At 37.1% G+C, this 68,192-nt stretch overlaps 4 protein-coding genes across 7 annotated transcripts in view; 1 reads left to right on the top strand and 3 right to left on the bottom strand.

Moving 5' to 3' along the window:
• Nucleotides 1-2,017, bottom strand: part of LOC114292587 (uncharacterized) — a 10,022-nt gene extending 8,005 nt beyond the window's left edge. Inside the window, exons 1-2 of the mRNA XM_028236588.2 lie at nucleotides 1,883-2,017; nucleotides 1,675-1,765 (exon numbers count right to left, since the gene is read on the bottom strand). Of these exons, the coding sequence (XP_028092389.2) occupies nucleotides 1,675-1,765; nucleotides 1,883-1,955 (164 nt within the window). The 5' untranslated portion in view covers nucleotides 1,956-2,017. The remainder of the gene's footprint in view (nucleotides 1-1,674; nucleotides 1,766-1,882) is intronic.
• A 5,268-nt stretch (nucleotides 2,018-7,285) lies between these two features.
• LOC114292581 (chaperone protein dnaJ 49) lies at nucleotides 7,286-13,574 on the bottom strand. 4 transcript variants are annotated; one of them, XM_028236579.2, is made up of 3 exons: nucleotides 13,420-13,574; nucleotides 11,317-12,552; nucleotides 7,286-7,596 (listed from the first exon to the last, which is right to left on the bottom strand). In XM_028236579.2, exon 2 carries the CDS (start codon nucleotides 12,375-12,377, stop codon nucleotides 11,319-11,321), a length of 1,059 nt encoding a protein of 352 aa, XP_028092380.2. In that variant the 5' UTR covers nucleotides 12,378-12,552; nucleotides 13,420-13,574; the 3' UTR covers nucleotides 7,286-7,596; nucleotides 11,317-11,318. The 4 variants fall into 4 exon arrangements, with proteins under 4 accessions (XP_028092380.2, XP_028092384.2, XP_028092381.2 ...); XM_028236583.2 differs by having other exon boundaries at nucleotides 7,286-7,604; XM_028236580.2 differs by having other exon boundaries at nucleotides 11,312-12,552.
• Nucleotides 13,575-30,224: 16,650 nt separating this feature from the next.
• Nucleotides 30,225-44,262, bottom strand: LOC114291821 (binding protein). Its single transcript, XM_028235695.2, has 9 exons — nucleotides 42,660-44,262; nucleotides 38,137-38,880; nucleotides 36,558-37,055; nucleotides 32,987-33,078; nucleotides 32,806-32,893; nucleotides 32,601-32,715; nucleotides 32,196-32,322; nucleotides 31,938-32,112; nucleotides 30,225-31,111 (listed from the first exon to the last, which is right to left on the bottom strand). The coding sequence occupies exons 1-9, from the start codon at nucleotides 44,142-44,144 to the stop codon at nucleotides 30,398-30,400; spliced, it is 4,038 nt and encodes a 1,345-aa protein (XP_028091496.2). The 5' UTR covers nucleotides 44,145-44,262; the 3' UTR covers nucleotides 30,225-30,397.
• A 14,044-nt stretch (nucleotides 44,263-58,306) lies between these two features.
• LOC145795585 (uncharacterized) lies at nucleotides 58,307-60,623 on the top strand. The gene is made up of 3 exons (XM_082880409.1): nucleotides 58,307-58,373; nucleotides 59,587-59,836; nucleotides 59,891-60,623. Exons 1-3 carry the CDS (start codon nucleotides 58,307-58,309, stop codon nucleotides 60,621-60,623), a joined length of 1,050 nt encoding a protein of 349 aa, XP_082736535.1.
• Nucleotides 60,624-68,192: the final 7,569 nt, after the last annotated feature.

Here is a 68,192-nt window from a genome sequence, read left to right on the forward strand (position 1 = left end):
TTATAGCATTTTTCTTTGAACTTCTTGCTACTATCGCCTTGTTTAGGACCATCTCCAGTAAACTTTCTCTTTTTGTTATGTGGTTTATGAACTTGTTCAACCACATTTGCCTTGGACTCAATGGGATTTTTCCCATTCCTCTTTTCAGCCTTTCGGTTATCTTCTTCAATTCTTAACCTTACAATCAATTCATCCATAGTCATCTCTTTGCGTTTATGTTTTAAATAATTTTTGAAATCTTTCCAAGCCGGTGGTAACTTTTCCACTAAAGCTGCGACTTGGAATGACTCGCTAAGAGACATACCTTCTGAATGAATATCATGCAAAATTATTTGAAAACTTTGAACTTGAGATATTACCGTTTGGGAGTCTACCATAACAAAGTCCAGAAATTTACCGACGACAAATTTCTTCGTGCCGGCATCTTCTGTCTTGTATTTCTTCTCCAAAGAATCCCACAATTCTTTTGCTGTTTTCAGAGGACTGTATACATTATACAGCATATTGTCAAGGCCATTTAGGATGTAGTTTCTGCACAGGAAATCTGAATGTTTCCAAGCATCTACAGCGGCAACAACTTGCCGATCACTTTCACCATCTTTAAGTGCTGGAGCCTCTTCATGGAGAAACCGGGCCAAATTAAGAGTTGTAAGATAGAACAGCATCTTCTGCTGCCATCTCTTAAACTCGGTACCATTAAATTTTTCCGATTTTTCTCCATGATTGATTGGTACATGAACATGGTTCTGGATAGGGACCGATGTAGGTGTAACAATAGGAGTACCACTGCCAGATGCAGTTTCAGTTGTAGTAGCCATAATCTCTGATTACAAAAATCAGAAAATATTAAAACACAAATTAATTTTCTAGTTACTAAAACCATAAAATAATTATAACAACAAAATAATTTTATTTTCCTTATTACTAAAACTAGAAAAATAAAATATCACAAGAATTTTCTGTAATACCAAATAATATTATGAATTGTTAATGACACCAGTATCGTACTACTAGTAGTTGTCAAAGAAAAGAGACAGTATATTACTACTATCTGTCAAATAGCATAAATCACTATTTATTTTTCCAACCAGAATATTAATTTGAAAATACAGAAAATTAAATACAATGAAGATACCCAAAAAGGAATCTGTCTTAAGATTGTCCTACAGAAAGAACCTAAACTAGTTTGAGTCAGTGAGTAGCTATTCCACAAGGATTTGGATTCCACAAGAATAGTCATTCATTTTCTGTAATACAAATTTGATTCAAACATAATTTTGCATGAGTATTCTAGTCAACGAGTCTAAAAATTGAACCGTTCGGATCATCCAAAATCAGCCTCAAAATGTGACTACCAAGTTTAAACGCTCTCTCGACTTGAGAGAAGCTAAACCCATAATGAAGTAGAACAATCATTGCAAATATGAAATTTTTATCCAAAGAAGAAAAAGTAATGAATAATGAAATAAGATAACACAAACTGCATTCTGACCAAGGAATTTGGATATACAATAACAAGAGCATGAACTTCAACAGAAAGAATTATCATAAAACCCTAAATCGATAGAATTAATGTTTTAACAAATCCCAAACAAAAACAGAAACTTTTCACTTTTATTTTCCTTTTTCCATTATATTTTCTCGGATTTCCAAATGGGTTATGCAAAATCGTACCTAGCGTGAATGATCTTAACACTGGTTTTCATGTTGGGTTGGGACCAATTGTAGGCGATTGAACCCGCTATTCCGCTTAGCCACAAACATCCTTCAAAAAAATTTGAAACCAAAACAATCAAATCAAAATCAAAATCAAACCCAAAACCCAAACTCCATGGAAATATATATATATATATATAGAGAGAGAGAGAGAGAGAGAGATTACCAACAGTGCGAAGCTTGTGATCGACGACCCATTCCCTGATAGAATCAAAGGTGGTGTTCTTCGCTTCAGCCATTTTCGTCAATTGCTTTTCTCAGAGTGAGAAAATTTGGAGATTTTGATTTTGGTTCGTATTTGAATATTTGCAGGGTATATATATGTATACACAAAAGGGTGACGAATACGACGCCGTAACGTGACTCGCGTCGTGGCATCCACCTAACACGTGTTTGATTAATGTTACACTTGTGTTGTGCTTTTATTTATTTATTTAAATAACAAACACACTCTATGAGATTAGTTAAATTATAAATTATCTTTTGTAGTTTTAAAAATTACATTATGTCTCTTAAGGTTTTTAATTTCATAATAAATAAGTTCTTTTATTAATAAATTATCAAATTAATTAACAGTTTTTAATAATGTTAAAATTTTATTTCAATTAATAACTCAGATAATTTTATTATTGTATAGGTAAACAGTTAGAAATTTCATTTTTTTTAATTAATTCTGTTAAATGAAAAATTCTGATAGTGAGGTATTTGTAATTTTTCAAATCACAGGAAACAATTTATATTTTAAGCAAACATTAAAAAGTGTATTTGTAATTTACTCTTTTTTTATATATATTTGATGATTTGATTACCTTTTTTTTAGTATTTTTTATGATAAATTTGGTTTCAATTTTGTGAAAATTATTTTTCATATATTTTTATTTTAGTGATTTTTTGATATTTTAAATAATTTTTTTATTATTAGATATACCTAATTTAGATGTACTTAAAAAGCAAATATTTAAAAAAATAATAAATTTACAAGAATAAGAGAATATATTAAATCTTCGCATTTTTTATATTTACTGAATTTTTTATAATTTTTTTCACAAATATTATATTTTTTAATTATATTTATATTAAATATATCTAATAGTAAATAAAAAATCACTAAAAATAAAAAAAATATAAATATATATATATATATATATGAAAAATAAAAAATTCAATTTTCAAAAAAATTGAATTCAAGAAATTAGAACCAAATGAGGTGATTAATGCTAAAAAATTGATATGTTTGATAAATGATATTTTTTTTAGCTAGTAAAAAAGTTGAGTGGATTCTTAATTTTTTTGTTCTTAATTGTTAGATTTTTTGGTTGAAAATAAACATGTATTTTTATTTTGACTTAAATAGGCAAAATAATTTATCTATTCTTTTTTTTTTTTTTTTTTTTTGAGGACGAAAACAAGCAGCAAATATCATTAGTAAATAGGGGTATTTTTTTTAAGGTCCCTGATATTATGATTTTATAGTAGAAAGGACATCAAATATTTTCATGATGTCTAAGGTCCCTCAACATCAATCCAGAGAAATTTCAGTCCCAGAGAAAATTGGTCCAGAGAAATTCTGGGAAGAATTTCTCTGGACCAACCCAGAGAAAATTTAGTTCAAAAACCAGAGAATTTCTCTGGTTTTAACCCAGAGAAAATTCAATTAAAAACCAGAGAAATTTGAAAAATCCAGAGAATGAGGTTCAAAGCAAATTCAACACATCCAACTCTACAAAGCCCATGAATGTACGTGTTGTATGTTACAATAGTTGGGCTTTCCTAACTCTCCTTCATTTCTTCTAGAATTCCAGTAGCTTGTCTAATATCTACTGCATGATGTCCTTTGCAGTAAAAGTTCATCATAATGGTATAGGTGCATACATTAGGCAATGGTCCAGACTTTTTTATTTCTTCAAATAAACTTGCAAGATATTCCACTCTATTTGCTTCTGCCAAACATTTAAGCAAGAAATTGCATGAAAAAATACTAGGGTTTAACCAAATTTTCTTAGCCTGCAGAAACACATCAACTGCATTTTCAAGCATTAAAATTTGCTGGCATTTGTTCTTGGAACAACAATTTGATTAGCTACACAAATCTCAACACTTGGGTTAGAATCAAACACTGTGCCATCTAGTTTGCCCATATTTCTCTGGTTTGCAAATTTCTCTGGATTGCACAAATTTCTCTGGTTTGCAAACTAAGCAAAAAAAAAAAAAAAAAAAGCTTACTGGGTTAGCACCATTTGAATAGAATCCACATTCCGATTCAACTCTCAAGCAAGTCATGCAATTCCAAGACGCCGCATCTAAAGCAGTTAGATAGCTCGCTCAGGTAAAGTTTCCAAAAGCGGTGGATTCAACTTTGCTGATCGTCGGAGCATTGGCAGAAGTTTGGTAAAAGACACCGGACAATACCATAAGGCAAGAAATAATACCGAACATTGATATAATATTTCAACACCGCCATTTTCAACTCCAGGAACTCTCTCTCTCTCTCTCTAAAAGGATGGAGGACAGTTCGTCAAGACAGGGCACCGTGACATATGCTTCGTGGATCAGACGGCCGGAAACGCCCATCTCGTGGAGGTGGGAAAGGCCAGGCATCGTGATCAACCCTCGCTCATCGAGATCTTCTCCTTTGATTCCAAGACCTTCTTTTCTCTCTTCCAACTCCTCGGTCTCTACTCTAGCCCCCACTGAGACTCTTGTTTCTTCTTCAACAAGCTTCACATGTGATTGAAGAAGGGGAAGGGGGCTGAATTTCTCTGTGATAGATGGGAGGGACTTTAGACATCAAAAAATAATTTTGTGGATCTCTTCCATTATGAAAAGTGGGAGAGGGACCCTAGACCAATTTTTCTTAGTAACTATTACGTATAGTAGTAGCCAGCGTATGCGCCAGGGAAATTAAGTGCTTTCCTACCTTGATAATACTAAGAAAGGTAAAAGACTTACTAAAATATCAAATATCACTAATTAAAGAAGCTACATGTCAATCATCATTACAGCTATTAGATTGAAGTAAATTAACCAAAACTTGGCAGTCAGTCAAAATCTTGATTCGGTGTAGTTGCTGTCCCATAGCCCATCGCACAGCTTCTAAACAAGCAGTTACTTCGGTAACGACAGGAGAACAAGGACAATGTAAAGCCATTGCATGCTGCCCCACCACACGCCAATTAGCATTATAGCAGATCCGTGCCGCAACTGCTAGCAAACCCTTCGCCCGCCATGATCCATCTATAATGAAGGTCCACGTTGCTGTGTCTTCCTGCAAATCCATGGCAGAACCTATTGCCGATTGAAGAACACACATTTCACTTGAAACCTGTATGGAGTCAGAGGCATTAAGGTACTGCAATAGGAGACTAGATCTATGAACATTGCGACATATGGCCAAAGTGTAACACTCTTTAGCAAACTCAATGGCATATGAACAAGACTGCACATTTTGATTGAAAACAAGATTATTGCATTGTATCCAAATTGCCCAAAGCATTAGTTATGTTCCTAGGTTAACTTTCGCAAACCAAACTAAATCCCTACAGCTTAAATAAGCCTTTTGAAACAAGTTTTTCTGTAGTTTATGGCCTCAAGAATTTTATATTGATTGGAAGAATCAAACTTGAGACTTAAAGCACACAGACGCCTAAGTCTCAAGCCTCAAGCCATTAGACCAACCTCTTCAAGTTAAAATAATTTTTTTTTAGTCAAAACTAAACAAAACTTACTTTGCTACACATTAACAAGAAGTATAAAACACCTACTCGCTTAAAATGTCAGGTAAATCACACACGAAGTAAAACATAAGGGTTATTGTGAATTTTGACAATGACAAAAATACCAGTAATTTGCACAATTTATACTATATATTAAGAAAAATAGAATTTTTAATGAGAAACTCAAAATTCTCATACTATTTTTTTAGATTTCTTATTTTTTAAATAATTAAAAAAATCTTCTATTGGCTAATTTTTATTGAGTCATTTTAAAAATAAATAAATAAAAAATCTTATAATTCCTTGATTTACACATTTCAAAAAGGAAAGTTAGTTAATCCATTTAAAAATTTAAATTTAGAAATTTAAAAAAAAAAAGTTAACTAATCAGTTTTAAAATTTAAATTTTTATATCACTAAAATATATTAATCAATTCACATTTTCTATACATTTTTTCTTTTGATGTTTAATAATTTTATATGCATCGACATTCCAATCTATATATCTATATTACATCAAAGAGACATTTTATTAATAAAGGTAATGAAACCTCTAAAATTCGGTCACAAACTGATAAAGATAATTTTTAATGATTAGATGAATGTTACATTAGCATAAATATTGAGTCAATTAGCTTTTAACTCACTTCTAATGTTTAGTCGAATATTACAAGTCAATCCTAATTCATTTTCACAAAATAGTTATAACATAAGATAATTTACAATTTCGAGTAAATAAATTTTTAGGTTTTACAAAATAAGAAAAAATTAGTTTATTAACAAATGTAATTTACTACTATCATATGCTAAATTAAAATTATAAAATTTATAAAACAAAATATATTTATATTTTATCGTAAATATAATTTTTTTAATTTTTATTTAATTTTTACCAATTAAATTATGATGTACAATTTTTTATTCAGAATTTTTAACATAATTAATGACATCAGAATAAAAAAAACTTTTCTTATGTGTAACTCTGATAAAAATGAATAAAATTAATTGATTATGAATTATTTTTACTACATATTTTAAATAAAATTTATATTATTATTTTAATTTAGAAAATTTTTTTGATTATTAATTATACCCGTGAATAGAACGAATAATATGCTAGGAAAGTTACTTATATGTAAAAATATTTTAATATTTTTTTCTTAAGCAGATAACAAAGAAATTTATTTCATGTGTCACAATAATCTTGTTTGGTATACCTTCTTATAATTACTTATACTTTATTTTATTTGAAAAATTTGTGGCACAATATAACTTCAAAAAGTAACTTAAATAAGTTTTTAAAAACTTTATTGTATGAAAACCAGAAAAAAAATAATAATAATAATATTTTATACTTCATGATAATTAACTCTTAATTTGAAAAAAAAATTACCAAACCAGCTCAACATTTGCAATTCGAAGGACATAGGCCACTGCCCACAACGATTTGAGAGAATCCCTTGGCTAAAAATTTGTACAAAATAACAAAACAGAAAATCTATGCAAAATAATATAGTTGTGTTGTGGACAATAAAACCAAGAATCCATTAAAATGATTTTAATTACAAAAAAAAAAGGTTACCATCACATCATCATAGTAGAAGATTTTGTATAAAGATTTGGGTAAACTAGCATTTTGCTATAATCTCAACTCAAAATGTAATGTATCCCCAGTATCCAAAGTCTGAATCTTTCTCATGCAATCAAGATTTGTTTGGTTCCAAATGAAAAATATGCCCTTCACCCTCGAAAATAACATACAATTCAACTTGGATCACTATCTTTCCAAGAGAGAGAGGGGCAACAAAGCTATCCTAAAAAAAACAACAAAACATTCAGAAAAATGTAATTGCATCTTATTGTAAATTGAATAGCTTCATTTCAATGAGATTTCAATCTTATCATCCTCAAACCTACAAGGCATCAAATACTCTCAGACAATTTGCACAATATTATAAGAAACAAAAAAAAGTAGTGTACACACCATCCCGGATCAACTAGGCAGAAAATTGCTCCATAATCAGACGGCAGAAGCCCTAAATAACTTCTGTGCAACTAAACCCTACCATCTGATCTAACTACCGGTGGCTGTTTTGTGTCCAGGCACCACCATATTTTTCCATGGCCACTTGAGTCTTCAAAATGCTGGCCACAAACACTGCATGATCTGAAAAACTAAATACAAGTCTCATCAGAACCAGCAAATATGCAACACCAAACACTCCTAGAACGCAGATTGTTATGGAACGAGAAATAGAAACGGGAACACATAACGCACATGCTCTAAAATATGATACGATAAGGGTAGACTTCTTAATTTGATAATCAATATATTATAATGTATTCTTCTTCAAATTAATTATTAACAACACAATTTTATGATCATTATAACCCATTGTTTTATATTGCCAATCCAATGACTCCACTCCATCTAGATTTTAGTTCATTAAATTTTGTTTTTTTTCCTATTAAGGAGAACTTTTAATGAAAAGCATAGAAAAAATTATGGGATCGCTCTGGATCGCTAAATTCACCGTTTTGGAATGAAAGTGCACGATGTTTGGGAACTTGAAACGTAAATCGTTAAAGTGTTAGTTTTTTCTAGTAACACTTTATGAACATGCTAAACATAGACTCTATGCTGCAAAATGGAACATCAAATACACGCCCAAAAAAAATATTTGCTTGTGTCTTGGAGTGCATCACTGTCTACATCCAAACTTGATGTGGTTCAAAGCACATCACATTAGAGGTTTGGATGAGTTAAATGAGAATTCCACAAATACAAACAAGGGTGGAGTTTTTTTTAAAACCCTTTGGAGTAGGGAATCAGTTTCTTATATGTGCATTGTTTAGACATTCACAAACCCTCTTAATAAAGTAAAATATAAGGCGGCATTACATAACTCCAACAAATAAGAACCATATTTGAATGAGCATAAAGAGATGCAAGGGAAGGAAAGTGCTTTAATGCTCGACTCTTTCACATCACCAGAACCACATATGATTTGATTTCTATTCCTGCACGCTTCAGTAACTCCCTAGATTTAATGCAATCTGTTCCCACCTCTAATCATGCCTGACCAGAGTAACATGAGTTTTTAACAAGTACAAATACTAAAAACACTACTGGACTATAGAATCAAAGCACCCAGTGGGTACAATATGAATGGATGGCTCAAATCAAAAATATCTTTTAATGGAATTAGCATACAAGGTGGGCAGCTAGTTGTGATATTGCTTGTGTAGCCAAAGCACTTGTATAGCCATGCTCAAAAGTATTCTCTTTTTCTTCTTCAAACCCTCTTGCTAAGATTTTTCATTATCCTATTTCAATTTAACTATAGAAAGAATTTTCAAAGTCTAGCAGTGAAATTCCTACTCACTAAGAGTTTCCTAGCCATGAGCTCTCATCGAGTAAAATGTTTAAAAATAAATGGAGATAAAGGTGGATACATTGAATTGGACAATAAGTTAAGAGAACAGATGTTCTTAAATTGAGAAAGTAGGTAATCATATTAAATTGTCCAAGATTTTTTGGAGTAGTGAATGAGATTGTGCTATGTAGACACTATGTATGTATACATAGTTTGTGCTACTTACCATTGAATGGCAGGATAATTATCAATGTGCTGAAAGGGAGAAAAAGGAATATTCTATGATTGAATGTAGGCCTCGGTATACGGGCTGAAAGAGTCATGGAATTCCTCGCTCTCCAGTTAAGGTGGTTCACAATATCTCATAGATGGTTTTGCTATAATAAGAAATAATGAGATAATTGTTTTAGTAATGATGCAAAGAAGAGTATATTCTACTGTTTGTCTCTACTTTTGCAAACATTCAAATTCAATTTAGTTGTTCGGCAGATAACTATCTACTCAAGCTCTACAAATTGATCTTTCAACAGCCAAATCCTGCACCTGATAGTCTCAATAATCAATTTATCTTAACCATTTTTTATTAGGGCCTGTTTGGTAACGTTTACATTTTCAGTTTATATTCACCAAAATTTTATAAACTGGTTTTTGTTTATTTTTTGTTTATTGTTAGAAAAACATAAGCTACAAACGCGTTTGGTTTAAACAAAATGTTTAAAAAAATTTAAAAATATAAAAAAGAGTGAGAAATGGCAAGTGGTGGCGGGTGGTGGGTGGTGACGAGTGGTGGCGGCGGAAGACGGTGGTGGAAAATGGTGGCAAGTGACAGGTGGGTGGGTGGGTGGGTGGTGGCGGCGGCGGAAGACTGTGGTAGAAAGTGGTGGCAAGTAGCGGATGGTGGCGGCGGAAGACGGTGGTGGAAAGCGGTGACGGGTGGGTAGATGGTGGTGGCAGGTGGTGGTGGGTGGTGGTGGTGGGTAAAAGTGGCGGATGGGTGGGTGACGGTGGTGGGTGGTGGCGAGTGGGTGGTGGTGGTGGGTGGTGGCGGGTGGGTGGCAGGTGAGTGGTGGCTGGTGATAGCGGGTGGTGGCAGGTGGGTGGTGAGTGATGGTGGCGGGTGGGTGGGTGACGGTGGCAGGTGGCGGGTGGTGGCGAGTGGGTGGTAGTGGTGGTGGCGGCGACGGGTGGCAGGTGGGTGGTGGTGGCAGGTGGGTGGTGAGTGGTGGTGGCAGATGGTGGTGAGGGGTGGGTGATGGGTGGTGGTGGCAGAAGACGGTGGTGGAAAATGGTGATGGGTGGTGGCTAGTGTTGGGTGTTAAAAAAAAAAAACTCAAAACTCAAAACGTAAACTCATTTTTTGAGTTTACATTTTTTGGCCAAATTTATAAACTGAGACCACTGATTTATAAATCAAAAATTTACCAAACAAGTTTTTATATGAGTTTTTAAAATTTTTGTAAATATAAACTGAAAACGTAAGTGCTACCAAACGGCACCTTAATGAGACAGAAAACAATTATATAACGTTTAAGAACAAGCTATTTTAGTATCTTTTTAATTTTTTTTGGCTAAAATATGAGATAAAAAAAAATTAGTAAGTTTGGAATAATTTTTTGATTTTTTACAAAAAGATAGCAAAAAGTAGAGAGAAAAGAAAATTTTTGACTTTTTGGTATAGGTTGTTGGCTTTTTAGTTTTTTTAAGTGACTTTTTTACTTTTAGGCTAAAATATTGAGTTGCTAAACGAGGCCCCGAGAAGTTTATTCTCAAGAGCAAAACAAGAGATAGAACATTATATAAATGGTAAACCTTATGGAAATTCATCTCTTAAACTCTCATGTCAACTTGTTCACAGAGTCATATAGTCATGTGACATTGACAAGAATAGACTACGAATCTAACTAGATTGTTAAGCAGTTAAATAATGTCATATGACTTTTCTAGCTCTTCAAGGGAGGAAAACAAACCTTCATGACCCATTTAGTCGATGGCTAGATCCCATCCCCTTGCGGAAACCCCATAATGAGATTACATTGTCTATAAGATTGGACTCAAGCTAGCATATGATTAGAAATTAACAATGGTTTGGTATCTGACCCTTTCGGGATAAAGCGCTTCTAAATTGCATATTTATATAACACTTTGATAATCTACAACAAATAATGAGACAAGATGGTTGTTAAACACATGTATACAACAAGGGTATATGCCTCGTAATCCTATAGAAGAGCTCTCATTCAGAAAACATAACATACAACATACATAGACTGCTGGCTTAATGTTTCAGCCCCACACACATTCAGTTAAGGGGTCATTTGGAACCAACTCTGTTAACCGTTTTTTTTGCTTTTTTTTTTATTTGCCTTTATTCTTCATTTTCCAATTAACATTCATATTCTATTAACTTTTTAGGGACACAAAAAAGTTGGTTCCAAACTGAGCCTAAAAGAACAAGAAAATTAACCCAAACAAAATTTTCTACATAGAAGCAAAGAGACTCTTCACCTGACCTTCATGCTACTACTAACTTGTGAAGCTTGTCACAATGAGGTGTGGGCATGTTCCTGCTCCATTGGCGCCTCTGTCGTTCTATGTGACAGTAACGACCAAGCATATTTTTGTAATCCCTTATCACATAATTTTCAATATTAGCTCGGGTAGGACTTCCAAGTGGAAAATTCTGATCAAATTCAGGCGATTTAACATAAAACTCCACTCCATGTTTCTCCGTAGTCTTGGGGAACTGATAGGAATAGTTCTTCTGCAAAGAATAATCAGGCTCCGAGAAGGGCAGATAAGCAAGCAAGAATATTATAAGAAACGGTAATATCTGAAGAAGAACCATCAGATTAGGCCCTGCTCCACCAAAATCTTCACGCTGTTGATTGCCAGTCCCTCTGCTCCTCCTGTAAACACGTGACGTCCGAAACATGTCGGTCTGGCCAAAGAATGCCTTGAACATCTCATCAGGATCAAAATCATCATCAAACATATCATGTCCAGTTCTCCTCCCCCTCCTCCGCCTGACATTGTGCTGCTGGTTGAACCCAAATTCCTCAACCAATCCCGTCTGATCATACTGTCTCCTCGAATTATCATTGCTCAAGCACTTAAATGCCATGCTAACTTTCTTGAATGCCTCCTCGGAACCAGGGGCCTTGTTCTTGTCAGGATGAACTTTCAATGACAATTTCCTGTAGGACTTTCTAATCTCCTCCACCGAACAACTCTTTCCAAGACCAAGAATGTCATAGTAATCCTTAGTTTTCTTAATTTCCCTAATCAAATGCACATGCTCTTCTGTATAGTTACACTCCCCATTTGAAACCTCATCAAATTTACCCGGAGTGGCCTCATTCTTAGCACTGTCATTGTGTTTTTCATCATCACAAGGACCAGGAGATGCCGAATCTAAATTTTCGCAGGTGGCCAAAAGAGCATCAACAGATAAATTATGGTCAAGCCGTCGTGCAATTCCAATGAACTTCAGTGCACGCTGCTTGTTGCCTGATGCAATCGCTGCCTTGGCAATACCAATGCATCTTGTAGCTTCGTCCTTGTTACCATCCATAATTGAAAACCCACTTTGATACAAAGTGTATTTACCCAAATTAAGCCCTAAAACTCAATTCCAATTTTCAGATAGACTAACTTCAATCCCAGCAATGAAACCATCAAGCTTTAACACAACAATCTCCAAACACAGAAACAAATATCCAGGTTTCCAAATGAGAATCAAAATTCACCTAAATCAGAAAAAGCAATGTAAATTAGGTGGTGTTCATGTGAGTGTATTAGCAGAAAGATCATCATTAAAAACATACACAACTGTGTTAGGAAAACGACAATTCCTAACCAGGATTGGTGAGACACGAAATAATAAACAATAAAGTTAAAACGAATCAAAACAATCACACACACCAAAAACATAAAGATTTATGTGGGTCACCCCAGGATAAGGTTACGTCCACAGCCACAGCCACAGCCACAGCCACAGCCGTTTTAGTATGATCAGAAAAACAATTACAACTCTCTTAACAATACAAGAGGCACCCCCTCATCCATTTATAAGCATAGAAACTAGAGTAACGAAGGAAATTATCAAAGAACCCGAAGAAAATGGGCCCCAACACTCCATTGGACCCACGGCTCACGAAACCCAACAAATTACACACAAATTAGGGGTTTAGATATGTGTATATATGTGTGTGAAAATGCAATCGCTGCCTCGGCAATACCAATAATGCATCTTAAAGCTTCGTCCCTGTTACTAATACTATCAATAATTGAAAACCCACTTTAAAGCAAAGCATATTTACCCAAATTAAGGCCCAAAACACAATTCAAAGCTTTCAGAGACTAACTTCAATCTCGGCAATGAAATGAAAGCATCAGACTTTCATTTCATACAACAATTTCTGAAACAAACGACAATTAGATTCACCTAAATCAGAAAAAAGCAATGCGACTTGGGTGTTCTTAGTCGTTCATGTGAGTGTATTAGCAGAACGATCGTAAAGAAAAACTTGCACAATCGCACAAAGATTAGGGCTTTATATATATATATATATATATGAAAATGCACAGAGAAACAAGTACAGTTGAGGGGTTACCTGAATCGGTAATCGTAACCTGAAGAGCAACGAGAGAGACCAAGAAAAGAGAAAATAGACCTGAATCAGGAGAAGTTATTGGTTGGTCATCGCACACCACCACGTGGTACTCAATGCTGCTATGATAATGAATTCTATATCATTGAATATTAATTAATAAAAAATTGATACTTTTAAGATTATATCATTATAAATTAATTGTAAAAATTTTGGTTGTGTTTGGTAGAATTTTATAAATATGATTTGAGAGTATGAGTTATATTTTGAATTTGTGAATTGTGGAATTATGATTTGAGTGTAGAAAATTTGTTTAGTTTTGGTTTTTGAATTGAGTTTTGAATTATATGTGAAATTGAGTTTTGAAAGTTTAATGTTACATATGAAATAAGAAAATTTATTTGGCTATAAGTTTTCAAAATAGTTTTCAAAACTTAATTCAAGTTATAATTGATAATCAAACACACAACTCATAACTTGATACGTCTTTTGATCAACCGTCATAACCAAACTATTTTTAAAATACTCAAATAAAAAAATAAATTTTTTTTTTCAATTAATTGTTTTTAAGTAATTTTTTTTAAGTAATTTTTTTGAATAATTTTTTTTTCAAATAATTTTTTTTGAATATCTTCTATGTCAATTATTTTATGTCAATTAATTTTTCTGTCAATTAATTTTTTAGGCCTGTATAAACATCAAAAATATTTTAAATTTATTTAGAAAATTAAAATATTAAAAATATTCCGAAAATCAAAATATTTATAATTAAAATATCAAAATATTAAAATTAAAATATTAAAATATTTTTATGAAAATTAAAATATCAAAAATATTCCTACAAAATAAAATAAAATATTTAAAATTAAAAAAAATAAAGTTATTTTTGAGTTTTGAAAAGAGTTTTGAATTGTGTGTTTGGTTATGAGTTTTGAAAAATAATGATTATAGTTTGAAATGAGTTTTGAGAAACAAATGTAGAATTATGATTTGAAAGCTGCAACCAAATACCACACTCAAATCAGTAGTAGAACTATATTTTGAAATCTAAACCAAACAGAGCCTTTATGAATATCCCAAATATTTTCTTTTCATTTTGGTACTCCTTTATGTTGATGTGACGTAAATATTATATAAAATTGTTGGCTACATATTTTGTGCAAGCCAGTTACAATTCAACGCGTGGCAAAGTAAGGGTAATATGGGGAGACCATTCAAGTCTTCGATCCTGATCGTACACGTGGCAGTTAATATTGGTTGTTATGAGATCTGAGTAGCAGTGGATCAACAAAGAGATGCAAGGTGACGTGGCTTCAACAGTTACTCACATTCAAATTCAAATATAGGAGGGAAGCCTAACTGCAAGTGATGGCGTAGTGGAATTACTTATAAGGCAGCATGATCAGCGACCACGGAGGAGCAGTTCGACGGTTTGAAGTGCAATTCGATGGTCATCTTTAAGAAGTATAAATAACAGGGAAGGCCCCAGAAAAAACCCCCGGACTCAGATAAAAGATACCAGTCTTACTTTACATATTTCGTTCCAGTTTTTATATTTCCTGTTCTTTACATTCCTGTACTTTAAATTCCTGCACTGCACTTCATTCATAGGAGTAGTTTCAAGTAGATTGTCGCTGTAAACCTCTACGAGGCTGAGTTTGGATCATTGTAAGTTTTTCATACTAATTAAATGCTTCAATTGCTCTTTATTTAACTGTTCTTGTGCTTAAATTCTCCTAAATCAAGCTACCAGTAAAAGTCCTCTTCATTGAGGCTGAAAGAACTACAACACAATCGTCTGATAATTAGTTGGCAATCAAAATTCTGTAAGGACTGATTGATCCTTGCTGACACGCTCATAAATACAAAAATAACCTTTGAAAGCCAAAAAGCCAACATATATTTTTTGGCACGCCCGGTGGGACCCATTTAAAATGGCTAGACGTAGGAGACAATGAGAAAATGAACGCTTGGAAGAAGGCGTGGAAGGAGAGATAGAAATACCTAATCCAGGGGATAATGTGATAACACATCCTGTGAAAACTCCTATTTTATCAGAACCTTTGGTCGAACAGACCAGCACTTCGGATCAAGAACCACATGTTCATAGTATTGGACGAAACCAAGGGATTGGACCGTCCACTGTGCCATCTACTCAGCCAATAAATCCATGGGACAGCAATTAATGAATACAATGGAAAGGTGGACAACATCCTTTTTGGATCGAATGAATAACCACCAACTAACAAATGCAAGACACATAGAGGAAGTAAATATCCCTCAGCAAAGATTGGCTAGAGATAAACAGCCTATGCAAGTTAATGGACATTCTAATGGTTAAACTAGTAATCAGAGTCATGAAAGACCACCACTTCAGTCTTGGTACGAACCCATTTCGAGGCCTATAGCAGGCCAAAATGCCTCAATGTTTAACAGTGAAGCCATGCAAATTGGTGGATCTGGCCCAGTACAAAAAAATGGCATAAGAATGGTTCCAAATCCCACGTTCGAAGCCATACTTGGCACTAGGGGGTACAATAATCCCTTATTCGAATTTATACCCGGGGAGTTGGAGAGTTTTCCCACAAATGGAAGGGATACAACACCTGTTCCAGCACCTTTCGTAGGTCCCTTCGCAGGACAGGCTCAAAGAGGTTACCCACACCCCCAACCACTGGGACAACCAGTCCCAAATGTACCACCCTATGGACCAAGAGGACCACAAGCACAAGTTTGTCCACCAAATCCTGTGTTTGTTCCCCCAGTAGTGGTTCAGCAGGCACAAAATATGGTCCCTAGGGACCAAATTGCTGATATAGTTAGGGAGATGTGTGGACCAATGGCTCGGGGGGTCCAAACTCCTGTGTACAGAAAACCATACCCAGAATGGATCGACAGGGTACATGAATACCCAAGGGGTTTCAAGATACCAGATTTTGTCCTTTTTTATTGGAACAGAAACCAATCAACAGTAAAGCATATTGCTAGGTTTGCTGCTCAATGTGGTGAATTTACCAATCATGACTATATGAAGTTGAGACTATTCCCAAACTCTCTAACTGGGGGAGCATTTGTATGGTACATTGACCTTCCACCTGGCTCTATCCAGACTTGGCAACAAATGGAAAAGGCATTTCATGCCCAATTCTTCTAATCAGAGCCAGAAGTTTCCATGGCAGACTTGGCAAGATTGAGTCAAAGGCCTGAAGAGAAGGCTACTCAGTTTATTGCCAGATTTAAAAGGGCTCGAAATAAATGTAGAATAATCTTGCCAGAGCTAGAATTCGTAAGATTGGCCCAAAATGGCTTAGAGTTCAGGCTTCGAAAGAAGTTTGACTCAACAGAGTTCAGGGACTTAGTGGAACTGACTTACAAAGTATCTAGATATGAAGCATTACTAGAAAAGGAGCAAGATCGAAATAATGCATCATATAAGACATACTATAAAGATCCTAACTTTGAGATTGATGCAGCAGAGATTGTAGGGAAAGAGCCTATGATCTGTGAAGCATTAATTCATAAGGATACGACAATTGACCAGCAGTTTAAAAAGAAAGATCTCCACAAGAAGTATTCTTTCGATTTAACTAAGGCAGATGACATTTTTGATCATTTGCTTGCGGCCAACTTCCTTAAGTTACCAAAAGGGGTTAAAATTCCATCTCTTGATGAACTTAAAGGAAAAGTATATTGTAAATGGCATAATTCTTGGTCTCACTCGACTAAAAATTATGTTGTTTTTCGAGACAGGATCCAAGAACAAATTTGGAAAGGGAGTTTGAAATTCCCAGCCAAAGTTGAAAAGGCCATGGGGATCGATAGTAATCCATTTCCAGAAATTGGAGAGGTGGCAGCCAATGTCATTATGCCAGATTTTCAGAACCTATCTTTGAAAGAATTGGAAGAAGTCAATGTACAGATGTATGTGGCCAACCAGACAACAATCAAGAAAGACACTAGAAATCTACCAGCTATTGGACAAGATTTCTCACACCAGAGGGAAGACCCTGATGAAGAAGCACTGGATGATGACTCCCTAGAGGCCGCTGTAATGCAGAGGATGTGTCTCAGGTGCAGATTGAGTTATAAGTGGCTGAAAGGCCTTCCAGTCAATGGGAAGCAATATTATAGGGATGTGCAGAGGCGTCCCAAACCAACCAATGCTTATAATAAAAGGTCGTGTCCGGCTAAGGTTAGTCAGCAGCCATTGGTGGTTGAGCCTGCAGTTGATAGAATGCATGCTGAAGGCAAGAGGCCCTTATATGAGTCCAGAACACCTAACTATTACAGGATGAAGAGTAGTCATTCTGAAAGAAGACTGGAAAAGAGTTCAGGTTTTAGGATCAGAGCCAGAGATTGGCCCCCTAGACCAGCCTCACGGAGAATAGAAAATGATCACCTTCATCGAAAGCCTGAATCAGGCTCAAAGCTTGGGGTCAGGGCCAAGCAATTGCCTTCACAGCCAGCTTCGAAGGTGGCCTCGAAGGAAGAAAAGGGCAGCGCAACATCTGGGTCAGTAAGTTCGTAGGTACTTGGAGTTCCAGATTGGTTTGTGATGCAGAACAAACCTAGGGAAGTGCCTACCCAAAGGAATGTTAGAAACCAAGGTAGGATGGTTAAGCCTCCTTTGGTAGCCCCCAACAATTGGGTATTGCTGAAACACCCAAGAACAAAGGAACCAGATATGGTCCCCGTAATTTCTAGATCACAAAGGAAGAAAATTCAGCGTAGGTACACCCAGTACCAGCAAGACCTAAAAGAAAGTGGAGAGAGTTCTTCATTGATCCAAACCGAAGGAAAGAAGAATCCAAAGTCAGACCATACTCCAAAGCCAACTCTACAAAGCAAGGAGGGTTGCAGTAGAGAACAGTTGGCTAAGGTTCATTCTGAACTAAGAGTCAGAGAGAAGGCTAGCTTAGCAGGATTGGAGAAAGCTCTAATGGAGAGTGGTAGCAAGACAGAAAAAGAAATTGGCATGAGCCAAAAGAAATAAATGGTGGAAGAAGAAATGTTCGAGGCCTTCATGGCCGAGCAAACATTCTTGGTTGAAAAACCAGTCGAGGAAAACCATTCGAAGGAACCTGTTAGCAATAAAGTGCCAGAATGCAGCATGCAGGATGCTTCTGAGGTAACTGACCAAGGTAGCCAAGAGGGGAAACAGGTACATCCAGTCATCCAGTTTGGCTCGTTTCCTCCAGTATCAGTAAACATGGTACACATACTACCGCATGAATTCCAAGCTGGAGATGAGAATCAAGAAGGGCAAGAAATTGACCCAATTCCAATCTCTAGTAAAGACTCACAAGCGAGTATGGTACAAGATAATTTCGGAATGGTTACCCCAATGGAAACTGAGTATAAGAGTGAAGAAGTAGTAAGTATTAACCTCTCGTATCCTTTTGAATATCCCTCGAATTCTATGACACAGCATGTTAAGCCTTTGTATATTAAGGCCTTCTTCGATGGGATACAGTTAAACCGAGTCTTAGTGGATAATGGGGCAACGGTGAACTTATTACCGAAATCTTCCTTGAAGAAATTAGGGAAAAGGAATCCCAAGTTGATCCCAACCAGTACAACCATTGCCGGTTTTGCTGGGGACAAACAGATGGCCCAGGAAATTCTACCCATCAACCTGAGTGTGGGAACCAGGGACTGCATGACGGCGTTTTTCGTCATCGACAACAATGTGAAGTACAATGCTTTACTTGGTAGAGATTGGATCCACACTAACAAATGTGTGCCTTCCTCTTTACATCAGAAAATGATAATGGCTCTAGATAATAGGGAGACGGAGGAAATTGATGCAGATCCTCAGCCTTTCATAGCCTGCGCAGACTTCGCAGAAGCCAAACTGTATATTGAGGGAGTGACATCGTTCAGTATACTGATGAAATCTGATGGTTCAGCCGAAGTAACGGCTGATGAGGAAGTGACACACCTGAAGCACTTAGTTCAAGAGAGTGTTGATGACGAGGTGGTCGTTAAAAATAACGATGATGCCTGGTTATAAGCAGCAAGATAAAGCATCAGAAGCCAGGTCTTTGGCTTTAATTAAGTTTTTAATATTGGATGTGAAGTCAATAGTCCAAAAAGTGCGGGAGCAAAAGAAAGAAGTCATGATAATTGGCTACAAGAAGGAGCAGCAACAAGCCAGAGTTTTGACCCTTGATAAATACTGTGCATTGGACATAGAAACAAAAGTCCAAGAAATACAGGAAGAAGAAGCCTTGTGGACAGACTTTGTCTATGAGGAGGAGGGTAAAGAGGTTGAATCAAAGAACCTGGGAATAGAACGCAGCAAGGAGATTGCTTCGAAGCCAGAGGTAATCAAAGAAGGAGTCCCAGTAAGTACTCAAATACAAGACCCCTTAGAAGAAATAAATTTAGGGAAGGTTCTGTACAACAACCCATTTATATAAGTGCTTGGTTGAGTACTCTTAACAGGAACCAGTTGTTGGTTATTCTGAGGAAATATAAAGATTGTTTCGCATGGTCTTATAATGAACTACCAGGTTTGGATAGGTCATTAGTGGAACATAGGCTTCCTATGAAGCCTAACTTCAAGCCATACAAACAAAAACCAAGAAGAATGGGTCCAGAAGTGATCTAGAAAGTTAAGGAAGAAATTCTTAGACTACTCAAGACAGGCTTTATCAGGACAGCCAGGTATGTTAAATGGCTATCTAATATTGTGCCTGTAGTTAAGAAGAATGGCAAATTGAGAGTATGCATCGATTTTAGAAACCTAAATCTAGCGACTCCAAAAGATGAATATTCCATGCCTATAGTAGATTTGCTGGTGGACAGTTCAGCAGGGCGTCAAATTTTATCAATGATGGATGGGCACTCTGGTTACAACCAAATCTGTATTGCGGAGGAAGATGTTCACAAGACAGCATTCAGATGTCCTAGGAATATTGGGACCTTCGAATGGGTTAAAATGCCATTTGGCCTAAAAAATGCTGAGGCCACATATCAGAGGGCTATAAACACTATCTTTCATGACCTTATTGGAGGGTATTTAGAGTGTTATATTTATGACATTGTAGTTAAATCCCAATCCATGAAGGAGCATCTGTTTCACCTAGAAGCAGCCTTTGAAAGAATGAGAAAGTTCAAATTGAAGCTTAATCCTCTTAAGTGTGCTTTTGGCGTATCATCTGGAAACTTCTTGGGCTACGTAGTACACAAGAAAGGAATACAAATTGACCAGAATAAAGCCAAAGCCATCATTGAAGCCAGACCTCCATCAAGTAAGAAAGAATTACAAAAGTTCCTTGGACAGGTTAATTTTCTTCGAAGATTCATTTCTAACACTGCAGGGAAAACTAGAGTATTTTCTTCCTTATTAAGGCTGAAAGATGAAGAGGAATTTGTGTGGACAGCAGAGCATCAAATTGCTTTCGAAGGTATCAAAGCTTACTTAGCCAACCCTCCAGTGCTGATGCCACCAAAGGGTGATAAGCTCTTGAAGTTGTACATAACTGCAGCAGATGATTCATTGGGAGCCTTTTTGGCCCAAGACAATGAAGAAGGCAAGGAGCAAGCTGTTTATTACCTTAGTAGGTTTCTAAATTCTTATGAATGTAAATATTCAGCTATTGAAAAGCTGTGTCTTGCTTTGTATTTTGCTGCAATGAAATTAAGATATTATCTTTTGCCTACAACCGTCTTGGTAATTGTAACCACAGATTTGGTTAAGTACATGTTATCTAGACCCATGTTAAGGGGAAAAATTGGCAAGTGAATCCTAGCCTTATCAAAGTTTCATTTAGAATATGTTCCCCAAAAAGCAGTAAAAGGCCAAGTTTTAGCCAATTTTTTGGCTGACCATCCATCTCAAACAGAAAACCAAAAGATAATGGAACTCGGAACAGCTAGTGTGGAGCCATGGCAAATGTGGTTCGATGGATCAAAAGCCAATGGTTTAACTGGAATTGGTATTGTGATTAGGTCACCACAAGGGGTAGAAACCACATATGGTTTCAGAGTGGATGAAGCTACATGTTCCAATAACCAAGCTAAGTATGAAGCCTTAATAGCGGGACTAGAAATTCTTATTGGATTACAAGTTCATGCAGTCGACATATTTGGAGACTCTTAATTGGTGGTTAATCAAGTGAAAGGGATTTTTAAGTGTCAAAGCATAAGCATTTTGCCATACTATGTTGTTGCATTACATCTGCTTTCTCAATTTCAAATAGCAAATGTAACTCATGTCCCAAGGTTCTTGAATAATAGAGCTAATGATGTAGCTCAGAAAGCTTCGAATTTCAAGAGAAGGAATAATGCCCAAAGGGACATAAGCCAAACAACATACCAGAAGTTAATACCACCTTTGAATAAAAGGAATGTGCTCTTGGAAGTCAATAATAATGACTTACAAGAACAAGATTGGAGGTATCCAATAATGCATTACTTGGCTGATCCATCTTCGAAGGCCAACAGGAAAATTAAATTGCAGTCTATGCAATATATGATATATGGTAATGCCCTCTACAAGAGAGGGAGAGATGGCTTATTGCTGGAATGTTTAGGCCCAAAAGAAGCATTAACAGCTATGACTGAGGTTCATGAAGGCATCTGTGGTGCACATCAGCCTGGTGTGAAAATGAGATGGCTGCTTCGAAGACATTCCTACTATTGGCCAACTATCCTTAAAGACTACATAGAATATGCAAAGGGTTGCCAGGCATGTCAAAAGCATGGCACAATAAGGCATGTGCCCATAACTGACCTGCATGCAGTAGTAAAGCCTTGGCCATTTAGAGGATGGGCCATAGATATGATGGGGAAAATACACCCACCCTCTTCGAAGCACCATTATTCCATTCTAGTGGCTACCGATTATTTCACTAAGTGGGTCGAAGCTAAGCCATACAAAGCTGTAGACCAGACAGAGGTTATTGGGTTTATTAAAGATTTGATCCATAGATTTGGCATCCCACAAACTATAATGGTTGATAATGGGACTGTTTTTTATGGGAAAATAGTGAAGGCTTTTGTGGCCGAGTTTGGAGTTAACCTTGTTAATTCCACCCCATATTATGCACAAGCCAATGGACAAGCTGAATCATCCAATAAGTCCTTGAAGAAAGGAATACAAAAGGTTATGGAAGATAATCCTAGGGATTGGCATAACTTATTGTTGGATGTATTGTGGGCTTACAGAACTTCCCTAAGGCCAAGCACAGGAGTCACTCCTTATGCCTTAATTTATGAGCATGATACAGTATTACCTGTGGAGATCAATGTTAAGTCCCTGAGGGTAAGATGCCAAGACCAATTGGATCCTAAGCAGTACCATCAAAGTATGTGCTTGGAGTTAGAAAGCATAGATGAAGTTAGAATTCTGGCATTAAATAGCATTCTCTTGTAAAAGAAGAAAGCAACCAAAAATTATAATAAGAAAGTCAAATACATTGGCTTTGATGAAGGTGATTTGGTATGGAAGACAATACTTCTAGTAGGAATTAAAAGCCATAAGTTTGGCAAATGGTCACCTAACTGGGAAGGACCATATCAAATTCATAGAGTTCTGCCTTTTGGAGCATACCATTTGAGAAATTTAAATGGTTATGTGCATCCCAAAAAGATTAATGGCAGATATTTGAAGCCTTATTTTCCAACTATTTGGGAAACACAAGGAATAAAATAAACACTAAATACAAGAACACAAGATTACTCAAATGATAAACAAGAATTTGTTTTTTCATAAAGAGTCAAGTACATCATGCCACAAATTGGCCCAAAAATCATTACAATGTTTTAATTGTTTTTGTACAATAGATTTCATATTGGTAAATGATGAAAATAGTTGAATAGCTGCAGCCATGTCTCCCTTTTGATCGGCCAGTCCTTGGTTAGTGATTTGCAGTTTGATGTCAGTTCGGACTAAAGCCTGGTTCACTGCAGAAAGCACCTCTTCAAGTTGAGTTTTCCTCTCTAGTAGCTGAATTCGAAAATGAGAGGTAGAGGAGTGTTGTTCCTTAAGCTTTTGACACTTCAGTATGCACTTGGGAAACAAAACTCTGGTCTCTAACCAATTTCTCATTCGCAGCCTTGGCAGCATGACAAATGCTGATGTAGAAGTCGATAGTAGCTGCTGCCTGGGTTAGGTGACTTGAGACATTCATGCCGGACTGCTCAGCAATTTTACAGCACTGAAGAAACTCATTTCTGATTATAGGCCTTTGTAGAGGCTCGAAGGGAGTCCTCGAAAAGGAATTTAACAGTTCCAGGCAGGTGTCTAAGTCTATCAAAAGTACAGAAGGCTTGTTGCTGGAGGAAGAAAAGCTCTCAAAGATTTCTAGCAAAAAGTCAGCCAAAACTAATGGCTCAGCTTCCTCATTGAATGCTGGAGAAGTAGAGGGGATGTCGAAGAGATTAGCTAGTCTTGCTTCGAAGACATCAACCTCATTATTAGACATAAGGGGCGCAGAAAGAGTTGTGGTGGAAGACACAGAAGACTGCATAGGGATAAGAGAAATGGGTGAGGCATCTTTAACAGTCTCCATGGTCCTAGCCACCAATGAATCAAGTGAAGAAGGGCTGGAGCTAAGTAAAGGTGATAAACCACAGGTTGGAGAGCTGCATACACCCTCAATAGGGGAATCAACTGCCATCAGAGATGGGGTAGCAGTTGGAATTTCCTTGGAAGGAGGAGGAGGAGCAAGGCTTGATAGAGAAGTAAATTGAGGAAAGTTGAGGGTCAAGTGGGAAAGATGTGGAGTCAAACCAAGAGAAAAAAGTGCAGGAATGCTTGGCCTCAGGGAAAGTGCAGGAAGTGTAGACCTTGGAAGTGGAAGTATGATCTGAATAGCCCTCACATCCTGCATCTGATCAACCTCAAGTGAAACTGAAGGAGGCCTCATTAGAAAGATAAACTCAATAGTTGCTGCTGCAAGAAGAAGAAATGTAAAGTAATGTTAAACTTCAATACCAAAGGCTGACAAGGGAAAAACAACAGAAGTATGAAAGAAATTACCCGCTCCAAAAGTGTCGGTAATGATGGGAGAACTACGAAGGGAGTAATGTCTGGCAGTTTGTTGCCTTCTTGCAATTTCCCTTTGTAGTGCATCAGCAGCAGCAGCTTCATCTCTCAGAAATTGTTGCTGCCGTCTCTTCTCAGCTCTCTCGAAGACAATCATGGCCTTAGAATGTTATTGTTCTACTGCCTTGACAGCTGCTTCGTGGATGGTATCTTCAACCAAGTTGGTAGCATAAGCAGTCATTTTCTTTCTCTTTTCCATTGCTTTGGCAATTGTCTCGGAATTGGAGTCTTCGACCATATCAGAATGAGAGATAGTCACCTTTCTTTTCTTTTTTCTCTGTATTGGCGTGGTCTGCTCCTTCTTAATTTCCTTCTCAACTTCTTCAATCTGAGATCTGGATTCCGAAGAAATGAGCTCCTCTTCTATTTCTCTGGCAGTTGTCTCATTTCCAACCAAATCAGAGGAAGAGATGATTACTCTTTTCTTTCTTTTTAAGGGCAACTCTTGCTCTTGATCTGCTTCTTCTTCTTCTGCTTGAATATCAGGTGTTTCCTTTTCAAGCTCAAGGAGTCTCCTTTTCTTTCGTTGTTGGCCACCTCCACAAAAGAAAAACTAAAAATAAGGCTAAATGCATTATGAATACATTATGAAGAAAACAAAAGGAGAAAAGACAAGGGTATATACCTTTCTTTGAGGCAACCCGAGTAACTCTAAGAGGGGTTGAAGCAGCAGGAGCAGATTGGGTTGTAACATGTACTGCAACAGAAACAGTGGAAAAATGACAATTCCAGCTCCTTTGGGCTTGGCCACATCTAACACCATTAGTAGGTCTTGAGGTGAAATGGCCAAGTAGATTTCCATGTTGGCCACCCACCAGTGTTGGTATCTCTTCAATAGGGTACCTTGAGGAATGAAAGGGGTATACTCAAAATTCACCAAGTCATTTATGAACTTGAAAGTTGCTTCTTCTAGCCTGGACTTCCGCACTTTCAGATCCTTTCTAGTAAGACTGAGATTTGTGTTACTGCAGAGAGGTATTGGGACCCCTTGTGTGAAGCCAAATTGTCTAGCAAATTGAGCAGGACAGTAGGGCTCAGCGATGCATTTGTAGGCCTTGGGGTTCAAAGTCCCAATAAATAACTCTCTGGGGATCAGAATGGAGGCCCATATCTCTTTGTGAATAGGTGAAGCACAGGACCTGTCACTTAGGAAATTCTTCAACCAAGATGGACCAATTGTGGGTTCGAAGGGTCAGAAACGGTAAGAATGAAGGGAAGCTGGAAGTTGGTGGAAGAAAGAGAAGTAAAAAGTAAAGGTAGAGGGATAAATTGAAGCATTGGCCAGCCTTATACCATGAGTAAGAGGGTTTGGCTCAGAAAATTTAAGGCATTTGGATTGTAACTTAGTGAAATAGGCAAAAAGCCAAAACTGAAGGATCCAGAACGGCCCCCCTTAATTAGCATCTAAGGGTTTCTCACAGATAAGGGAGTAGACTCTATATACGTGACCTAGAACATGTGGGGCTAAGGCTACCTTTTTCTATAAAACAAAGGCTTTGGCAAGAGGGGCAAATTCAGGCATGATTCTCTGAGAGGAGGTGCGGAAGAGGAATTTGCAAAGCCAATACAATAAGAAAGAAAAGAATTCCCTATCGGTCACATGGCCCACTCTTTTATTCTCAGCCTTAGCGAAATCACTATAGGATGAGTTAAGAGAGGGGAGAGAGAAAGGGACTGCTGAGTCAGGGTAATCTGGTCCAAATGGGATACCAATGGGAGATAATCCTAGTATATGGCAAATGTCAAGAACAGTAAGGGCTATCATCCCGCATCTAAATTGAAAGAAATTAAAGATAGGATTCCAAAAACACAAGGCAGCAGGAATAAGGAAAGGGTCCTCTGAGATAGTTACCCTGGATAGTCGGAGAGCATCGAGAAGGCAGGGTTCTTGAAGGTCTAGAGTTCTAGCAGGAACAACCCGGTCATACCATTCTTGCCACTCCGGTCTCACCGTGGGCCAACATCGATGGGGGCGATTTATCCTCCAATTCCTCCAGTCAAGACCACCTTCGTAAAGGAGACATTGGTTTTCCAGAGGAGGATATAGGGCTGGGAGTTCAGTAAGGATCTCTTTGAATATGGGCCCAAGCACGTAGTCTTGCTGTACATGGTGACGAGGGACGAAGATGCGTCCATCGATAGCGCTTTTCTCCCCAGCTTTGTACTTCTCACATTCTGCATCAATGATCCTCTTCAGGGTCACAGATGGGCTCGCACGCTCTACGACTGGCACTGAAGAAGAAGCCATTGATAGTACGCTTTTCTAGAAAGTGAAGCTGAGAAAGGAAATAGAGAGAAGCAGAAGATCGGTAGAAAGAAGGGTTTGTGCGTTAAAAGAGCAAGTGATTTCAGAGCACGAAACAAAAGGATTTTTAAAGCTTTTGTGTCTGGAAAATATATTGCGTAAGTCGTTAAGTACTAGAAGTATGAATACGAAGAGCTGCCTTCAATATTGATACTTTTGGAGGGAAAACACAGCCCAGATGCTGAGGCTAGCTTCGAAGTAAGATATTTGGCTTCGAAGCCAAGTTTTAATGCCAAAAGCCAAAAAAAAAAAAAAAAAAAAAAACAACGGCTTCAAAACAGAGAAGCCGGCTTCGAAGCACATTTCCATACCTAAAAATATAAGAATACTCGAGTGTTTGTTTTACTCCAAAGAGCTTAAAGACCTGTTTTTTGGTTTCTTAACGAAGGTAATGTCCTTCGAGGCGAAACTTGAGATTCTTTAAGGATGGGATTTAGTGTTCGAAACATCAAAACCAATGGTTGGTTTATATAGAGAAAAAAAAAAAAAAAGAGAAAAAAAAGGGGGGGCTGTCTGTTGAACTAAAACAGCATGAACTGTTGTTCGAAGCAAAAGGTGGTCAATTTAAAATTAATTGATCATAATAACCATGATCAGGTGTTGGTTATGGTTGAAACAAACTTTAAGTATAAGATTGTTAGATCCGAAGCACTGGTTCTAAATGAAAATCAGCCAAAACTGTCAACTTTATTCCATAAATTGGAAAATTTCATAATTGGTTCTTTAGTGTTTCATTTAAAACAATTGAGTCCAGGTTTGAAGGATGAGATTGTTCAGTTCGAAGCTCTAAATTGGCTTTAAAAGACAAATGGCAGCAGGGTCAAACAATGCCAAATGAAGAAGAATTTTGTTTATATTAAAGCCAAAGCAATTACATCGGATGACCCTATCTGGGTATAAACTCAAGCTCATAAAAATAAGGAATGGAATAAATAAAAAGATCATGAAATTTAGTCCAATAATGATCAATGAATTTTTGTTCTTTCTTTATTCTATCTTCTATGTCTTCTAACATTGGCTGCATGAGTTGATGTGCTCTCACTTCGGAGTAGAGCTCTTCAGCCTTTATTTTGAAAGTCGCCTCTCTCAATCCTTGTTCCAATTCGTCTATGTGCATGTCATCCCAATACGCAGAATCTTTATTCTTGAAATCACCGAATTCTTCAATGAAGTTCTTTGCTTCGTACTGGGCATGAACTCGAAGAGACGAGAGTTGGTCTAAAGATTGTGTAGTGGCCATAGAATTTCGATGCCAGTAGAGGAGCAATGGAAGTTGGTCCAGGAACATATGAAGTTCTGCTTGAGCAAGGGGATTAAGGACATGGCCCCTAGTCAGAATATCATAAGCCCATCGAAGGTTTTTGAGAGGGACTTCGTCCTCAAGAACATTGAAGGGCAAGTGAGAGAAAGCTACAAGCAGAAGTTGGGTTGGTTTCCGCTCAGCTGGAGTAGGGGAAGGTAGAGGTTTGTAAAGTGGAAAGATGTTATCCATGGAAAGGGCAAGCTTCAGTCTCTCTGTCCAGCAAAGAGTTGGTAGAGGAGAAGGTGTGAATACTTCAATTTCAGGAGATGGAGAAGAAAGTGTGGATGCTTCTATTATGGGAGATGGCACGGGAGCAGAAGGAACAAAGGCATTAATATAATCGAGCCAGAAGAAGAACAAATCTTCGTCTTCTGGGCTAAGAATGATAGGTTGTACCCTTGTGTTTCTTCTAGGCGTCGAGCAGCATGCACTATCTTTGTAGGCATGGAGGATGTATACCATGCTACAAGCAGATTTTCCTCCAGCCTACGTCGATGGTCAATGGGCACGTAAGGGTAAACCACTGAACTTCGAGCATAGGAAGGAAACTCTAAAGGGTCAGTGAACTCAACAAAATGATGGTTGATTCGCTCCCTGTTGATAATTTGCAAAGGCATCCATGACCTGAATATAGAAATGTGGATAAAAGTGACTAATAAATGCATGGACGTTCTTTGGAGGAGGAACAGCATGGACATATGACTCTTCGTGTGCTCGATCGCTGGAGGAAAAAAGTAATTCGGCCATGAAATGTATCAGTCTGTTCGAATGCTAAGACGGTGGAAGTATTCAAAAGATTAAACGAGAGTTTAATACAGATGGTGAGTGACAGTTGCATTTCTGGGAAGATGAAAAACCCATGCACATTCTGAGACGTGGGGAAAAGACCCTGATCCACTAATATCACCAAGTCTTGGGTATATTAGTGCGGGGGATAATGTTGGCTACATATTTTGTGCAAGCCAGTTACAATTCAACGTGTGGCAAAGTAAGGGTAATATGGGGAGACCATTCAAGTCTTCGATCCTGATCGTACACGTGACAGTTAATATTGGTTGTTATGAGATCTGAGTAGCAGTGGATCAACAAAGAGATGCAAGGTGACGTGGCTTCAACAGTTACTCACATTCAAATTCAAATATAGGAGGGAAGCCTAACTGCAAGTGATGGCGGAGTGAAACTACTTATAAGGCAGCATGATCAGCGACCACAGAGGGGCAGTTCGACGGTTTGAAGTGCAATTCGATGGTCATCTTTGAGAAGTATAAATAGCAGGGAAGGCCCCAGAAAAAACCCCCTGACTCAGATAAAAGAAACCGGTCTTACTTTACATATTTCGTTCCAATTTTTATATTTCCTGTTCTTTACATTCCTGTATTTTAAATCCCTGCACTGCACTTCATTCATAGGAGTAGTTTCAAGTAGATTGTCGCTGTAAACCTCTACGAGGCTGAGTTTGGATCATTGTAAATTTTTTATACTAATGAAATGCTTCAATTGCTCTTTATTTAACTGTTCTTGTGCTTAAATTCTCCTAAATCAAGCTACCAGTAAAAGTCCTCTTCATTGAGGCTGAAAGAACTACAACGCAATCGTCTGATAATTGGTTGACAATCAAAATTCTGTAAGGACTGATTAATCCTTGCTGGCACGCTCATAATTACAAAAATAACCTTCAAAAGTTAAAAAACCAACAAAAATACTTTTTTTCTCGAGTGCCATTGGAACTCACCGCATACCTCACTTGGGTTTCTTCTATAATACATACTCTTTTTTGTCTGTATCATATATAAATTATAATAATTTTTGAGTCTATACCATATATAAATTATAAATTACCCTCACAATAAATCATAAGTAATTGATAATCAATACTAAAATAAATTATAGTCAAACACAACTTGAAACATAACTAAAATTCTCTTCCATCATAATTAAAATAACCACTATAATAGATAATAATTAAATCATAATCAATATCATAATAAATCATAACTAAGTTATAAGTAACATCACAATTAATCATAATAAAAAATTACAAAAATTGTAGCTGAGCATATAGTCACTATTTTTTTTTGGATGTGTATTATAGAATTTCCCTTTTTGTCTATGCCTGAGACACATGTAATTGAGACTCATGCAAGTTTGCTGCAAATTGATCATAGGATTGGATTAAAACATGTCATGTAATTTGACTACATCTACAAATTACAACAATGTTCTTATGAACTAACAAGAATGTTTTATGTACAATGGAATAAGCTTCAAAAAACGAAAATGAACTACAGAGTCAGTTCCCATATGGCCTAAAAAGTGATCAGTTCTCTTCATCAGAGTCAAAACACTGTCTTCTCAAAGATTCCAGTACAGCTGCGGACCGGTCTCCTTTCGAAACCATTCCTCCCATGGAAGTCTTGAGCTTAGGCACACTCATGGCACTCAGTGGTGGTGTTTTACCACCCTGATTCACTTCCCTGAGCACTGACCGAGCCGTGGCTCTAGCCACCACATCTGCCATTGCTGAATCAAGTTTCGAATTCCCACTCATCAACATCCCAGGTACTTTACTCTGCACATTACTGTCTGTCACGGCCTTGGAAGTTCCAGGCGAACGAAATGCATCTGATCTTTGCATCATTGAAACAGTTTCAGTAGCCGTTGACTTTGCCTTCAACGACTCATACTTTTGAATGTCGTAAATGAGCTCTTTCTGCAACTGTTTATCAGCAACCAATATCTCATCGATCTCATTCTTGTAGTCCTTGAGAAGGACTCGGAGGCATTCCATGAGGGAACCAGTTAAAGGGCTGTTTTTGCTTTCCAAGAGACGTTTTAGCTCTATGAATATGGGGATTGTGTTTTGGATCAGGCCTTTTTTGACTGCTTGAGTTATAACCCTTCCTCTAGCTGCAGCTGCAGCTGCACTGCCGCTATCTCCTCCACCTTCTTCATCCATGTCTCCAGGATCGGATGATGATCCGCGGTTGGATGGAATTCGGATTTCTTTGCTTGAGAGAATTTGGAAAGCATCCTGTTGTCTCCCCATCAAAAAAGCACATTGTACATGAAATATGCATAACAAAAAGGAAATGCATTGGCAACGCTTTCATTTCCTTTCTTTTCTTATTTTCGCTTTAAAAATTCTGGAAATTGAAAAGAAAAACGCGTTTGGTGATTCTTTTTCATTTCAAAAATGTGGCAACAGTTTCCAAAAATTTCAAAACTTCTTAACTAAAAAAAGATGTTTTCTTTTCATTTCCCTCCTCTCCCCCACCATCACCATCCACCACCTATGGCCACCCTCATGTGACCCTCCGGCCACCCTCTCATGACCATTGGGGACCTCCAGCGACACTCCACCACTGGCCACCACATTCATCCACCCTCCACCACCTCCAGCAACTCACCAAGCATGTGTTTCTGTTTTCAAAAAAAAAAAAGTTTTGTTTCATATTTTATGTCGGGTTGAATTTCCTGTCCTCTAGACTAGGCCTCCAATATACTAAAAAAGAAAACACAAAACTAGCAACGTTACCAAACAGCTCCTAAGTATGTTTATTTGTAATTTTTTCTTCACCTTTGGAGAATGAAAAGATCAAGAAAAGGATAACAAACAGAATGGACCAATCCAAGTGAATTCCTTATGGCTCAAGCTATCAATGCAGCACAACTTCTATATAAGAAATATTTTGTAGCAACCACCAAACCTCCCATAAATTTCACTACTAGGTAAAATAATGACAGCACCCTCTTTCAACAGCAGCAACTACAGAGGAGCTAAACCACTTCAATGGGATGGAATATGAAGCATTCACATTGAGAGAGAGAGAGAGAGAGAGATTGCACAAAATTAGTACCTGCAGAACTGATTGTCCTGTAGCATCTTCTATACTCAGCATGCCGTCAGATACAGAAGCAAGGATCTCTGCACATACCTTGGCAAAAGTGGCTAAAAGGTGCTCTGGAGCCATTTGTTTCAGCAATGAAACATAGACGTGCATTCTTTTAGACCTTGATTTCTCATCATTACCTCTGGAAAAGAAAAATTACGAACTTAGTGCAATGTCTCTTCGATTAGGAGTAGTTATCTTTACATCTACAAGACTTTCACATACCTAATAGCGAAAAGTCGGCTCTCAGCTCTTGAACTCTGAGAACTACTATGTCCAGTATGCACATTGCAGTCATTCAGAACAAAAACAGCTTCAACAAAACTATTATAAGCTAGAAGTGGTGCCTTGGCTGCAAATATATCACACATAAAGTCAATTCCTGACAACAGACTTAGAGCATCTCCATTGGTGCAGCATTTTTTGTGCTATTTTAGCACAGCAAAAGCACAAATAGGATATAGCACGGTGATATTTTAGCATAACATATACTACACTGCTGAAGTGAGTGTTTATGTTGTGTTTTGTTATTTAAGCACTGCTACACCTAAATACTACACCATTGGAGTTGCTCTTAAATCATCGGTTCAAGAGAATTTGCAAATGACAGCTCTGTGAAAGCATCACAACCTTTTAGGATGTTCCCAAAGAGAAAATCAGCCAGATGTCTTATTTTTTCCGATTCATCAACAAGGGATAACAAAAATCGTAGGAAAAGTACACCTCTCCACTTCACGTAGTCCCTCTGAAATGAGTAGAAAGTTAAAAGAACTAATTTCCCAAAAATTATCTTCAAAATGGAAAGCATACAACATTTTAAATAACAAAAACAAACCTGTAATAGTCTGGAGAGCAGTATAAATGTCTGTCTTCTCACAAGCTCACATGGATCACAGAGACACTTTGTGATATTTGATATGTAACTGTTGACTTTATGAATAGCTAGTGAGAATTTTGAAGAAATTATCGCTGACAAGTTCTTGTTCCTTAACCAGAGAAAATAAAAAGTGGCTCACCAGTCAACTAGAGCAGTATAGCGTACACAAAAATCTGCCATCATTACAACAATATTATTGCGAAGGGCCGCACAGTCACTCTTTTCAAGCTCCTGCAGTAACACAAGCAGGCACTCTTTTAAACGATTATTTGCAGAATCCTAGATATAAAAGTAAACAATCTCTAGGAAATAAAGTCAGGCAATTTACATATAAGATCTAGATAACTACATATAATGATCACTCCAAAAGAATACTGAATTCTGAGTCATAAAAGATTAGGGCTTCTCTGGAACTAGTAGAATTTAGTAATGTTAAGTGTTAGGGGTAGTTTGGTCTTTATTTATTATTCTTATTAGTATAAGTAGTTGTGTGTAAGGGGAAAACCCTAAGTTTTCCCCTAAGTAGTAGTTGTCCTCTCAGGCTCTTCAATGCACTTATGGCTCCTCCCTTCGTCTCCTTCATCAGTGGCATCGCTGTTTGGGGCATCCTTCCTCTAGCATTTTAGAGAAACTTTTTCCTTTATTAGTTCGTGATTGTCCTAGGAATAACTTTATTTGTGATGCTTGTGAGCTTGCTAAGCATAAACGTACTTGTTATCTTTCAATTAATAAAAGAAGTACTTTTCCTTTTATGCTTATTCATACCAATGTGTGGGGTCCTTCCCCTGTTGTTTCTACCTCTGGTTATCGATGGTTTGTCACCTTCATTGATTGTTATTCCCGTGTGACTTGGCTTTATTTACTTCGTACAAAAAATGAAGTTTTCTCATGCTTCAAAAGTTTTCATAAAATGATATCCAATTTCTTCAATGCTACTATCAAAATTCTTAAGAGTGATAATGGGACTGAGTATGTTGATGGCGCTTTCCAGGTATACCTCGACGACCATGGCATTCTTTATCAAACTAGTTGTGTTGGCACTCCTGAACAGAATGGAGTTGCTGAACGTAAAAATGGCCATCTACTTGAGGTTGCTCGCTCTCTCTTGTTTACCATGAACGTTCCTAAGTCCTTTTGGGGGGATGCGGTTCTTACCGCGGCTTATCTTATTAACCGTATGCCCTCTAGTGTCCTCCACTTCCAAATTCCTCTTGAGCTTCTTCCTGTGACGTATCCCACTTCTTCTCTTCCGCCTCGGGTTTTTGGTAGTGTCTGTTTTGTTCATCTTCAACCTCAAACTCGTGGGAAGCTTGATCCTAAGGCTGTCCGGTGTGTCTTTCTTGGTTATTCTGCTACTCAGAAAGGCTACAAATGCTATGACCCTCACTCTCATAGGTTGTATGTTAGTATGGATGTCACCTTCCGTGAATCTGAGTCATTTTTTCTTGGTCCTCCGCCATCTCCTCAGGGGGAGCGTGGTATCGATGAGATTGCGGATGAGACGACATCATATCAACATGAGTTGTCTTTTTTCCTTCCTCCTCAACGGGCTGTTATTTGTGGTGAGGGGAAGCCTAGGAGTTCTATTGATGAGGAGTCGGATATCGGTGGTCGTTTGGACAGAGCTGATCTTAAGACTTATTCACGGCGTCAGAAAGAGCCGGCTTCTCTTGTGCCACCAAGTCAATCATCATCTCCTATGCCAGTTCCACACCCAGTTTCCACTAACTCTTCAGGTAATGATCCTCATCTCATTTCTTCACCTGTTGTTGATGGTCCTATTACGAATGATTTGAGTCTTCCTATTGCTCTCAGAAAGGGGGTTAGAGCTTGTACTCAACACCCTATTTCTAAATGCGTGTCATATGATTCATTGTCTTCTACGTATCGTGCTTTTGTTTCGTCCCTTTCTTCTGTGTGTATTCCGCAGGGTTGGAAAGAAGCCATCAATGATCCTAAGTGGAAGGTAGCTATGGTAGAAGAGATGCAAGCTTTGAGTAAAAATAACACATGGGAGTTGGTGTCTCTTCCAAATGGGAAACACCCAGTCGGATGTAAGTGAGTGTTCACCATTAAGCACAATGCAGATGGGACAATTGAACGGTACAAAGCAAGACTAGTGGCCAAGGGATTTACCCAAATATATGGAATAGATTATCAAGAAACTTTTGCCCCAGTAGCAAAGATGAATTCCATTCGAGCTATTTTGTCATGTGCGGCTAATTTGGGATGGTCTCTACAACAACTAGATGTGAAGAATGCTTTTATTCATGGGGATTTGGAGGAGGAGGTATATATGGATGTACCTCCAGGATTCTTATCTCAGTCTACAGTTGGAAAGGTTTGTAGATTAAAGAAGGCTTTGTACGGTTTGAAACAATCTCCTAGAGCCTGGTTTGGTAGATTCCTCAAGGCAATGCTGGGATTTGGGTATCAACAAAGCAATGCAGATTACACCTTGTTTGTCAAACGCAATGTACATAAGGTAGCAGTGCTTATTGTATACGTGGATGACATAGTTGTGACAGGTAATGATGAGGAAGAGGTGACCCATCTCAAGATGCAGTTAGCCAAGGAGTTTGAGATAAAAGAACTTGATCCATTGAGATACTTTCTTGGGATTGAAGTTGCTAGATCTGACAAAGGCATCTTTATTTCTCAAAGGAAGTACATTCTAGATCTTCTTGAGGAAACGGGCATGTTGGGCTGCAGACCAGCTGATTCACCAATTGAGACTAATCATCATCTTTGTAGTGGAATTGGTGAGCCTGTGGAGAAGGAAAGGTACCAAAGACTTGTGAGAAGACTGATATATCTCTCTCATACTCGTCCAGATATTGCCTATACAGTTGGAATAGTGAGTCAGTTTATGCATGATCCTCGTGTAACTCATTTGGATGCAGTCTATCGTATTTTGAGGTACCTTAAATCCGCCCCTGGAAAAGGAATTTTGTTCTCTAATCATGGTCACTTGAGGTTGGAAGCATTCACAGATGCAGATTGGGCAGGCTCTATAGATGACCGACGCTCTACATCCGATTATTGTGCTTTTGTAGGGGGAAATCTAGTCACATGGCGTAGTAAGAAGCAAGGGGTCGTTTCTAGATCTAGTGCTGAAGCTGAATACAGGGCTATGGCACATGGAACATGTGAACTAATGTGGCTTCAATCTTTGTTGAGTGATATAGGGCTTGATTGGAGTGGTCCCATGACTTTGTATTGCGACAACAAGGCTGCTATTAGTATTGCACACAATCCTGTTCAACATGACCGGACTAAGCATATTGAGATTTACAGACATTTCATTAAGGAGAAATTGAATAAGGGTGTGATATGTATGCCTTTTGTTAAGTCTGAAGATCAACTGGCGGATGTTTTTACTAAGGGTCATAGTAGTAAAGTCTTTCACCCTATTTGTTGCAAGTTGGGCATGAGAAACATCTTTGCACCAACTTGAGGGGGAGTGTTAAGTGTTAGGGGTAGTTTGGTCTTTATGTATTATTCTTATTAGTATAAGTAGTTGTGTGTAAGGGGGAAGCCCTAAGTTTTTTGAATCAATAATCTACAGCAGCTTTCTCTTGTTCTATTCCTTCTTCTTATTCTTCTCTTCGTCTTCTCATCTATACACTCAACAAGTAACACTAAAATGTGGCTAACTAAAGTGATTTCAAAACCATGGAACGTACAATATGCTGAATTCAAAGTCATACCTGTACAAAAAGAGGAATGTAACGCTTCGCAAGTTTCCCATCAGCGAGGCAGATCTTCCCCATTGTTAGCCAAGCTTGAATATACAAAGAAGGGGCCGTCTGTTTTATAGAAACAGCAGGGCCAGGTAATTTAGTCAATTTTGGGTCAGAACTCCCAGAAGTAATAATGGTGTGCAAAACTGGAATAATGGCTTTTAAATCGGCTCTAGGACAAACAATAACCAAGGACCCAATAGTGTAAACTGCAGTGATTGCTTGTGATAATAATCTGCACATCGCTGATTCTGCTCTCTTGCCCTTCTTGCTGCCACTTCTAGGAGGTGTAAAAAAGGTACTGTCCTTGTTAGCTACTGAGTCCTTTGATATGTACATTTCAAGAATTTGGGAAGCTTTAGAGAGAAGCTGTTGTACCCATTTTGTAACAAGACCATCAGCTTCCTCGGGATTCAAAGCTTTTCGCTTGCATAATGTTCTGAGTGCTTTTACATGAGCGTTAACCTGCCATCAAATAAATCATTGGTCAACATGGACAAAAACTCGTAGACTTACCAAGGAAACATAGTTGCAAAAGTATGACACAAATGCACAAAAAATTTTGGTATATGACATGAATGCTTCCAAACTCAACAATGCAGGCCACTAGGTGCTATGCAAATTCTTCTTTGCATTCAACATTATGTAGGAGAAATGTTAGAGACCACAATTTAAGTCCCCCAATTCACCCACAATGACATGGAAAGAGAGTTGAGTGTTACAGGATTAAGTTTGTGGCAAATCAAAAGTTGGCACAACCTGCCATGTCTTTGTGAGTAAAATTGCAAGACTTCAATTGTGGGTCTCAATCTTTTTCCTTCATATGGAATCGTATCCTCCTTCAAGCCAAGACATATTCCCCTTTCCAGTCTGGCAGCTACATTCATTTGAAGTACATATCATACGTCCTTTTATATTGCACAAAACAATGGAAATTACGGGTGTGTTTGATTTGGTTTTGGGAGATAAATTTTTTAAAAAGATTTTGAGGAGAGAGTTTAGAAATTTTTTTGGTTTGTTTGGATGTATATTTTGGAAATAGTTTTGGAATATAGGAGTTTCCGATGATTTAATGTTTTGTTGTAATCAAGTAGATGTGTATGAGAGAAAAAGTGATTGAGAATGAGAGATGAGAGAAAAAAAGTGATTGATTGATGTGTAAGAGAGAGAGTGATTTTGAAAAAAAATTCCAAAATCACTAAATCAAACAAAATTTTAAAAAAAAATTTCCAAAATTTATTTCTCAAAAACAAACCAAACAAGGCCTACGTTTTTACAATTTCCTTCCCAAAGGATACAGATCCTATGTATCATATATGATAAGTACATTGCAACTAAAGTACTTGAGTTGAGATTGATTTCTGCTAGCTAAACAAAATTCACATATGTAGTTCCAAAAAAACAAAAAACGAAGTTCACATATAATTGCATTTATAACTTATATGAGGCAATCCAGTGAAATACCCAATAGAAACAAATTTAAAGGAGAAGCACCAGAATCGTTCCAGCAAATTGACACATACACGTGATACTATTAGACAGATACCTCTGTTGAATGCATGCTAAACTCCTCAATTCGTTTAAGCAAGTTATGAGCTAAATCTGCCGCAGGTTCAGGAGGCAACACTACAGAAACATTAGAAATTGTTTGCAAGAGGAAGACACGATCTCCTGCCCAAGCAACAGAATTTGATTCAGTGCCCACAAACTCTTCATCTTCAAGTCCTTGTTCCAGAGAGCTCTTAACCTCTCCACCTGGTGCATACTTGTCAAGGAGAGCCCATTGATGATGGAGGAACTCCCAGTCCACTGCTTTTGAAAGGTATGCCGACACCTCTGATAGAAGAAACCAAGCCCCAGGAGGGGCAGTCCACTTCTCGATTGGCATCAAATGACTCAACCACATTGACTCGGATGTCATTATGATATTTTGGAGGGCAATAGCAATTTTGGGCTTGAGCCGTTTCTTCTTTCCTAGGCTTGTACAGATCTTCTTCACCCAAGGTGTCACCTCCCCATTACAGATCTCTTTCAATAGACCTAAAACTCCGTCAGGAAATAACAATTCAATCTCTCTTTCTAAGCTTTCTGCCTTGAAATTTGGTTCATGAAAGACAGGTTTATTGTGTGGCAAATCAGTAGATCCAGCTCTGGACACTCGGTCCAAGACCAGTTCTAGAAACAGGTTCTCACATTCTTCTTGAATGCTAGATTCATTATCAGTTATTAACCGTGGAACAGAATGTAACCACTCTTTAGTTACACTGTCATCTGAGAATTTTCTGAAGGCCTGCAGAACCAAAGGAGAGTTGCATAAGTTAAAGCGTTGAATAAGTTAAAGCGTTGCATTGAAACAGATCTGCCGGCAAAAATAAAAATGGGGAAAGGAAAACTGATCATAAACAAATGCACTTGCATAAACATAGGAAAGCATTCTTCTTTAAGTGCACACAATTTTTCTAAACATCTTATCTTAAATAATTTGGTTACAGTAAACAAAGAAACGAAGAGGATCCAAAGAAGTGGGGTTCAGCACTGTAAGATAAATTGATAGAGAGAGAATGAGAGAATAATTTGTATTGATGAATATTGTATTGAATGTTATATGAATAAAGAGGTACACTCTCCGTTATATAGGAGAGAAAATTACAAACATCATCATGCCAAAAGTGGATCCACTAACCGAAAGTAAAGGCACTAATCTAAAGCCTAAAGCACTAACATAAAATATATTAACAGCCCCCCTCAAACTCAAGGAGGATAGGTACTAACCAACTTGAGTTTGGAGAGAGTAACAAAACAGAAAAAATAAACTGATAAATAAAAATTAAAAATGGGATAGGAGACACTGTGTGGTCATGTCAGACCGATGTAGAAGACAGTTTATGGGGTCATGTCGGACCGTTGTAGCAGACAGTTTACGGGGTCATGTCGGACCGTTGTAGAAGACACTGTGTGGTCGTGTCAGACCGATGTAGAAGACAGTTTATGGGGTCATGTCGGACCGTTGGAGCAGACAGTTTACGGGGTCATGTCGGACCGTTGTTGAAGACAGTTTACGGGGTCATGTCGGACCGTTGGAGAAGACAGTTTACGGGGTCATGTCGGACCGATGTAGCAGGACAATTTACGGGGTCATGTCGGACCGTTGTAGCAGGACAGTTTACGGGGTCATGTCGGACCGTTGGAGAAGACAGTTTATGGGGTCATGTCGGACCGTTGGAGCAGCTGTGGTGGTGCACCGAGGAGGCGACTTAGGGAGTGCGCCATGAGCGACTTATACATGATACTGGTATAACCCCCCCTCAAACTCAAATAGGTGTGAAGATAGAAACCTATTTGAGGTTGAAACAAAGGGATTGATAAAGCTGACCGGTGTAGAAGACACTGTATGAGTGTGTATATTGGCTGCCCAAAAAATATACATGGATGTAGATATCGAGCCCTCAAAAGTCGTGCCCTTAAAAGGTGTGCCCAATCTGTCAAAAGGCGTGCCATCAAAAGGCGTGCCCGATGCATCAAAAGGCGTGCCAGATATGATGGCGAGGCACGTGAGTGCCTTGGCTGGCGTGCCTGGTTTGTCGGGCGTCAAGAGGCGCGCGATGCGCGTGGCTGCCTCGTCTATTTAACCAAGACGGAGGTGAGGCTGAGGCAGAGAAAAGCTGCGAAAAAACCTCTGAAAAAAACTTTGTTGTGCTGAGAGAGAGAGTCTGAAAAACTCTGTTGCCCAGACAATGGCCTCCTCTTCCTCTTCTTCCCGTGGTCTGCTTACTCTCTTTCCCGAACTGAACGAGTCAACAAGAGAGAGAACTAGTGCGGAGACCAGTGAACCTCAACCAAACACCTCTGTGTTCGCTCCGTTGAACTTTCCGATGCGGTCGGTGGAACAAAGAATGGCAGTGCAGTCGGATGTGGAGGCCAATCAGTATACTTTGAAGGCATGTGTGGAAAGCATGACGGCGGTCACAAATTTGTCGAACCGGCTGCAGAGTAGGACAAATGAGGTGCAGCATTTAAACTCCCAGCTGGCTCTGCTCCAACGCATGTATAAGGATGCGCGAGCAGAGATAAGCGTGCTAAGGGCAGAAAACAAGGAGCTGAAGCGGAAGGCCACCGTGATGTTCCGATTTGGAGGTCCGCCATATGCTGCAGTGGAGGAGCAGGGGGGAGTGATCATGCCCAGTGGAGTGGGAAATACAGAGGCAACACCGGCAAGGGCCGCCCAGTACGGAGGCAAGAAGAAGAGACCGGCGGCAGAGTAGAGAAGAAAAAAAAACCCACTGTGGGTGTGGTGGTTTGGTGTTTGTTTGGTTGTGTTTTTGTTTTTTTTTTGTTGTTGTTTTTTTTTTTTTTTTTTGTTATTATGGTGTAAAATGGTGATTAGGGCGAAGACCCGATAGAAATAAAATGAGTGTATGGTGCAAATCCGAATGGTTTGAAGGGATAAAACTGAGCAGAAAAATTAGATGGAATGAATAGAAGATTTTTTTTTTTTTTTTTTTTTTTTTTTTTTTAAGAAAAAATAAAATAAAATAAAATAAATAAAAGTAAAGTGAGTAAAGTAAAGGTAACATGAATCAGCATGCGTTTAAAAAAAAAAAGAGTAGATATGAGTTTGTACAAAAATAATAATAAAATAAAAAAGTGGCGAAGGTTGGCGTGCGCACACACAGTGCAAGATGGACAGTGCAAGATGGGTTTTATTTATATAAATATATATATACTAGAGAGTGTGGGTTTTATTTATATAAATATATATATACTAGACAGTGGGGAACAGGGGGTGGTGGTGTGAATTTTTTTTTTTAGTGTTTGTGGCTCTTTCTAGTTATGAAGAGAAAGAAGAGCAATTTAATCAGAAGTTATATAAATATATATATACTAGAGAGTGGGGGAGAGATGGAGCACATGGGTGAGTGGTGTTGTTGGTGATGTATATTGAGAGAGAGAAGCAGTGCTTTGGTTCTGGTTGGGAACCACTTGCTCTACAGTACCAGTAAATAGCCCATCGAAAATGAGAGAGTGCATGGTATCGATAGATCGCCAAGAGAACTCTGTCTATTGCAGAAGCATGACGACGATGAGGGATGCACAACGGAGCGAGCGGGCTTGGAGGCCATTGGAATCTTAAGGGCGAGATTGTCTATGATCAAGCGCACGAAAGGATATACATCCATTGTTGCCCCTCCGACGAGTTGTAGGGCTCAGATTTGGACTTCAATCCATTGTTTCAACATAACCACCGTCTTTAGCCACTCGCAAACTGTTGTGGTGTGTGGAAACTACCAGACTGTCTTGTGCCAGCCAACAGGAGGCCGTGCAAGGCTCACCGAGGGATGGAGTAGATATGTTTTCATTTCAATCTATGCACGCCAAGGATTGTTCCCAGGTGCGAAGCATAGCAGCAATTTATTGCTTGCGGAGTGATTGCCAAGGTTCTGGAAAGAAAAGATTTGTGACAGTGACACGAACAGTACACACATGTATGCCATCTTCCATTGACAAGATTCGGCTAGAGAAGGTCTACAAATTTTCAGCTGAACTATGGTGCTTTTGAGTTGCACACAACGGGTTTTGGATCAAAAAATGATGACGAAGGTCGGACATTTGGAGGAGGAGACGATGGTGGCTCGATGTCGCCATTGATGAACAAATATGTGTGAGGCAGAGAAGAGTTCAGCTATGACTTTCTGGCAGCGGAGTGAAGGTATGTGTAGAGGTCCGGCGGGCGGCCAAGGCGAGGCTGCCGCCCGCCGGTGAAGCAGAATTTCTAGCTTCTCAACCTTGCTCTGATACCATGTAAGATAAATTGATAGAGAGAGAATGAGAGAATAATTTGTATTGATGAATATTGTATTGAATGTTATATGAATAAAGAGGTACACTCTCCGTTATATAGGAGAGAAAATTACAAACATCATCATGCCAAAAGTGGATCCACTAACCGAAAGTAAAGGCACTAATCTAAAGCCTAAAGCACTAACATAAAATATATTAACAAGCACAACTTCATCAAAAGACAATAAACAAAGAAACAGTAAGTTGGACAAAGAAAGACAATAGCTTTACCTCAGAGAGAGCTGAAATTGCCGCTTTACGAATGCTAACAAGAGGATCCGAACAAGCCACACCCATGGTCTTCAGCACAACTTCATCAAAAGTACCACCAAGAAGAGCAGTCAATTTGGAAATTAGAAGAAGTGCAGCCTTTCTTACAGCAGCTTTCTCATCCGCGCATCTTTTCCTTAGTAAGTCATTCATTCCGCCTTCTAGCCTATTACCAAACTCCATTGCTTCCTTCAAAACCACACGACTCCTATCATCACCCGATAAAATCCCCACCAATTGCGCCAAGTTTGTAAGAGCCCGAGCTCGTATCCCTGCAGTTGAATCCGAACATCGCTTAATCAAGGCCTCCAAACACCTCAACCCCCAAGAATTCTCTTCCCCATTTTCAAAATTCAGCCCCAAAGGGTCTCTCAATGACACCATTAGCATTGGAACAAGATCCACAGCCAATAGCCTAAAATGGGACTTTCCTTGGGTCATCTTTACTACATAATCTGCAAATCCAGTTTGATCCTCGTATTCTATAGCTTTTACAATCTCCATTATCGATTCCACTGCCAATGCCCTAGGCTCAGACTTCTCAGGAGCCTTTTGCACCAAATACTTGGGCAGATTCACAATTGCCTTCTTGATTTCACCTGAATCCTTTGCCAAACCCGTCATTCTATTTACCACGAAACCAAGTGCAAAAGTCCGCGCCTGCGATTTATGCAAAAGAATCACCGGTGACAATGACTTCAACACCTCAGCTGCAGTAATTGCTGGATCCCCATGCTCGGGCCTCAATAATTCGCTTAAAATCCGCGAACACAAATCACATAACTTATTATAACTCGTTGAACCTCCACACAATTCAACTGCCATTACAGGAATTTCAGCCACAGTTTGAATCAAAGACTTCAAACTATCCGGAAACCGATCCAAATGAACTAAACCCAGAACAAGTTCTAACCTTTCAAGCACAGAAAAGAAGACCCTCACATCAAATTGATTCTCTTCACTCCCACATTCATCGTCTTCAACGTTTCGAGCCCGATTGCGAGAAGGCCCGGCTTTGCCACCGCCTTTCTTCTTTCGGGTCCGATTCTCAGCTGAGGAAGGCGCTGAATTTGGGTTCTTGAAGGATCGGCGAATCGAGCGAAGAAGAGAGAGAAAAGCCATGGGAGTGAAGAGGGTAAAAACAGGGGAATTAGGAGAGAGAAGAATAGAGAGATAGACTTTGGAGGCCAAGAGAGCGAGGTGGGTCGGACTAGAATCCATGGACGAAGTGATTGGACGGAGGAGAGAAGATGGAGAGAGGTTCTTTGAAGAGAGCTCATCGTAGAGGCGTTCGATATCGACTGAATCGGTGGTGTTGAGAGCATTGTCGAGTAGGGTTTGGAGATCCAAGAGGGTAGATTTGGAAATGGGGGTTTGGGAATTGGGATCGGAGAGAGAGTGGTGAGTTTCGAGCTCTGAGACAATTCGATGTATGGCTTCTTCCATGGTGGGTTGATTCAACTCTCTCTCTCTCTCTCTCTCTTTCTTCTTCTGCAACTTCTTCCTCAAATAGCTTCAAATTTTGGTATTCCCGCTTAAACACAAGGTGACATTTCTATGGCCATGTGTGGGGGGAGGGTTTATGGCTTGTTTGGTTTATGTGTTTTTTTTTTTTAAAAAAAAAAGGAAAATAGGTTAAAATAGTTAATAAGGTAAAATGTCACATTAAATTCATAATCATTTCATTTTTTTTTCTCATAAATATCGCATCTAATTACAAAAAAAAAATCCAATCATTTTTCTAAATATAAAATTTTTAACCTACTAAAATAATTAATTTCCCAAACACAACCTATAATTAAGCCGTCGTGTGGCATGTAGGCCAAAGGATTTTTTTTGGTTAAAATAGTACAAAATAGGCTTAAAAAATTAATTAGATAAAGTATCATATTTAAATTATAATTATTTTTCTCTCACAAAAATTAAAAAATTCAAAAAATCTAACCCAAACGAAGTTTTTAGTCCCAAGCTAAATAGTCAAAAAGTTAACTCACTTTCCAAACAAAGCCTAAGTCGATGTTTGGGGGAATTTGTATCTTTGACAAGCCTAAGGTCTCGTTTGGAAACAAACTATTTTAATAATTTTTTAACTTTTTATAAAAAATTATGTAAAAAAGTAAAGAGATCGGTGTGATAACGGATATACGTGTAATCCAGATAAGCAACAAAAAAATCTTGCTTTTAGCTTTTAATCCATTTTGGATGAGAAATTTTATTTCCACACACCTAATTAGCTCAGGACACACACTTAATAAAATATTAATTTAATGACAATTATATCCTAAATAAAAATGACCATAATAGACATCTAGCAACGCCCATAATATTATATAAAAAAATTCTCTATACACATCTTTTAAAAATAAAAAAATCTCAATATACATTTTTTGAGTTAAAAAAATTAAATCTTAATTTTTTGATTGTTATCACTTTGTTTGTTACACTCTCTGTATAACTCTATTGCACAAAATAAGAACAGATAAGAGAGAGAGAGTAAAATTGAACAAACTACGAAACTCGTTTTGTATTGAATAATCAGGGTAACTGTCAAAGATAGTTTGAGGTGTTGGTTTCAGTTATTATTATGGAACAAATAATCAAATTAAAAAATAATGCAAAAGAAATTTATGGGATTTTACATATAGCCCGTTGCTTTGTAATGACCAAACATTGCTGCAATTATACAATTTGAGAATTACAGTTCATTCAAACTTGTGTTTGAGGGGGACCCTTTCATTCATTCACACCACCTCTGTCGATAGAAGTATTGGTGGGGGCATATCCAAATTTTAATATATAGATAATGTTGATTTAATTTATTTTGATTACTTTGGATCTGTTTGGTAATTTTTACGTTTTCAGTTTATATTTACAAAAATTTTATAAATTGATTTTTGTTTATTTTTAAAAAAACATAAATGTTTTTTTAAACGCGTTTGGTAATTGACAAAATATTTAAAAAAAATTTAAAATATAAAAAAGAGTGAGAAATGGCAAGTGGCGGCGGAAGATGGTGGTGGGTGGGTGGGTAGGTAACGGTGGCAGGTGGTAGCGAGTAGGTGGTGGTGGTGGTAGGTGGGTGGCGGATGGCGAGTAGGTGGTGGGTGGGTGGGTGGTGGGTGATGGTGGCGGGTGGTAGCGAGTGGGTGGTGCGTGGTGGTTGTGGGTGGTGGTGGTGGTGCGTGGGTGGGTGGGTGATGGTGGCGGGTGGTAGGTAGTAGCGAGTGAGTGGTGGTAGTGGTGGTGGTGGTGGTGGTGGTGGTGCGTGGGTGGGTGGGTGATGGTGGCGGGTGGTGGGTAGTAGCGAGTAAGTGGTGGTGGTGGTGGTGGGTGGTGGGTTGTGGTGACAGGTGGGTAACGGGTAGTGGTGATGGTGTGGGTGGTGGGTGGTGGTGGTAGTGGGTGGGTGGTTGGTGGCTGGTGGTAGCGGATGATGGATGGTGGTGGCGGATGGGTGGGAAGTGGTGGCGGCAGGTGGTGGTGGGTGATGGCTGGTGGTGGCAGAAGACGGTGTTGGAAAATGGTGGCGGGTGGTGGCTAATGTTGGTTGGTAAAAAAAAAAAAAAACTAAAAACTCAAAACGGGAACATATTTTTTGAGTTTATATTTTTTGGCTAAATTTATAAACTGAAACCATTGATTTATAAATTAAAAATTTACCAAATAAATTTTTATTTGAGTTTCTAAAATTTTTGTAAGTATAAATAGAAAACTGAAAACGTAAGTGTTACTAAATGACATCTTTGTGATTGTAAATGGATCTCGGGAGAAAACTTCTTTACGAGCACGTACAAAATGGGTGGCTTGGGAGAGCTTGGGTGGAAAGTTGCTGCTGCAACTAAATCGGTGCAAGTTCTATAAAAATTGCAAGCAGAGGCTATGGCTGGTTTTCTGGGGCTACAATGGTTGGAATCTTGGGGATTGGGCAATGTTCTGGTGTGTATGGATAATGAACTTCTGGTTAAGGGACTCTTGGGGAAGATGATGGCTCAGATAGATATTTCTACAACTGTAGAGTACATTAAAACCATGTTAGTTTGTACGTGGAAGTTGGGCAAATCAAAGGTACCGGGAAAGGAGGGGTAAATGGTGGTTGTATAATAATATTTGAGTGAATGATATATTTGTAATTTTTAATGTATAGATTGAAAAAATTAATCAATAAATAAATTAATAGGTATTTGTATTGAGAAAATATGTGTCCTAAGCTAATTAAGTGTGTGAAAATAAAATTTTTCATTTTGGGTCACACCACCTTTTACATTTTTTACAAACAAAATGACAAAAAAAAACTCTAAAAAACCAAAAAATCAGCTTTTAATCAGCTTCCTAAATCACCCCATAATAAAGCATAAGGGTTTCAAAAATGTGTCAAAATGTCTTAGAGATACATTTCGTTTCGAGGGTTGAGATTAATTCTCATATTCATTAAAGGCCAATATTTTTTTAATTCTCACTTATACACTTACTTTTTTCCCTTTTTTGTTTACTCATGCAATCTCTCTCTCTCCCCCTCTCTCTCTCCCTCTCTCTCACACCTTTCGTTATCTTTCCTTTTTATTTTTTTATTTTTTATTTTTTATTTTTCCTCTTTTTTTTATTTTTCTTCCTATTTCTTTAATTTTTTTTTCTCATTTTTGCTCACTTATTTTATTTACATCGTGTCTTTAGGCACGAACATGTACTAGTTTATCTATATTTTAAGAAAAATTCTATTTACTCTAGTAATCTTTTTAGTGGGTGTTTGAAATGATTTAAATAAGTATATTTTTTGACTTTTTACAAAAAAAAATATGTAAAAAAGTAGAAAAGTAATATAGTCCAAAAAGATAAAAAGACAAAAAAAAATATGAAACCATGCCAAATAGTTAGTATCCACCATAATCCTAATTTTTTAATTACATCTTTATCCTTAAATTAAGTTACACTTTTATTCTTCGCTGTAAAATCTCTTTATTTCTCAATACATACCATTCTTCAGCACTATCTATGTCACGACCCAAACTCGCCCATATAGATTTAGCGTCGTAACCGGCAAGTAATCATTGGATTACGGACCTCTTAACAATTAGACTTATAATTAGGGGCTACAGAAGTAAATACATAAAATATACATAGTCTATCGAGCTATGAAGACTTACATGGGATTGATAATCTTAACTTTATAACATACGAGTGACGACAAAAGATACAGTATTTACACGTCACTTCATGTACATATAAAAGAAAAATTTGTTCATAGAGCAAAAGGAACAGTCTTATACATCCATATTAACACAGCCACAAAACATGACTTGATCTGGGACCTCCTCGTGAGGCGCAAAAGGTGGTTGACAAACACAAAAACGCTTCAGGCATCATCTTAGGCCTAATCACGAGCCTACTCACCTACATACATAATAAATAAGTAGTGAGCGGAGGCCCAGTGAATAATAACAAAGTAAAGGGGTAAATGAATGATATCCCATAACCATTTATGTTCCAAAGTTCACATTCGTATTCTCATTCTTAGCATATATAGAATTCAGAGTTCATGCTTAATCTTACATAGTACATCCGTGAGCGTTGACAGATCACATACAGAATATCTTAAATCATACTTGTCAGTTCTATAGAAGAACCTCCGGCCAGGTAAGGATAACTTGTCAGTTCTATAAAGAAACCTCCGGACTGGAAACTTGTAAACTTGTCAGTTCCATCTAGGAACCTCCAGCCGGGCACAGATAGCTTGTCAGTTCCATAAGGAACCTCCGGTACTGGGAACTTATAACATACTTGAGTCATAGCATAATGCCACTTGTAACATACTTGAATCATAGCATAATGTCATAAATGCTTGTTATTGTTAGACAATCATTCATAGTATAAAACATGACATTCCATTCAACAAATCTTGTTTCATATACCGGAAATAATTTAACTTGAACATAGTTTTATTAAGTTATTACTCACAGATAATAGATGTTCCAAGTAAACAAATTGAGTGGGCAATTCAGCTTCCTTATGGCGTATGACCTAGACAGCATGATAGATACATACATTGAAACACACATTCGGATTATACATAACTTATCTCATTTGTTTTTAGTGTGTTTCTACCCTTTATCCTCATTATGGTGTCTTAATCATAGCCTAGGAATGCCTAGGATGGAATGAGGATGCAAAATTGCATTAGAAAATATTTTTCAAAACTTGCTGAAAACAAGATCTACGCTCGAGCGTGGCTTTCCTCGCTCGAGCGGGCATGCAGAATGTGAGGGTCCGCTCAATCATAACTTCTTTCGCTCGAGCGGTCTATAAATTTTGAAAAAGTACTGGTTGCTTGTTTTTCACACTCGATGGACGCTCGATCCCCGCTCGAGCGTAAGACTCAGACCCTCGCTCGAGCGTAACTTTTGTCGCTCAAGCGTGCTACAAAGCGCAAGAACTTTTGAGGGCTTGCATTTCACGCTCAAGCGTAGTTCAGGTCGCTCGAGCGGAAGTGCATGCACTCAGAGTGGTCGCTTGAGTGTGGATTCCTGCGCTCAAGCGTAGATGCAAATTCTGGAATTTCCAGATTTGATCTACAAGTTTCAAACTTAATCTTTAAGCACCAAAACTTGGTTTTTTTGGGCCAAAACTTGAGAAAATACATGGAAACTCTTAAAATAACATGAATTAAAGATCATTACAAGAAATCATGGCCCAATGGCTTGCTAATTGAGCAAAATTTCAACTGAAAATGTAAGAACATGCTCTAAATATGACCTGCATGTAATCACTTGAGTTCTTAGCCTCCAATACATGATTAAATGAGACAAATGGATGGAAAACAAGATAAATTCTCAAAGCTAAGGCAGAATGATAACATGCATGGAAGAATTCTTTGAAATCAATTCTCAATGTGGAGAGATGAACATGCACGCATGATATGGTCCTTCTACTAACTTATTTAATTCAAGCTTGCTTAACTCAACATAATCTTCATGAATTCATGTTCTAAACATCATAATTATATAATCTAGGTGTTGAATTCATACCTTAACCTCTCAAGTAAGATCTAGATGATGAGCACACTAGGATTCCAAGCTAATTCTTCTCAATTTCAACAATTCTTGTTGATCTCAACTCTCTCTCTCTCTTGGTCCCTCCCTCTCTCACACGTTTGTGTGTGTAGTAGCTCAAGTATATTTGAAATTGAAGAAAAGAGTTTAGTGGAGACTTATATGGAGCCTTATGTAGGCTTCACTTGAAGATAATTTAATTAAAGCTAAATAAGTGAATATTAAATTAATCTAATTTATTGTTCCGAATTGAACTTCAATTGATCCTATCCTAAAATTCTAAAAATTCTAATTAACACATAAACCAAGTCAATTTCTGAATCAGATGTCGATAAGATCTTTAATTCGCAGATCAAAATAAAAGCATGAACAGATCTTTCTATGTTAAAGAGATATAAACACAAAATAATGCAACGCACATATAATTAACTCAAGATTTATTCTTAATTACTTGTTAGGCATACTTAAACATGAATTAATGCTAATAATGGGTTGGGGTTGTTACAATCTGTCACGTCCTAACCCTGGTTGCTTAGGACTGAAATCGTAACTTTCTAAGAAATTTAGGTGAAATGTGGCAAGATTGTTGTACATCTCCAAACTTAGCCACCTGTGCAAGGGTTATAATTACAAACATTATACAAACTTAATTTGAGTAAATAAAGTATGTAAGTGGTAGAAACTGAAATCCAAAAATTGTGTAAACAAATAACCATAATCACAATATAGAACAGAACAAAACAAAGGTCATTAGAGTGATAATCAAAATAGGGGTTGATGGATCAATGACAAATAGAATGCCACAAAGTGACCAATCAAAGACTAATAGTAATTTAAGTCCCTCAAAGCATGGGACTCCCATGGTGGTACTAAAAATATATATATATATATATATATATTTATTTATAATCATTGCCAAATAATTTCTAACATTGTCAAATAATTTTTAAAATTTAAACAATCATTTCCATAGGTTTCAATTTAAGCAAATAGAGTTCAAAAAATAATTAAAATAATTGAAATATTAATATAATTTATAGAACATGAATTATATAAAATAAATTATGATAACTTAAAATATACGTAAAATATGTTGTGGTGACTCAAGGTATAATATAACTCACCTAAATATTGTTTCCCCAAATTTGTTTTCTTTTCCTTTCCCGTTTCCTGTTGTACCGTAGCTCCCAAATGTTTTTTTCCTTTGTTTGCTATCTTATATTTTAACACCTCCAAGTATAAAATTTAAATATTTTATTTTATGTCATTTTATATAATTGTTTATTTTTATTACATTAGTTAAACAGTTGTGGTGCCATACTATCCCGCCATAACCATCAACCTCTGCCACCATCACTATTGGCGACCCCTCCCCAAACCTCCCTTTTCTCATGGCAAACTCACGGCTTCCTACTAAATGACTTTTTCACTATTGCTAACAACTTTTCAACAGTCTTATGTCGTTACCCACCTTTCATCTAGCCTTGTGAGATCTAAGGTTTGGGATTCTATATCTAGGATTTGAGTAACCAAAAGAAAGAAAGGAAAAAAAAAAAAAAAAGACTACGGAAGGTGTCAGAGTGGGGGAAGAGAGGAACGAGACTAGTTGTAGAGAATAAGAAATAACAAAAAATGACGGAGGAATGGATGATAGAGTTAAGGGAAGTGACATAGGGTTAGTAAGAATCGGCTGAGCTAGAGGAGAGGGGTTGGTGGTGATTAGTATGGTGAGGTCTATAGAGAGACGATGAGGTGATTCTAGCGGGAGAGAGAAGGCTATGATGGAGGTGACGAAAAAAAAAAAAAGAAAGGGAGGAGAATGGCTGCCAACAATTGGTGGCAATGGTTGCAGTTTTGTTGAAGAAAATTATAATTGATATCATTTGAAAAATGGTGGTATATAATGAGACAAAATTAAAATTTTTAATTCGAGTATGGTGTAAATTAAGCAAAAAGAAAGGTGTCACAATATATTGCTAGGATTATTTTGAGAATTGATTTTAGTTGATTTTTTAATTTTTTATTAAAAAAAAAGGTAAAGAGAATAGTTTACTTTTTTATAATAATTTTTTTTTTTTTTTTTGACTAAAATGTGTTGTTGCCACCAGCGCCTCATTTGGAGAGTTCGAATTTTAGGCTAAAATTCAAAAAAGTTACTAAATCAACAAATTATACAAAAAATAAAATACAAAACTATTTTTTCTCTTTATTTTTTACATATTTTTTCATATAAATTCAAAAAAATAATTTCAACATATTACTTTTTACCTAATATTTTAACCAAAAAGTTAAAAATATATATATTAAAATATCATGTTTCTAAACGAGACTTTATTATTTTGTAAATAGAATTTTTCATATTTTAAAGAAAAAATATCATATCAGTGAGATTTTAAAAAAGTAATTACAAATTAATGAGAATTTTTATAAACATTAATAATTATAATTATAACTTTTTTGATAATTTATAAAGAAAAAAATCTGACATTTAGGATGTAATTACTGTCACAACCCAACCCCAGGGGCTTAGGGTTGGAATCGCGACTTACTAACTTTATTTTATTTGTAGCAAATTAAACTGCGTAAGCGGAAATAAAAATAAGTAAATAGAAAATTTACTTCATTTTTACTATTTAAGGAAAATGAAATACATCTATAGGGCTTTAGTTATTTTATTAATCAGTGACCGGCCCCGAGTAGAACAAAAGGAAACAAAAATAAAAATAAAAAAGATAAAAAAAAGTGGTTCAACGGCAATCCATGTACGGGTTCCATTTTGTGGGATTATGAGTTTCCCCTACATCTCGTCACCTGAAAGGGTAACAGCTATAAGCACACAGCAGAGTAAGAAATATTATGCTAAGAGTATAGGGAATACAAAATAACCATAGATAGTTAGTTAAGCCAAAACATTTACATAACTCAATTTGGTAAATAAATCATTTAAATGGCAGAAACTGAAATACCGAAATTATGTAAATAAATAACCATAACCACGGTACAGAACAGAACAGAACAGAGGTCACAGAAGTGACAATTAGAACAGAGGTCAATGGATCCATGACAAACAGAGGACCACAAAGTGGCCAAACAGAGGCCAATGGTTATTTAAGTCCCTCAAGGCGTGGGACTCTAGTGGTGATACTTACAAAACATAATTGTTTATAAGGTCATAGTCAAATATTCTTTAAAATATAAACAAACATATCCATGTGTTTCATTTTAACAAATATGGTCTAGAAAATAATCCACGTAACTGAAATATTAATATAGTTTATAATAATTTATAAAACATAACTTGTATCAAATAAATTATGATAAGTTAAAACATACGTAAAATACATTATGATAACTCAAGGTATAATATAACTCATCTTAATATTGACCCTTAACCTTTTCTATTTTTTTTTTCTTTCTTGGCTGCTCATAACTCCACAGCACCTTCCTTTCTATTCATACACACGGCTAGCGGTGATGACTCACACGTCCATGATAGCTTACGTGATGAATCACTCCCCTCTCCTAGCTTAGATGTACAGATGGCCTCCTTTTATTTCTTTGACAATATTCACAAATCTATTCATTAATGCTTAATATATTTGCAAATCTATTTGTTATTATTCAGATTCGGAAATCCAACATAGTCATTAATTTAAAGATCTGCGATCACTTCCATATATATATATATATATATATTTTTTTTTTATTACATTTATTATATTTATTTATTTAACCTATTTATTTATTTATTATTTTTAACTTTAATTTGGCCCAATTAGTATTATAATTTCATATTTCTGTTAACTTGGCCCCAAATAATAATCTCTAATTAATCTCATATAACCCAGTGCCAAATTAGATTATGTATTTATTATTATTTATTTAATAATATGTTATCACATACAACCATAATTATATTTAACTATAAATATTTATGTAGTATTTAATTTGTTTAATTATATTTATACATGTTAATCTTTTCACATAAATTAGTTCTTAACTTAGCCCTAAATAAATTTCCTCGTCACATATTTGATAACTGCAATGACAAATAAATTTACATAACACATATAGCTTATTTATTTTATTTCTTCTATAAATTTTACTTTGTCGCATACAATCACAAAATTAATTCTTCTATTTTACTATTGTAGATTATTATTATTTTTTTTTATTAATAGTCGTGGTTGGTTGTAGTATTAATTAAATATTTTGGAGTGTCACAATTACTCTTATTTTAAAGGTTATTTGAGATAATTTAAAAAAGTATTTTTTTTAATTTTTTACGAAAAAAAGTGTAAAGTATATATATATATATATATCATTCAAAAAGTAAATAAATAAAATAACAAAATAAAAAAATAGTAAAAAGATAAAAAGTTAAAAAAGTATGTTATTTTAATGTATCCAAACAAGCTCTTAAATACAACTGAGGCTAGAAAATGACCATTGCTAAAGCTCTCCGACTTGACGAACAACGCGATGATGGCTGCTCAACAGAGGAGACTGATCTCCTCAACCGCAACAAGAACATTAAAAGTGCAACAGAGCAGCTAGCTGATGATACCATGACTGAAAGTCAATCGGTGGAGAAGGGTTCAGAGGATGTGCAAAATCCCATTCACTGTGAGCAACAATCGAAGGAAGACCCCTCTAAACCACCAGGTGAAGATTCACCCACAATCTAGATGGAAATCATAGAGGTAAACAAAGAATCAACTAGATCCTTCAAGCAAGCACTCCTCCATTCGAGATTCAACGAAAATCAAAATGAAAAAAATTTCAATTGTAATGTGGAGGAGCTCTCTTCAGTCGAGAAGGATGAAAATACTGATCAAAGGTTGGAGAAAGAGGATGAGGTTATGAAGGAGGCCAGAGATAGGATACCTAAAGTAAAGATACCACCAGGCCTCCTGAAGAAAGTGCGTGAGCCATGCAAAAAGTGTTTGATCATGAGGCTATTGGGGAAAACCATAGGGTATGAATTGTTCATGACCAAGACGACAAAGATTTGGGGGCTACAAGCAAACTTTGAAGCCCTAGACATTGGTAACGGGTTCTTCGTTGTTAAGTTTGACATGGTCGATGCCTACACCAAAGTATACACTGGAGGATCATGGATAGTAATGGATCATTATGTAATAGTTAGGAAATGGCAACAAGACTTCAAATCAGACAAAGCGAAAAAAAATACTATCGCGATATGGGTAAGATTTCCTAATCTCCCCATTGAGTACTACAATGAGAAAATCATCTACCACATCGCAAAATTTATTGGAGTTCCGCTCAAGATCGACATTAACACAACCATTGCAGCGAGAGGCAAATATGCACGAGTTTGCATAGAAATGGACCTCAGAAAGCCTCTAATTTCTCGTTTTTCTATAGGTAAACACACTTATGGAGTTGAATATGAAAATTTGCACTCATTATGTTTTTCTTGTGGTAGGATTGGTCATCGAAGAAAGACATGCAGTGATAAACCTACTCCGGCAACGGTGTCAGAAGTCCAGGCATTGAATGGAGATGGAAGCCAAACAATGAATGCCCAGTCAGTTCTGGGCCAAACCCAAGTGGGAAATAGCATAAAGATGAGGTAGGCCTAGGACATTATGGGTCATAGATGACTGTTCCATGCCAAAGAAGAAAATCAAGAGGCCCAACTGTTCATAAAGGTGCTAATACCCAAGAATAATCGATTTGAGATCCTCCAAGAGAAAATGGACCAACCAGACCCCAAAGCCAAGTAAGCAAGGAAAAAGAAAAAAGAAAAGCCCATGTAAATGGTAGGGCTGAGCAAAGAATCCGTGAAATCCGTAATCCAATCCAGTCTAGTCCAATCCGATAGGTTTGGATTGGTTTTTTGAATCCGCGGTTCGGTTCCAGATTGAAAAATTAAAAATTCGTAGTCCACGAATTGGTTTCCAGATTGGAACCGATCCAGACTGTATACAAATAGTTTATATTTTTATTATACATCCTCCCACATTGTATCTTCTCTTATTCTATACAAAATCTAAACTCAAACCTAAAACCGTATAATATCTTCTTTTATTACTTTTGTTTGTTAGTTTTTAGTTTTAATTTGTAATGGTCTAAATACTTATGGTGAAACCAGTTTTCTTATGGTTGTTTAAATTCTAGAACAGTATGTCGCTATTATAGAAAAACATGTTGCTATTGTGGAACTAATATTGCGCTATGTTTATATTTTTATGAAATTAAAGTGTTGTATATATATATATATATTTTTTTGTTGTTTAATTATGTGAATCCGTAGTCCTAAACAGATCCAATTCGTATTTAAATAGATTGGTTCGGATTGGTTCCATGATTTAAACGGATTGGATTGGTTCTAATTTTTCAGGAACCGTAGATAACAGATTGATCCTGGTTTTATCCCAATGCGGTCCAATCCAGACCATGCTCACCCCTAGTAGATGGAGGCTTTCGGTACAAAGACAGAACATCAGCAAAAAAGACTAAGATAATTAGCCTTGGCATGGCTACTAAAAAGAAAGGTGAGGGAGTTCGAATGGACAATATAAGTGGCATTGACATGAAGATACGAGATCAAGAAGCAGCAATAGGAGAGTGTGAGACATCAAATCCATATAGCAGTAACCACCATTTCTCTACCACTTGTAACATGCCCGGGGAGTACCCCATGCGGGTTAAGCAGTTTGGACCCTCGATCTCTTTGATCTAGTCTCACTAGTGCAATGTGAAACATAGATAAGAGTCTAGATTTGGCAACTTTATAGAAAATCCATTTTATTACAAAATTATTGCCACAAATGGACTACGTTATCAGATCTCAGAATTGCCACCTAATATTTTGAGAAATTAGGAAACCCATGACTTGTGCCAAGGCCACTGTTCATTATAACCAAAGTTGTCTCGGTTTGGAACCTTAGGTATGAGAGGGGAAGGTCATTAATTGAGCACCCCCACTTACCCGATCAAAAGATCAGCCTTTACTAGCCATGATATGAATTTTATTTTCTTTATATGTTTATATTTTGATTATTTAATAAATCCTAAAATTTACTATGTGAAGCATACAAGTACAGACAATGTCACCCACTTTGGAACAACTTGATTTCATGTAGTATTGAAAGAGTCTTGAAGATGTACAACCCAAATAAATCGAGTTTACAAACATGAAAATCAACATCATTTCAAATTAAGCGACACAACCTCTATCCACTGGCATTCATAGAGTTATATCACATAAGCAAATAGCCTCATGATAGAATACTAAACATAGTAAGAAAAACACACACAAACAGGATGCTAAAGCATAAAACCTTACATGTTTGACGTCCTGCGAACAAGCTACAAAACAAAGTTAGTAAAACATGCATGATCTTATATACAAAATCCTAATGCAATTCACTCATAAAATACAACTAAAGATTTGGCTTCTAAGATATGACATGTGAATCATCTCAAGAACATTGGGTAGCCCACATAATCACACAAGAATTGATTAAATCCACAAATGCAAACTTAGCTGAATCAAGATACATGAAATATGGATGCAAAGCATGAATATAATGAAAAACAAAATATGATGCATATTCACAAATAAACAAAGCAAGTAAAAGAATGGGATAGCAAGAAGCGGGGAGGGGGATTATTACAACACTTGTAAGAATAATTACAAACCAAATTAGAGAGGGATGGGTAGAATATTGCAATAAATAAAATAAAACCTCACAAAACACTCAAAATAAAAATAAACAAAATAAAATCTTCATGTTCCTTGGAACCGTCGGTGGAAATTGGTCATCATTGGGAGATTACACCATCTTGTCCAAAAGAAGCTAACTGACTGGCCAAATAGGCCAGCCGGCCAACTAGGCCGAGCAAAACATGTCTTGTTGCGAAACCAAAAAAAATAAAAAAATAAACAAGAAATATGTAGGTGGCTCAACTAACCACTACTGGTTAGCTTATAATACAACTAATATGAAACAAGAGCAAGTAAATAATAATAATAATAATTATGAGCTAAACAAACCACTTGAATTACAACAACATACTATGAAATATAAAGTATGAGAATAAATATGAGATAAACAAACCACTTGGATTATAACAAAACACTATGAAATAAGAAGTAAGAAAATAAATATGAGATAGAAAATATAAGAAAATGAAAGACTAGAAATTCACCTTCCAAAGAAAAATTGAACTTCTTGATTTTCAAACTTCCTCTTGATCACCCTCAAGTTTAGGAAATGTGTTCTCAATCCTTAATTCGAAACTAGAATTTGAGCTTGGAATGACGGCTTTGAACAAGGGTATGATCACTCTTTTCTTGGCAAGAATACTCTCTCTTTGATTAAGGCTTTGAGTGGTTTTGACAAGGAAAGATAAGATGTAAGAGCTATGTAACTTCACTAGTTTGGCAAGATAACTCTCTTGTTTTTTAGACTTTCTTTTCTTTCAAATTCTAACACAATTTTAGCATTCTCTCCCTATACTTTTCTTCTTCAAAATTCATCTCCAAATTGAAGACTAGAGCCCTCATTATATAGCCAATGTAAGTGGGCAATGATGGAGGACAAAGTGGAGCATTTTTTGGAAGATAATGGGGTTAATGGGGGGACAATGTATAATACAGGTGAATGATTGAATAGTGATGGTATTTTGTGATTTATAAAAATGAATAATGAGTTAAGATGGTGAGATATGATTATGAAAGATGGTGAGTGGAGATGATGGGGAGGAAGGTGTGGTGTGATTATGAAAGTGAATGATGAGTGAGAATGGTGGGATGTGATTAGTGAGTGGGAATGGTGGGGTGTGATTATGAAAATGGATGATAAGTGGGAACAGTGGGGTGTAATTATGAAAGTGGGTGGTGAGTGGAGCTGGTGGGATGTAATTAGTGAGTGGAGATGGTGGGGTGTGATTATGGAAGTGGATGATGAGTGGAGGTGGTGGGATGTAATTAGTGAGTAGGGATGGTGGGGTGTGATTATGAAAATGGATGATGAGTGGAGATGGTGGGGTATGATTATGAACGTAGATGGTGAATAGAGATGGTGGGGTATGATTATGAAAGTTGATGGTGAGTGCGAATTAGTGGGGTGTGATTATGAAAGTGGACAGTGAGTGGAGATGGTGGGGTATGATTATGAAAGTGGATAATGAGTGGAGATGGTGGGGTGTGATTATAAAAGTGGATGATGAGTGTGGATTGATTTGTAGGAAATTTGGTAGTGGAGATTGGTGAATTTTTGATGAAAAATAATTTGGCCAAAAATGTGTGAATGTTGGGATTAAAGGTCAAATTTCATCTCTCTTACTGAGGATTCTGTGAGAAACACATTCTGATTGTCATCATCAGGTAATAAAAAGAAAGCGCTTAAGTCTTAGGGCCGGTCAAAATGAGGTGTCTACACCACCATAACCCAACCACCCATCCACCCAACCAACCCTAGCCCACATGCCACAAATTCTTCTACTTGAATAAACTCCAGACCCAAATTCAGAGTTCCCCTAGATAAAAATGGAGGCGATAGGAGAGAACTATCCTACGGAGAAGCACACGCTGCATCAGAATAGAGTATTGGTGTGTCTATCCCCAAGGAAATAAGTGTTTCACCTTATCACCTTAAAATGGTGGAATGAGGAAGTAAAGTTGAGGCTTCAACCATGGAGGCAGGTGGATGCAAACCAGGATATGCATTACCTCTCAATGACACCACTGAAGTCGATGGAAGATAATTTCAAAGCCATCAGAGGTCACTTAGCATTAGATAGCCAAATACCTCTACCACAACAAGATATACCATCTATGGATTTGCTAATCTGGAATTGTAGATGAGCAGGGAACAAAAAGTTTAAAAGGAATATGAGAGAATTAGTACAGATCCACAAACCAGAAGTGGTTACCCTTATGGAAACTAAAGTTGAGTTCAAGTCTATGGAATTGTTCTTCAATGGTATGGGCTTTACAACCTCAGTTCATGTAGACCCAATAGGTCGTAGTGGGGGCATTTGGATGATTTGGAACCCAAACATAGTAAATGTTAGAGTGGTGGAAGCCAGCTCCCAGCAAATCATTGCTACAATCTTTAGGTAGGACTACCCAGACTAGCTACTTTCAGCTGTATATGCAAGTCCAAATCGCAGTCTGAGAGAAGATTTATGGGATCATTTTGAGGAAGTTGCTCGAAATATGTCTGAACCTTGGTTAGTTGATGGTGACTTTAATGACTTCACCACACCTAATGAAAAACGAAGTCTACAAGGTAACCAGATCCAAAACCTGAGCCAAGATCAGAAAAGAAGCAGGAAATTCAATGAACGAGTTGAAAATTGCAAACTAATGGATCTAGGGTGTTCAGGTCCTAGGCTGGCTTGGTCTAACAACAGAAAAGGCTGGGCAAATACTATGGTAAGGTTGGATAGAGCTTTGTGCAATACGGAGTGGAGAACCGGCTTCGCAGATGGCGCAGTTTGGAATCTGCCTCATACCTACTCAGACCACTCCCCTATGATGGTATTTACTCAAGGGAAGTCTCCCTTTAAACCCACTTGTAAACCCTTTAAATTCATGGTGGCTTGGATAACTCATGAGGATTTCATAAATGTTATTGATAATAGTTGGACCAAGAACAATGCCTTCCTGAGTAGTAACCTCCAAAAACTAGCTCAAGCTGATAGTGTCTGGAACAAAGAAGTCTTTGGCAATATCTTTAGAAGGAAAAGATGGTTACTTAGGAGGATAGAAGGCATTCAAAAATCTCAAGCCAACAACTATTCTCATAATCTTCATACTCTTGAATTAGATCTTATAGATCAATATAATCAAGTGCTTTATCAGGAAGAGCTTCTATGGTTTAAAAAATCTAAATCTAAATGAATTACTCAAGGTGAGAGGAACACAAAATTTTTCCAGCTTACCATTATTACCAAAAGGAAAAAGAGAAAGATTGAGATGCTGAGAAATGATAGTGGGGGTTGGTGTGATCAACCTGACCAACTTAAGAACCTGATTACCAGTTATTTTGTTAATCTTTTTTGTCACTCCCCTACCACCTCTCTTGATCACTAGAATAATTTGGTGGTTTGCAAGGTGACTCAGGAGAACAACTCCAAACTTACTAAAAGTATTACTAATGAGGAGGTTTGGCAGGTTGTGAAGAGTATTCATGCTTTTAAAGCCCCTGGGAGTGATGGTTTTCAAGCAGTTTTTTATCATTCTTACTGGCCCATCATTGGACTCTCTGTTTGTGATTTTGTGAAAGAATGTTTTGTTAAGAACCATATTCTCTCTGATATTAACCAAACTCTTATTGCTTTGATCCTCAAAATTAACAACCCTGAGAGCATTCAACAATTTAAACCCATCAGCCTTTGCAATGTGTCTTACAAAATTATTTCCAAAATAATTGTGAGCAGGATTAGACCCTGTGGACTTGCCTTTTTCCACACCCCGCCTTTTGGAAAGGGTTTGAAAAGAAGGCCTCACAGTTCGGACTCCTGCAGTTTTGAATCTAGTAACATAAGTGCAATGTGAAACTAATAAACACCAAAGAGTCTAAATCTGGCAAACCTTTTTGGAAATCGATTTTAAATCAAATAATGCCAAAATTAAACTACTTTGCCAGATACAGAGTCACCACCTAAATACTTTATTTTGGAAAAATTTAGGAAATCCTGACTCGTGCCAAAGGCCACATGTTTGTCATCACCAAAGTTACCTCGGCTCGGGAACTTGGGTACAAGAGGGGAAAGTCATGAAATAAGCACCCTCGCTCGCCCGATTAAAGATTGGCCTCTACTAATCATGATATGTTCTTTTATAAACATTACGTGTTCTTATTATGGTTATTAAACTAGCTTTACTATATGATGCACACAACACAAGCAAGTATAGACTAGTCGCAAGACTTGGAACAATTCAATTCATGTTTGTTTGCGAAAGTGGTTTGAATTTGGCACCCTCAAGTGGGCTTAAAAGATGCGGATTTGCAATCAAACATAGTGGGCTTAAAACATGATTTTACCACAACAAAGTGGGCTTAAAACACACATTCGTTGAATCATTCTAATTCAAACAATAAGCCTTCATCCACAGGCATTCATGCAGTTACTCATTTAAGCATATAGCCTTATGGCAAGCATGCAAAACATGGCAACATGGCAATCGTACTCATGCAAGTATACTAAAGCATAAAACTTACCAAGTACTCCAAGCCAAAACAAAAAAACTAGTTAGAAAGGTGCATGATCCTAACTATACAAAATGTCTAATGCAACACATGCAATATGCAATTAATAGGCTCGACTACTAATATGGCATATGAATCAATTTGAACAACATGTGATTAAACACATATTCAAAGAAGTATTGAAATTGCAATGTAGTTTGAATGATGCGCCGAGCCCAGTGCATGCAAGACAAAATAAATGGATACATGCATAAGGTATGCTAATAAAAAATGTCCTCATTCTAACCATCGAAAGCGATTAAATAAAAGGGAGAAAGATGTGGGGTTGAAAGACATACACATACGCACACACACTTATTACAATATTACGCCCTCAAGAAGTAGGGTCCGAATGAATAAGCTAACTAATTACGCTAAGCTAACTAATTATTACAACAATTGAAACGAATTAACTAACTTATTCTAAGCTAATTAATATTACAAATCGAAGTAATTATCTAAATACTAAGCTAATTAAATACAAAGCAACTAATTAATTAGCTACCACTAATTAACTAAACAAAACAATTAAATGGCCTCGGAAAGCGAGGGATACATACTCGGTTTCTCCACCAGAAAAGCCACCGCCTTGCCATTAAACGCCTATGTTTGCACATATTTGAACACCAATAGTGCTGCCAACTCCCAGAATGCATCTACTCCCCCTTTCCATCACACTGAGCAACTTTCTTCATTGATGGCCAGTCGGCTACCAATGGTGGCTGTCGGCTACCATTGGTGGCTAGTCGGCTGCCGATGGTGGCCGTCGGCCACTACTGGTGACCGGTCGACTACTCCTGTCCAAAACTTCATTTTTTGCTACAACAGAGAGCAAACAGAGGCAAAACAGTGTATTCTCAAGGAATGTTTGTATTGCTACCCTCCTTATCATTACACAAGCTCAAAGGAGTATAACTCTTGGCCATCAAAGCACCAACCAAACAATTTCCATGTATGATGGCTAAGGAACCAAGTTTGTACAAACTTAATGAATGCAAAACAAGACCAAAAAGCTCACCACCCCATCATGCATGATCAAGGGTGATGGTTACCAAGGAAAGTGGCACATTTCATCACTTTTGAGTATGAAATGTCTTATTTTCCTTGCATTCGAATTAACGTCCGATTCGAACACATGCAATGCGACACGAAATATGCTTATCTTGCCTCTTTTACTTGTTCATTTTGTTTACTCATTTTAGTTACCAAACCATTCTTTAGTCAATTAGTCCATTGGTGAGTGTCTTCTAAAGCGAAAGAAGTATTAACCAAGGTGTAGTTCAAGGCATGAGGGAAGCTTCATGACGTTGGTAATGAACCCTCAAAAGAGGATTAAACCATTAAGTATGAGCCTCAACCTCAAGCTTAAACAATCCTAAGGTTGAAACAACCCTCAAAACAAATGAAAAAGTGAAGAAATAAGGGAGATTGCAGAGATTATATATGTTGAAATGAAGTGCAAAATAACATGAAAATAAGCTTTCAACTCAAAACAATGATGATAAATGACTTAAAACACTAAGCTAGTGAAGATATTTACACTACAATGATGCAATACAAAGCTCAAATGACCTAGACAGCCAAAAATAGAACTGAAGCAGGTCAAAACAGAGGCAAAAACATGCTGGACTAGAGCTAAGTTAAGCTAGAAAAACATGCTAACTCATGAAGCTAACTAGGCATACAAATAAGACACAAGGAGGGGAGACTAACCCCTCCAATTTTGGACTTCAAAATAAGATTTTTGTCACTGAAAAACTTCTGAAATTCAGTGGTTAAAAGGCCCAAAAAAGTTGCTTTGAAAGTGATGAACAATAGCACAAAAGCTTAACAAACAAAGAGACAAGAATGATGGACTACCATTTAACACAAAATAGGTTCAAACCACCATTTTTAGGTCATAAAAACAGAGTTTTCTACACTTCAAAAACAGCCTTAAAACAGTTGAAAAATATAGGAAAATAAGTATACACAATAAGCTTAAATAAGGTAAGTGCTCTACCTTTGAAACAAAGCACAATTTAGGCACAAATCCAAGCTCAAACCTCCTTCAAAAGCTCAAACAAGACTCCAAGGGACTTCAACTCAATGGTGGTCAAGTTTGGTTAAGGGTTGGTGTGCAAAAGTATGGAGGAACTAGGAAATCAAGCACAAAATATCAAGTGAGAGAGAGACAGCTAGAGAGAGAGAGAGATATTTTTGGTCCAAAATCTTCAAGCCCTCCAAAATGGGGGAGGAACCCCCCTATATATAGAAAATCAAGTCTTGAGCTTAGATACATCCTACCATACACGTGTATGAAGATGCAGCTCAGTGAGCAAGAGCTAGCATAATTGGCAAACAAATATCTGGAAAAATGGACCAATCGCCGTCGGCCACCACTAGTAGCTGACAGGTACAAGCCATGGCCGATAGATCCCAGGGCTGGCCGACAGGTCACCTTCTCTTCCAGGCTAGAGATAACAAGCTCTAGGCCCAAAAACATGTACAAAATAGATAAGGTTTAGAGGCTCAAAGACAAGGCGTTCCGCCGAGGACTTTGGGCGCTCAAAACAAACACAAACAAGCACAATCATTGAGTGTACAAACGATGACGTCCAAGTCTCGAGGACGGTCAAAAATGGGGTGTCTACAGACCCTTTTTGAATAACATTGTTAGACCTAACCAATGTGGCTTTATCCCTAGCAAAAGTACTAGTGTCAACATAATAATTTCTTAAGAGATCATCTACACTTTGAATCACAAAAAGGGCAAGAAGTGGGGTATGGTTTTAAAAATCGATTTGGAAAAGTTTATGATAACATTTCTTGGGATTTCCTCAAACAAACCCTTTTTGAATTTGATTTTGATGTTAACCATATTGACCTCATCATATGTTGTGTTACTAGTGTTAGCATTGCTATTATTTGGAATGGTAAACCTCTGTAAGAATTTAAACCTCAAAGAGGACTGCGACAAGGAGATCCTCTCTCTCCTTATCTCTTTGTGTTGTGTATGGAGAGGCTATCCAATATGATTAGCTTCCAAGCTAAGAATAAGCTTTGGAAGGGAGTTAAAGTCACTAGGCGTGGTCCTTCAATCATACACTTATTCTTTGTTGATTATCTTATGTTATTTGGGTAGGACACTATGCCAAATTGTAACACTATACTGAAGGTTGTGGATGAATTTTGTGACGTCTCTGGGTTGAAAATTAATTCCCACAAGTCCAAGTTGTATGTTTCTCCTAACATAGATAGAAAGAAAGCCAGAGAATTGAGCGATAAATATGGCATTCCTCTTATTACTGAATTAGGGAAATATTTGGGTGTTCCTCTAATTCATGGGAGGCTTACCATGAGACATTTTAATGATATTCTTGGCAAAATGCAAAGAAAATTGGCTGGGTGGAAGGCAAATGTGTTATATTTGGCTGGTAGAGCCACATTGATTCAATTAGTGAGCTTTGCTATTCCTTTTTGCACTATGCAAACAATGCTTGTTACTAAAAAGATGAGCAATGAAATTGATAAGTTGAATCGTAATTTCCTTTAGGGTGATACCTTGGAAAGGGAAAAAATTCATCTTGTTAATTGGGATGTAGTGTGCAGAATGAAAATGAATGGGGGACTTGGTATCAAAAAAGCTAGAGACCAGAATCTAGCCCTACTTTCTAAGTTGGGCTGGAATATGGTCAGCCGACAGGAAGGTTTGTGGTGTGAGGTTCTTAGAAACAAATATCTTAAAAATACTTTTTTGCAGGATTGGCTTAAAGGGAGGCAATCATCTCATCTTTGGAGAGGTATCATGTGTACTAGAAACACTCTCAGAAAGGTATTAAATGGTCTGTGGGTGATGGCTAGACTATTAATGTGTGGAAAGATTGGTGGTATGGTGACAGATTTTTTGAAGAATCTGTTTCCAGCCCTAATCTTGCCAATTCCAGTGATGATCACATGTGTGTTAAGATTAGAAAATTAATGGGAGATGATGGAACTTGGGATAAACAATATGTTTACAGCATCCTCCCATCTCCCATTGCTTCTCTAATTCTGAATAATGTCCCTCCTAATAGTTCCATTTTGGATTCTCCTATGTGGAAAGGTGCCCCTGATGAGGTGTTTACGGGTTCCTCTGCCTATGAATTTATTCAAGGGCATCCTAATATGGCTGAAGATTGGACATGGATGTGGGAGCTTATGCTCCCACAAAAGCATAAAGCTTTCTTATGGACTATACTCCATGGAAAGTTTCTTACTAACCATATGAGAATGAAAAGAGGCCTTACCAATGATCCTACATGCCCCTATATGTTCAGGGATTGTTATAAAGCTAACGAAGTGTGGATTGCTACTTTTGGCAGAAAGTGGTATTTGAATACGTTTGGAAAACCTTGGAGGGATTGGCTGATGAATAATGCTAGGAACAAAACTCATTTTAGTAACGACATCTCTTGGTATGTTGTTTTTATTGTGGCTTTATGGAAAATTTGAAAAAATAGATTTTTTTGTGTTTTTGATGGTAAATCTACTTATTACCAAAAGAGTGTCAAGTTCATTTTAGACTACTCTACAGAGATCCACCAAGCTTTCCTCAACTTAATCCTTAATCCTAGACCCTCTTACAGACTTATTCATTGGTGCTTACCTCCTGCAGGTCGGATCAAATTAAATACAGATGGATGCAGGAAAGCTAGAGGAAGAGGTTTTGGAGGACTACTTTGGGATGAAAGAGGAGCTTGGGTTTGCGGCTACTATGGCAGACTGCAAATGAGAACCAGTCTTGAAGCAGAACTATAGGTATTGTATAAAGGCTTCACTGTTATTTTACAAAAGGGCTTTAAATGGGTCATTACACAAACCAAAAATAAATAGTAAACTATACCAAATTCTTTTAGAATAATGGCAAGTCCAGGTATCGATCCACAAGGACAATTGTGAAATTAGACTAATTTAATCGCTAAATTCCTAAATTAATTTTGATTAAAAAGATTGAGAGATTTTATGACTAAAAAGGATTAAATAAAATTAAGAAATTAAATTGACAATTAAAATTAGGGTTTGAGATATTAATTTTTGGAAAAAATCCTAGGGCAAAGAATTCACCATTAACCATATAAATGAGATTAAACATTGGCTATCAATTGTAATCCGGTTTGAAATACCCAATATTTCACAACTACAAGTTTGAAATATTGATCAAGAGGGTTGTTGCATTCAACGTACAAGCACGAGTCATCCCGACTAGCACAAGGTATTTGCTCTAAACTGCGGTAACAACACAACCCGTCTCTCGCAGCATGACTCGTCTCGTACTTTGAACACAAACACAAAGAAAACTAATGTATGGAAAGCATTAAACAATCACAAAGAGTAAAATACTTGAAGAGACGAAAAGAATAATTATTATAAACTTCTAAAACATCCATACATTGATTCAAACCGAATCACAATCAAAGCATATGAAAAATCCTATTATATGGCTAGGGTTCATCAAAACCCTAGAAAAGAATAACCTAGCCACTCATAGAGGAGTGGGAAGAGGTGGAAGAGATGAAAGAGATAGAAACCCCCATGGAAGTTGTCTTGAAAGCTTGAGAATCCTCATTTTCCTCCAAACCCTAGCCTCTGTAACGCCCTCAAAATAAACCCATAACCGTACAATCTTGACATGCTTAGACATAAGAGAATAAAGCATAATTTCATTCATCAGAGTATTCATTACAAAAGGTATTACATGTTGACAACAAAAGTAAATGCCCTATAGGCTTACAACTTTCCAAGTCAACACTTGGTTACAAAAAGAGAGCACTAACTCTACACAAAATAAGCCTTTGGCTTGATATACATGTAATACAACAAAAGATAAACAAAAGAGTCTTCAACTCCCACAGCTATCCAAGCTAAGATCTCGGAGGTGACATAATACCTGAACCTGAAAGTGATGTCCCATATAGGTGAGCCAACGTCCAGTAGAGATATGCTAAACATAATATGAGCAAAAACTAAAAAATTGGCATTTGATAAATGTTTAACCCACATAAATCAATTCATAACCCAGTTCAATTACGTGACAAATATGTCTATGTTTCATTCCTCTTTCCTTTACTTAATCGGTTTTCAATTCATAGATATGGCTTAGAACCTGGCCAAGCAATTCTCATGAGATCACAGCTCATATTAACAATACTTCCATAATTCACAATAGATACACATATTTGTTGTATCAATAATACATT

Source organism: Camellia sinensis, chromosome 7, assembly GCF_055761805.1.
Source record: "Camellia sinensis isolate YWXY chromosome 7, ASM5576180v1, whole genome shotgun sequence".
NCBI lineage: Eukaryota > Viridiplantae > Streptophyta > Magnoliopsida > Ericales > Theaceae > Camellia > Camellia sinensis.

Coding starts and splice junctions, on each gene's coding strand:
- LOC145795585 (XM_082880409.1), top strand. CDS start 58,307: ATGGAGGACAAAGTGGAGCATTTTTTGGAAGATAATGGGGTTAATGGG. Junction 58,374..59,586: donor GGGGACAATGTATAATACAG/GTGAATGATTGA, acceptor GTAGATGAGCAG/GGAACAAAAAGTTTAAAAGG. Junction 59,837..59,890: donor ATCATTGCTACAATCTTTAG/GTAGGACTACCC, acceptor TCCAAATCGCAG/TCTGAGAGAAGATTTATGGG.
- LOC114291821 (XM_028235695.2), bottom strand. CDS start 44,144: ATGGAAGAAGCCATACATCGAATTGTCTCAGAGCTCGAAACTCACCAC. Junction 38,881..42,659: donor CAATTTCAGCTCTCTCTGAG/GTAAAGCTATTG, acceptor TTGGTTCTGCAG/GCCTTCAGAAAATTCTCAGA. Junction 32,716..32,805: donor TGCTCTCCAGACTATTACAG/GTTTGTTTTTGT, acceptor TACTCATTTCAG/AGGGACTACGTGAAGTGGAG.
- LOC114292581 (XM_028236579.2), bottom strand. CDS start 12,377: ATGGATGGTAACAAGGACGAAGCTACAAGATGCATTGGTATTGCCAAG.